Below are 72,089 nucleotides of genomic sequence, written 5' to 3'. Positions count from 1 at the left end.
TCCTTGGTCTTACTGATGTTCTTGGACAAACTGGTGTGTTCCCGATCCTCGGGTTTAAGTGGTGGGAGCTGTAGCCCACAGTTGGAATCCGGGTCCTACCACCTCCAAATGGAAGGAGATCCTAAGAAACTTATATCTGTCCATATGATTATCAATGGAATATGATGTATGTCATGATTGAAAGAGCAGTTATTGAATGATTCTAGGATAAAATTATAAACAATTATGTTAGAGGACACTGATCAATGTTAGTTATTACTTTATGAAGCATTTAAACAATCACATTCATGCCTAAGAATTACTATACTATTACATAATATAAAGGTGCCATTTTTCTGCCACGACTGGGATTGGAACCTATGGTCTTGGTAACTCTGTTGCACTCTGTGGGAAGGGGAAGCTGGCCTCCTTCAAGTCAAGAAATTCCAGTCTGTTCCTTAGGCCTGAAATAGATCCACACCACTAGAAAACAACCTATTCATGTACAATTTACATATATGATTTATATTTATATACATATATTGACTCCATATATTTTTTATTCATGTATTGACCATTTTTTGACTATTATGGCACATAAAACATTGATTACATTGATTACATAAGATATAGGTCTGCATATGTATTCCACTTCATACCTGACACCAGGACTTTCACAGAAAAGGAAAACATGTGTCACCATCAACTTCTTACTACACAATTCATTTTTACAGAGTGCTGGCATCTGAACTCATGGCCTACAAGGCCCAATTCATGAATGGGTGAGTGTCAACACGCCATCCTGGGGCAAATTGATCTGACAGGCTCTTCCCTGCACCTGAGATCAAGCCCCAGGTGTTAGCAAAATAAGAACAGGTTGGCATGCAGATGGCAGTACGCTAATAAGTATGTATTTTTATAGAGTGTTAGAGATGTCTATACATTATTCAATTATATAGACTACATTCCTACAAATTCCTGGGTATTAATCATGCGTCCATGTAATTAATGTTATTGTTTTATTCCTTATACTATTAATGAAATCAATCAGTGTCCTGAAATTATTGTATTCCTGTAAGTAATAATATTCTTTTTATGCTTCATAAATATTAAAGAAAATCAATTAGCCTCCTGAAATGATGTTGTCTAAAATTATAGGAGCATCATTCATGATCAATTCATTGAACCTTGACATTGATAACATTCCATTGTTCTTCCTATGGATAGGAACCACTTTCTTAGTATCTCTTGCCATTGGTTGGTGTTAGGAGGGGGATTCGAAATCAGGGCCTATATTGCCACGTGGGCCTATGGCTTCCCTTCAGCAATGCAAGGTGAAGTACACTTTGCAACAGTGACATTCAGACCCATGAGGGTCACCGTGCAAAGGAAGAAAACATAAAAAGGCCACATTTTTTCTGTGCATTGCTTTCCCTGCAAGACTTGGAGGTCTAGGATCCCAGAAGCAGCTGTAGGTTTAGTGGCTGCACCCCAGACTAGGGTGATCAAAGCTGAGGCAGTTGCCACAACCTGACTTCAAGTCCATACTGAGAAAAGTAAAATAAAAAATTTAGCTCCCTGGCTTGCAATTTGTGATGTTTATTCTAACAGGCTTTGTATTTGAACTCAGGATCTGGGTAAATCTGCAGAAATGTGGATGAAGGGGAAGATCACTGTACTTGAGGATAAGAAAGTCAGTCCTGTTCACTAGTCCTGAATTCAAGGCCCAGCCCTGGAAATCATATTATTTATATAGATTGTGAAAGTAGGATTTATACTTACCTATAGATGTTCAGTCCATACATGTTTGGTGTGGTTGTTCATTGAATTTTTTGTTTTATTCATTTATTTACCATTGATTGTACTATAATGATACCCATTCCATTTATTGCATTGATGACATCCTGTCACAGAGCATCTAGATTTGTGGAAATGTTCTCCATCATGCCAATATTCTCAGGATCACCCAGGATATTCAGAGAAACGGAAAACAAGTTTCATACTGGGCTTCTTACTCCACAACCCACTTGTTGGTAGTGCTGGGACCTGGACTCAGGGCCTAGTAGGACCAATTGGCCAATAAGTCAATTTGAACACACCAACCTGTGAGCAACTAAAGATCTAGGCCATTCCCAGGATCTGACATTGATCCCCAGGGTCGTCCACTATAGTCATAAATTAATAATTTTAAACATACAATCTATATTGTCATACATGTGTCAACAGAATCTTGGATTTAGAGAACTTCTCCTTATTTTGTCTCTATTTCATGGAGGTATTGTGTATTTTACTAAATAGGTAACAGGTATAACTTTGCTGACATTGATAGCAACCTGTTCCTATGCTTATTGTGTTGCCTATGAATTCCCCTTCTTGGTTGAGACTCAGGACTTTCACAGGAGAGGAAAACGTGTGCAACAACTGTCTTATGACATCAGGATGAAATTTTTGTCAGTGCTGGGATTTGAACTCAAGTCTGGGTAGTTCTGTTGCACTGTGGGTGAAGGGGAACCTCACCATCCTTGAAGAATAGAAGACCAGGCATGGTCTAGGGCCTGATTTGAAGCCCCAGCACTGGACAAAATAGCAAGCCCACCTTTTTTAAACATAGGATCTCTCTTTACCTACAGAAGTGGTATGCATCTTGCATTCAGTGTAGTTATTCTTTTTATTTTGTGTCTTATTCATGGATGTATTGTGCATTTTTTTGAATATGGTGACAGATATAACTGTGTTGACATGGATGACAACCAATTCCCATGGCTATGGATTTGCTTATATAGCATTCTCCATCCTCGATGAGACCCAGGACATTCACAGAACAGGAAAACATATGCAACCTTGGTTTTCTCACATCAGAATGAATCTTTTGGCAGTGCTGGAATTTGAACTCAAATCCTAGCAGGCCCAATTGGTGAATGGGTCATGGTAAGCACAGCAACCTGTGAGCCTCTAATGAGCTAGGCCATTCCCGGGACCTGAGATTGAGCCCTGGTGGGGGGCCTATATAGTCTTAAATTCATAATTAAACAATGGATCTATATTTCAAACATGGGTGGGCTGCATCTTGCGTTTGGTGTATTCGTTCTCTTTATTTTGTGTCTTATTCATTGATGTATTGTGTATTTTCTTGAGTATAGGTTGACATATAACTGTGGTGAACTGGAAGACAACCTATTCCCATGAGTATAGAGTTGTCTATATATTATCCATCCTGGCTGAGACCCAGAACTTGCACAGCATAGGAAAACAGGTGCAACGCCTGGCTTCTCACATCAGGGTGAATTTTTGGCAGTGCTGGGATTCGAACTCGAGGCCTAGGAGGCCCAACTGCCCAATTGTTCCATGTGATCACACCAGACTTTGAACCACTACGGAGATGGGCTCTTCCCAGGAACTTGAGGCCAAAATAGTGCTCAATGCATCATTGAAACATGGGATGTATAGTCACATCCGTGTGTGGACTGCATCGTGCATTGAGTGTACTTATTGTGTTTATTTTGTATGCTATTCATGGATGTATTGTGTATTTTCTTATGTATATGATGACAGGTATAACTGGGCTGATATGGATAACAACTTATTCCCATGACCACAGGGTGGCCCATGCATTCTCCATCCTTGCTGAGACCCAAGACTTGCACTGGAAAGGAAAACATATCAACAATTGGCTTCTGACATCAAGATGAATCTTTTGGCAGGGCTGGGATCTGAACTCGGGGCCTAGCAGGTCCAATTGGTGAATGGGTCCACATGAGCACACCAGCCTGTGAGCGACGAAGGAGCTAGGCTTTCCCAGTACTTGAGTTTGAGCCCCCCTGGGGGGAGAGTGTGGAGCACAATAGTCATCCATTAATAAGCTGAAGGTAGAATGCAAATAAGTACATATTTGTATAGAGTAGGATTGATGGTGACATGTGATGGAATCCAATCTGTGAGTACCTATATTTGGATCTTTTCTGATGCATCCATTTCATGTCTGTGATTATTATTGTCATTCTTCATTAACTCTTCTTTACAAATAATCTATACCCCATGAGTCTTGAGTATCATTTCCTACTCGCGCCATGCATGAACTACTCATTCAAGGAGGAAATCGATCGCTTGCCATGACTCTTCCTAGGTCCAGAAACGAGTATCTCAGGATCCCCCGCCATTCCCTCCTCCTAGGGGGACTGAATTCAAGCCTCAGTCCTGGAAAAGATACTCCTTATAGACATTTTAATGATAGAATTTATACTTCCGATCAGATGTTTAGTTCTTATTGGGTTTGGTGCATTTATTCATTTTATTTCTTGATTTATTCATTTATTTACCATTTATTTTATTGACTCTGATGACACCTATACCATTTATTACATTGTTTACATTCTATCAAATAGAATCTAGATTCTATATGTGTTCTCCATCTTGCCTGGCAATGTGAGGATCTGAACTCAGTTCCTAGCAGGCCCAATTCATGAATGGGTGAGTTTGAGCATGGGAGCCTCTAGCCAATGAAGCTGTAAAGTGGTTTCCAGGCGCTGAGATCGACCCTCAGGTTTGGCCAAAACAGCGATACATGGATAGGCAGACAGTGGTATACAAATAAATATATATTGTTAAAGAGTGCCAGAGCTGTCTATCTATGATTGAATGACACGAACTACGTTCCTACCAACTCTTAGGTATTTATTATCACACCATTGAAGGAGTATTATTCTTTTCATGCTTAATAAACTATACGTTAAGATCAATGAACATTCTAGGACTATTGCATCCAATTTTAGACTAGACGGATGCATGAACTACTCATTCAATCGGTATTCCCATGCATAGGAATGAGTCTCGTGTGATCTCCTGCCATTGGTGTCAGGACTGGGATTTGGACCCAGGGCTTATGTTGACAGGTTGGCCTATGGCTTCACTGATAGCCCACCAGCCATCAGCAATGGCAGGTCAGGTACACTTTGCAGCCATGTCATTCAGACCCAGGATGGTCACCATGCCAAAAAAAAAATCGCAAAATGCCAGCCCTCTGCAGCTCGCCAATTTTGTGCTTTCCAGCTTCTTTTTTCTTCTTGCAAGCCCTCTGGGCCAAGGATCTCAGGATCAGCTATGGGTCTGGAGACTGTCCCCCAGCCTTGGAAGATCCAAGCTGAGGATGTGTTTCCAGGACCTGAGTTCAAGCCTCATGGATGGTCAAAAAATAAATAAATAAATAAAATATTAGTTATTTAACTACATAAAAATAAAGCTCCATGGTTTGGAATTTCTGCCAGTTTTCCTTGCTAGCCTGGGATTTGAAATCAGGGTGTTGGTAAATTTGTAGCTATATGAGGGAAGAGTTGCCACTACTTGAGTTGGAACCCCGTGTCAACCAAAAATGAAAAACTAAGTCACTAACCTCGGCAAGGTGAGGTAGTTGTGGAGATGGGAGGGAAGGGATGGTAGGGGAAAAAAAAGGAGAAGTCAACAATTGTCAATAGGAAATGTACTCATTACTTTGCTCCTGTAACTGTAACCCCTCTGTAAAACACTTTTGCGATAAAAAAAAGTACAAAAAAAGAGAAGCACTTTAGAGGTAAGGAAAGGATGTCTGAATAGTTGTACAAATTCCAAATTGCTTTTTTTTAATGTTCAGTATGGAACTGAGTAAACATAACTGCTTCCATTAAAAAAAAGTCACTGTCTTGGAAATGGGGCCAGTATTTCTGCCATTGCTAGGATTTGAGATCACTGAGCAGGTAACTCAATTACACCATGGTTGAAGGCGAAGCTCACTGTCCTTGAGGAAAAGAAATTCAGGCTAGAGTTCCCAGGCCCTGAATGAAGGCTCTGCAATGCAAAAAATGTTTCTATACATGTTTAATATATGATATACACTTACATATGTATGTTAATTTCATATTATGGTTTTTATTATTGATTTTGTATTTTATTTTACTTTTATTCATTTATTGATTGATTATTGTATTTAGTATTATTATATACACAATATTACAATTTGCACATCTATAATAAAATTCTATACAATAATTTAGGATATTGACTCATTTTTATTAATATTTTATTAAGTGTTGAAACATAATACATAAGTAAATGGAAGCATTTGTCATAGTCTTCACATGTTTAGACTCTTCCCCAAGTATGAGCTTTGTACAATCTTTGGACATCTTCCTATTGGGATTTCTTTAAATGATTTATAGTCAGAAACCTTTTCCTGAGGATAGGCAAGTGAGGGATAAAATTGTAAGAGTGGGACTAGAAATGTGGCTTAGTGGGAAAGAGCTCGCTTAGCATGCATGAATGCCAGGGTTTAATCCTCAGTACTACATACTCAGAAAAATCCAGAAGCTGTGGAGTGGCCCAAGTGGCTATCTTCGAGGAAAAGGAGCTCAGAGACAGTACCCATGCCGTAAAATCAATCCTAAGGACTGCCAAAAAAAATAGATGAGATGTCAGTGGCTCACACATGGAACTCTAGCTTCTCAGGAGGCTGAGAGCTGAACATCACAGTTCAAAGACAGCCTAATCAAGGAAAGCCTGTTAGACGCTTATCTCCAGTGAACCACGAAAAGACCCCATGTGGCACTGCGGCTCAAGTGGTAGAGTGTTTGCCTTGACTTGAGGGGCTAAGGGACGGTGCCCAGGCTTGAGTTCAAAACACACAATTGGGAAAAAAATGAGGGTTAATCAAGGTACTTTTCCTATTTGCTAATTATCAGAACATTCTTTGGAAAATGAACACTGATGTATACTAGGATTGGAGTCAGAGCTTAAGGTTCAAGTGTAACACATCCATATGCCCAGCCTCTCAGACTCTAGCATTGTAATCTTGTGTCCTACATGGTTCTTAAAGGTCCAATGTTGAAAGGCTTAATATGCTCCCCAAGCCCTTTGTGATAAGCAGTTGACTTGTATTGTCAAAGTCATTACAATTCTGAAACTAGCAGAACACCAGTAGTTCAAGCCCGTTATCCTAGTTCAGGAGACTGAGGTCTGAGGATCACAGGGTGAAGCCAAGCAGGCAGAAAAGGCTATGACACTCTGACTTGCACTTCTGAAAGGTCAGATGTTCAAGAGCTTCCTGTGTTTCCTTTGGTGATGAGAAGTACTTTCACTCTAAATGTTCTTAGAGTTCTTGATCTATAGAAGCAAGAAAGAAACATTATTGACCCATCCTGGGTTCAGATGAAGTTCTCAGGATCCAAGCCCTAGCCCTGGTAGCAGGAAGAACTCCAGTGTATCATTGAAATTGAAGGACAGAAAACAGTTTCAAATGCCAGGCTAGGTGCAGAGACCAGGCCTACAAGATTGGGAGGCAGAATGTACACATTCAACAGGTAAATGAGCGGCAAAACCATTTCATTTATTCCAGGCACTGCCAGCAATGGGGAGAAACCTGAAACATTTGTTAGAGTTACACTAGGGTCAGGCTTTTCTCAGCCTCTTCAAAAAAAGACTAATTAACCTTTCTTCCACAGGTGAAGGGAGTATCAGGATATCTTTAGGTTAACAATAGAGAGCCAATTTAGTGGTGGAGAGGGGAGGAACAAAGTAGAAAAACCCTGCTCTCTGGTCTTAGGGAGTGGGTTTTTGACTCCCCATCTGTCAGATTTGAAGGCCTTTCTATCTCTGCCAGTCCTTTCTCCTTCCTTCATTCTCCACATAATTATTGCGAATCCCCAGGCCCACTAGAGTCAGGGTTGTTTCTCTTCTTTCTCCAAGCACTGGAGTTAGAACCTGGCTCTGCTCAATTGTCTCTGGGGCCCTTTGCTGCCTGAGAAGTGGGAAAGAGACAGTCTTCCTGCTCTGTGGTTGTGTGAAGGCGATGCTGGTGTCCTGGTACACTGCGTAAGACCTAATGATTGGGAAATGTTCCCTTCTTTCCTCCTGAAATCCAAGACCAGATTCATCTAACATCTTTCTATCTTTCATTCTTTCTTTCTTTCTTTCTTTCTTTCTTTCTTTCTTTCTTTCTTTCTTTCTTTCTTTCTTTCTTTCTTCCTTCCTTCCTTCCTTCCTTCCTTCCTTCCTTCCTTCCTTCCTTCCTTCCTTTCTTTCTTTCTTTCTTTCTTCCTTCCTTCCTTCCTTCCTTCCTTCCTTCCTTCCTTCCTTTCTTTCTTTCTTTCTTTCTTTCTTTCTTTCTTTCTTTCTTTCTTTCTTTCTTTCTTTCTTTCTTTCTTTCTTTCTCTCTTTCTCTCTTTCTTTCTTTGTCTGTCTGTCTACCTACCTACCTACCATTCTACCTAGGTGCAGGGCACATGGGCAGAAAAGATGGCTCTGAGAGATTAAAGTGGGCTGATCCCAATTTGCCTTACGTTCAGTGCAGAAACAGCCTGTGAAGTCTTTGGTGCATGATAGGGTGTAACCTTGACAGTGATTGGTTCCTCTTACTCCCCTGCCAGGGCACTCGCCTTTTTTTGGCTTTAAAAAGAGCTGCTCTATGTTATTAAACAAGTTTTTCTTCCTGCTTGATTTGGCTCCCTGCTGTGTTTGATTGTTCCCTGGGCTGACTAGACTAGGGAATGGTCGAGCACCGCACTGACCTTTCCTCGGACCCCATCTGTCTTTGGTAGGACAGACGAAGACCCAACATCTGGCGCCCAACGTGGGGCAAGAAAGGAAAAGATACAGGCCGAGGCTAAGCAGTCTCTTGAGGTAAGTGAAACTATAAGTATGGGTAATGCTGTATCAAAGAAGAAGGAGGAGGAGGCAACATTAGGCCTAGAAAGAGAACAGGAGGACTTGGGAAGTGAGAAGGAAAAGGAATGGGTCAAATTCGACCGAGAACACACTGAAACATGCACAGTGGAAGTCAAATGAGGGTGAAAGTTAACCCCTCTGACTCGGATGATCCTGACGGTCCTAGGCCCCCTCTCTATTCCCCCAATTGGAGGGGAGGTACGGCACCCTACGAGACCTGCGAGTGGGACTTGCAAGACCGAGACCCCTACCCCATGGAGGGGCCAAGGGCTGGGGAAGTAACCTACTGGAAGACCTACCCTGGACAGGAAGGGCCACCCGAGAGCCTGGACTCTAGGCCACAGGATTCCCTTCCCCAAGTGTATCTGTTCAATCTGTCACCAGGGTCTAACAGGACCTTGGAATAGTATCCATGGGAAGCTAAGGATTTTAAAGAGCTCCACAAGGCAGTGGGAGAGGATGGCTCAAACTCCCCTTGGGCCCAGACCCTATCACAGGACATTGCTTATAACCCATGTGTCCTTAAGGAATGGTTGGATGTGGCCAAAGCCGTCCTTACTAGTTCTCAGTTTATTAAATGGTGTGCTTTCTTTGAGGAGGTGTGCTTTCTTTGAGGAGGAATACAGAGTGTGGGTGGAGAATAACTGGCAGGCTCAACCCGCGATACCTATTACTTATGCCATGTTAGCAGGGATGGGGGAAGGGTACTCCACTGACGTCCAACAGGCCACAATACCTGGCCCGTACTGTGACCAGGTGAGGCAGGCAGGACTTGCCGCGTTGTACAAACTGGATGATGGGCCTACCGAGTCCCCCATAGCAGGAGTGGGACAAAAACCAGGTGAGCCTCTACCAGATTTCATATACCGAATCCAATCGAACATTCACCACAAGTTGCCAGCAGGGAACCTCCAGGATCAGTTTGTAAAGCTGCTGGTGTGGGAAGGGATGAATGCAGACCACCTCATGGCCTGCAAGGGATTGAGAGAGAGTTCCCTGGGTAGATGAGTGATGGCCTCCCAGGATGTGGGAATGCAACAACACCAGTTCCAATCATTAGCTTTAGCTTTACAGGCTCAGACATCTGCAATGACTGAGGCTATTACCCAGGCATTGGCAGCCCAGGGCAAAGCAACCCCAAGATCATCTGGGAGAGGGACTTGTTTTAAATGAAGGCAGGAGGAGCACTTTAAGAGGGACAACAATCCCCTGCTGACCGGCCTGGGGCAAACCTCTCCCTACACTGTGCCCCAGGGGCAGGCAGGGATACAAGTTTGATTTAGATAGGAAGCCTTTAAACTTGCAGAGGGGCATCCTCCAGCCCCACTAACTCAAGGAGGAACCCCCTCTGCTGTGAGGTCCAGGCAGCCTTGTGGCAGGACGACCCAGGCCCATTGGAACGTCCCCCTGGTGGAAGGACTCCATCCTAAAATGAATACTCTCTTAGGCGGAAATAGGTTTCACTGCTCAATTGACATTGGGGCAGATCAAACCATACTCAGGGAGAAGGAAGTGCCCTTGGACGGGAAGCTTGCATCTGGGCTCCTGATATTGGGTGTAGGGGGCAACTCCCAGTCCCTAGAGATGGTTGCCCTTATGACATGGACTAGCCCAGATGGAGAACAGGAAAAGATATGCCCTTTAGTGGCAAAAAAACCTCACTGCCAATTTACTAGGGCAAGACATGCTAAGACAAATGGATGCCGTGGACACACCAGACCATCAAGCATCCTATGATGATATAATGGATGAGGATGAAGCACAAAGGTTTAAATAGGATCTAGAGGGATTTAAGGAAAAGAATGTTTTTAACTTTAATAATTACATAGAAGAACATAGAGGACCCATTCAGGTGCACCCCAATCCTAAAAGACCACTGCCCCCAGATTACCTCCCATTAGGTGGAAGGCGGGAAGCCCAATCTGGGTGGAACAGTGGCCCTTGACCAAACCTAACACCGGTATTTGTTATTCAAAAAGCCTCCAGTGCTTGGCTTATGCTCCAAGATCTCCATAAGGTAAATGAAAGGAAGGAGCTAGTAGGAATGCCCCTAAGAGGCATGCCCTGGACTCCTGCTATACCTTCAGAATATACCTTGGTTGTGAAAGACTGTTTTTTTCTATCCCCCTGACACAACAATGGAGAAGACCTGACCCACTAGTACTATGGCAAGGGAATTTGCATGCGTTTTTCCCATAGGGGAGACAGCCCCCATTTGGATCCCTGCCAGGAACCTTAAGTTTTTACCCATCTCCTCTATACAGGAGGATGCCCAAGGATAAACTAACTAACAAGGAAAGAAAAACAGCCATGGCCGAGGCTTGTGTTTAAAAGAGAAATGCCAGAAAGATAACCACTAACCATCCCCAAGGGCAATCAGCCCTTGAGAAGTTCTTGTATTCTCTTACAATTACAGATGGTGATACTCCAGCTGCTGGCTGTCCTGACCCTCCCAGTCCTTGCAATGGCCCTATGGAATCTGCATCAATCTCTCAACAGGTGACCTGGACAGTGATCAGCACTGGTAATGCGGAAATCTTCAATAGCACCACAAGAGAAGCTGTCCCTTTGACTTGGTGGCCTGACCTTCATTTTGATCATCACCCTATGTCATTTTAATATCACCTGCTTTAATTGTTCTTTTACTAATTGCTTGTATAGTGGCATTGAATCCATACTTATTGGTAAACAACCACCTTTTGTTACAAGCCCCACCTCTGGACTCTGAAGTGGCAAAGACTGCTATCCTATCCTTCACTAATGTTAAAGGACTGGTAATGACATTTCCTGGCCTGGTAATGCTTTTGCTAATGGTTTTTCTATGCCTTCCTTGCATTATACATGCATTGCAAAACTCTTATGAGCTTAGCCAGCCTGTTACATAAGATCAAGCTCCAAGTGAATGAATTTTCCCCCGAGAGGAATCGCAGCCAGAGATGGGTAAGAGGGGTGTCACTCTAACGAACCTAAGACAGGGCCTTCAGCTTTGTTCTGAAGAAGTTCCCGATGACGAGTAAGGCAGACAAGTCGATCCACCCAACCTAAGACAGGTGGGTTCACTTCTTTAAACAAAGATGGGAGAGATGATGTTGGGAGCCAATGACAGTAAATCTCAGAGGTCATTTTGACCCCTGTGCTAGCTTAAAGGCATGTGTAAGGAACTGGCTTACTTAAAAGACACCAGGTACCCAGGACTGCTTTGCTATTTCTGCAGTTTCTTTTAAATTTTCCTTGTTTTTATGGACTATAGTAGAATGGCCTGAATGTGGGGGCCCATGAGGATGCACTTTGCCGCATGTGTGGAACTCCCAATACCAAGGCTGCTCCCATGTTCTAAAGAGGACGACCTTATGAGATACTGGTACTGACTTTTATATATGGCCAGGAATTAATTGAACTGCTTTGGACATTTCTAATTGTGGTGGGACTGATGTTTATTACTAGACTAGGTGGGGATGTGAGGTAACTGGGACAGGCTCTTGGATCCTGCACAAGGGCCCTCCCTATCCTTGTCTGGTGAATCTCAACCCCCAGACATGCCTCAAACCCCCTGCCTGGCAAATGCTATTCTTACCAATGTAATCCTGTTAAAACAAAAAATAAAATGTGTGTGTGGGGGAATCTGCAAGGCACATGGGCAGCAAAGATGGCTCTGAGAGAGTAGAGTGGGCTGAGCCCAATTTGCCTTAAGTTCAGTGTGTAACCAGCCCGTGGTGCATGATAAGGTGTGACCTTGACAGTGATTGGTGCCTTTTCCTCCCCTGTCATGCCACCCGACCTTTTTGGCTTTAAAAAGGGCTGATCTCTGTTAATAAATGAGTTTTTCTTCCTGCTTGATTTGGCTCCCCGCTGTTTCTGATGGTCTCCTAGGCTGAGGGGTTATAGGGAATGGGCCAGCACTGGACTGACCTTTCCTCAGACCCCATCCGTCTTTCGTGGGACAGATGAAAACCCAACAGCTAGGTATATCTTTGCCAGTTCTTGGGTTGAACTCAAGGCCTGAGCATTGTCTGTAGCACTCTTCTACTTGAGCCACTGTCCCAATTCTGGCTTATTCTGTGTATGTACTACTGAGAAATCATACCCAGGGCTTCTTGCATGCTAGACAAGCACTCTCTCATGAATCCACATTCCCAGTCCCTCATCTTTTCCTTAATGGTAGTTTTTTACCTAAGTATGCTGCCATTTTACATCCCCAAGTTTAATTTTCTGAATACTGGTTACTTCTACGAAACCTGATCTTCTCTTCCCCTGCCTGGTTTGTGACTGTTCCTGCATTGGACTCATAACAAAATGTAAATAAAGGCTGCTGAGAGCATCAGTGTATCATATAAGGACACAGGCCTGGAACCCTGGAGGAGAAAAGCCATGGGCCTGAAATGAAGAGAATAATGCAGTATGCACAAGGAGCATATCTGAAAAATAAATCAGTAAATTAAAGGAGAAGCATTGCATAAGGTCTGTTTGCATTCAGGGAGGTAGTATACAGACTAAGTAGGTAGCTCACTGAAAATTTTTTGTGGCCATACTTGGGCTTAAACTCAGGGCCTGATGCGTTCCTCAGCTGTTTTTCCCAAGGCTGAAGCTTTACCACTGCCACAGCTCCACTGGGAGCCATCTGGTCATTAATTGGACATAAGTACCAACCAGGCTTTCCTTCCAGGTGAGGCCTATGAATCCTGCTCCTCTTACTCTCTTAAAGCTGGAGCTCTAGAAGATGGTGGAGGAGAAGCTGGAGGCTAAACAAGCTCTCGCATAGAAAGCAGTTTTAGAGTTCCAGTAAACAGTCCTAAGACAGAGAATCACACCAAGTGTGCCATCACAGGACAGAGAGTTAGGCCAGAGAGGGAAAATCCAGACAAGGAGACAGATCTGAGCACTTGATAGCAGCTGCCGCTGCGGTGGAAGCAGTGGCAGATACGGCCATTCCCGCCATACTTACAAATCAGAGAATCCGGGACGAAGGAGCCAGACGTGGCAGGCGAGTTGATTCTACTCAAAACCAGCAAGAACCAACAAGGAGCAGACATATTCATCCTGCAGTTCACAGACCAGAGACGAACCAGGAACCAAGACTCGACATGAGTATAAGCCAGACATCCTCATTCCTTCTCAGGGAGCAGAGGAGGGAAGGGACCCCCCCCTCCGCTACCGGAGATCTCCATCTTGGATACTGACAAAGTTTGGTGGAGCTGCTAGATCCAACTCAGGCCTTGGAAGAAAGCTAGAGTGATTTAGCAGGTCACAAAAACCTAAACTGACCTGCCAGACTCACCTCCACCCAGGGAAAAGTCACTCAGCTTGGGCACAAACACTAGGAGTGGCTTTCTTTACTGAGTAATAAGAGCCAGAGGCTGCCCCTCCCTTTAGCAGCCTTGACAATCAATTGTAATTCAGTAAACAGAAACCCTAAGAGTCGCTCCAGTCTGGGCTCTGTGAATTTCTCACAAACTAGCACCCGGGAAAAGCTACTGTTTGCTGAAAGGCCTCAACTCTACCCAGAACCTAACCTCATCACAGCATCTCCAAACTTGAGAAAAAAGCTCTCTCCCTCTTTGTGATACTCAAAGCAGATCTCCCTTCCATTGAACTAAGCTGGGAGGAGGATCACAAAATCCTGGGTAAAGCAGAGCATTTTTCTGCTCAAACAAACTGACTTAAGAAACCAATAAAGCCACAGGAAAATCAAACACCACAAGCAGACCAGAGACTCCAACGAGAGGCTGGTTACAGACACAAGGGAGATACAGAATTTTTCCCACCCCTCCCCCAAAAAAATCAAATAACTTTTTTTACTTTTTTGTGTACCTTTTATAAAAAAAAATCTTTTTAACTTTTTTTTAAATTTTTACCTTTTTTGAAAAAAATTGTTTTCTAGTAACTTTTTTCCTCTTATAATTTTTATTTTAGGGGTATATGTGTGTGTGCTTTGTTCTTTTAAAAATTTTTTTATTCTGTTTAGGTCTACTGAACTTCTGAAGTTTTTTTCTTTCTTTCTTATCCTTTTCACCTTTTCTTCTCTTTTGTTCTTCTTTAGGTGACTTAATTGTTGTTCTGCACTTCCTCAGATAAACCCATAGTCGAATATTATACCATATCCCCCATTTTGTACACACTTAATCCACAAATTTATTACTCAATTCAAAAACTCTTAGACTTAAATTCCTCAATAGCAGTACTACCTCTTTATACCTATATAATATTTTAAGTATTTTTATTTTTAAGTTTGTCACATCTCCTTTATATCCCTCTCCTTCTGTCATTATATTCATGTTCTATTCTGAATATTTTGATTTTGTTCTGAATAATATTTTTAATTTTTACTTTTCTATTTTTTCTGGTCTCTCTTTTCCCCTTTCCCTTTCTTCTTTTTTTCCCTCTCTCTGCTTTCATCCTATTCAACCTATTTCCTGCTTTGAGATTAGGACTTAGTTGACTCTCCCTGTGCCTTCCCACATCACTCTATTCCTATTGTTTACCCACAAAAATAATTTCTGGTTTACCAAATTCTTCTTTGCAGTTTGTAGCCCATTAATATATAGTTGTTTGATGTTGAATAGAGGTATCTGTTGAACTAGATTGTATCTACAGATTATTGACTGTGAAAATACACACTTTGGTTGATACTTGCCTTAAGTTAGTGTTCTAGCACAAAAATGGTGTTATTTTCATCCCAAATGAGCAAAGTAAGCCAGATAAACACAAGAAAAATGGCAAGTCCGGTATCTCAACTCCCACTCATGATTATTAGGGGACAGAACAGATAATGAATAATCCAGAGGAGAGTTTCAAATAGCTCTACAAACACTGGTGGCAAACATGATAAATGAAAAGATTGAAAACATACAAAGGATTCTGTATGAGGGTGATAGGGAGCAAGAGGAGGAAAACAAAAGGTAAATGGAGGCAGACAAATGGGCATGCAGGAAAAGATTGAAAACCTAAAAAGGACACTGTATGAGCATGATAGGGAGAGAGAGGAGGCAAACCAAAGGTTTATACAGGAATATCATTAATGTGAGGAAGCTACTCAAAAACTGATACAGGATTTGTGTGAGCAGCTTGAGAATACTCAAAGAGAAAGGCAGGAATGGCAAGAGCAGGCTGAGAACACTCAAAGAGAACTACAGGAATGGTATTAACGTGAGGAAGCTAAGCAAAGAGTAATACAGGGATTGAGAGAGAAGGATGAGAATACACAAAGATCACTAAAGGCATTCATGGAATCTATTAACAAAGAGCTGAAGGAAGTCAGGGAGACCACAAATGGAATGCTGAATGGAACCCAACAGAAGGAATGGGAGTCCAAGGAAACCATAACCAATCAAGTAAGTGATTTGAGAAGAAACAGTGAACACCAAATTAAGGAAGTAAAGAAGCTCATAGAAGATCTAAATCAAAGCTTCAACAAAGAATTTGAAGTCATCAAAGCTGACCAATTAGAAGGAAAAGAGATAAAAAACAAAGTAGAAAGTGTTGACAGCAGGTTAGACCATGCAGAAGATCGAATCTCAGGGATCAAAGACAGACTAGATATTATAGAGAAAGAACATACAACAATCCAAGACAAGTCTGAGAAATATGATAGATTTATCCAACACTTGGAAGACACCATCAAAAGGCCTAATCTAAGGAAAATGGGTGTAGAGGACCACCTAGAAACAGTAGTTAATGGTCTAGGAAATTTGTTTAACAGGATCCTAGCAGAGAACTTCCCAAACATGCAAAAGGAGAGGCTTATTCAGATACAAGAAGATTTCAGAACTCCAAATAGACCAGACCAGAATAGGACATCCCACTGTCATATTATAATCCACACAGGATGAATTCAGACTAAGGAAAAGATCCTTAAAGCTGTCAAGGAGAAATGATTAATTACCTATAAAGGGAAGCCAATTATATTCACCTCAGATTTCTCAGCAGAGACAATCAAAGCAAGAAGAGTCTGGAATGATGTATGTCAAGCCCTAAAAACAAACAACTATCAACCAAGAATACTGTAGCCAGCTAAAATCTTCATAACTGAAGGCCAAATGAAAAACTTCCATAGCAAAGAAAAATTGAAGCAATACATCTCCACAAAACCAGCCCTACAAAAGATTCTTAAAGATGTCCTACACATAGAAAACCAACAAGACCACAATAAAGCCAAGAAACTGCACCCAAACTGAGAATCCAAGGACCATAGGAAGAATCCAGTTTTCGCAGCCCCCAAGAAGGTGGATAACATACAGGAACTCCCAAATGCCTCTCAGTCCAATGTATCAATGTTAACGGCCTTAACTCTGCAATTAAGCGACAGACTGTCTAGTTGGATTAAAAAACAAGATCCTTCTATCTGCTGCCTTCAGTAGTCTCATCTTGCCCGTAAAAACAAACACATTTTCAATGTTAAAGGCTGGAACAAAATCTACTAAGCAAACGGCCCCCACAAACAGGCAGGAGTTGCAATCCTAATATCAGATAAAATAGACTTCAAATTAAAATTCGTGAAAAGAGAGAAAGAAGATTGCTACACACTAATTAAGGGATGTCTCCTTCAGGAGGATATTACAATTCTAAATATCTATTCGCCAAAAAACGGAGGATCCAAATTTATCCAAGAAACAATGCTTTCCCTCAAATCCCACATAGTTCCAAAGACTCTAATTGTTGGGGATTTTAACACTCCACTCTCCCCACTAGGTAGATCAACTCGGCAAAAACTCAACAGAGAAACCACAGATCTCAACAGCTGCATAGATCAACTAGATTGCATAGACATCTACAGAATACTTCACACAGCAGTATCAGAATATACCTTTTTTCTCAGCAGCACATGGAATAATTTCTAAAATAGACCACATTTTGGGCCACAAAGGAAGCTTGTCCAAATTCAGCAACATTGAATCTATACCTTGCATTCTTTCTGACCACAAGGGAAGAAAATTAGAACTCAATACCAAAAGTCACCAAAGAATGTCCAGTAACACATGGAGGATGAAGAACACTCTGATGAATCATGAGTGGGTCATGGAAGAGATTAGAAAGGAAATTCAAATGTTTATGCTATTCAAAAAAATGAGCACACAAATTACCAGTTCCTCTGGGACACGGCAATGGCAGTAATCAGAGGCAAGTTTATAGCTCTGAGCTCCTACATCAACTAATTGGAGAAATCTGAAACCAACAATTTAATGAGACATCTGAACCTCCTTGAAAAAGAGCAGCAAGATAAACCCCAATCCACTAGACAGAAAGAAATAATTAAAATTAAATCAGAATTAATTGAATTAGAATCCAAAAAAACTATAGAAAAAATCAACAAAACAAAAAGTTGGTTCTTCGAAAAAATTAACAAAATTGACAGACCCTTAGCAAATCTTATCAGAGAAAGAAGCGAACACACCCAAATAAATAAACTCAGACATGAGAATGGAAACATCACCACAGAAACAACCAAGATTCAGAACATTATAAGGGAATACTTCTCAACACTTCATGCTAATAAGTTTGAGAACTTGGCAGAAATTGACCTTTTCCTAGCAAATATTGACATGCCAAAACTAAACCAACATGAGTTAAACCATCTTATAGAGACAGAATAATCATTCGACAAGATCCAACACCCCTTTATGATGAAAGTTTTGGAAAAATTTAGAATCCATGGAATATTCCTCAACACAATAAAGGCTGTATATGACAAACCTATAGCCAGCATTATACTTAATGGTGAAAAACAAAAGCCATTTCCTCTTAACTCAGGAACAAGACAAGGATGTCTACTCTCTTCACTTCTCTTCAATCTAGTATTAGAATGCCTAGCTACAGCAATAAGACAAGATGCAAACATAAAGGGGATCCAAATAGGGAAAGAAAAAATAAAACTCTCCTTCTTTGCAGATGACATGATCTTGTATTTAAAGAATCGCATAGACTCCACTCCCAAATTACTCAAGCTGATTCAAAACTTTGGCAAAGTAGCAGGGTATCAAATTAACCCCCAAATATCAATGGCTTTTCTGTATGCCAACAATGAGAAAAGTGTGGCTGAAATTAGGAAAGCAACTCCATTTGTAATAGCCCCACAAAAAATAAAACACCTAGGAATTAACTTAACCAAACAAGTGAAGGAACTCTATGATGAAATTTTAAAAACTTGAAAAAGGAAATCAAACAGAACTTCGAAAATGGCAAAACCTCCCATGCTCCTGGATTGGAAAGACTAACATCATGAAAATGGCAATACTTCTCTAGGCTATCTACAAATTCAATGCGATACTTATTCTTCAAGGAAATAGAAGAGGCAATCCAAAAATTCATATGGAACAACGAAAAACCTCGAATAGCAAAAATGCTCCTCAACATAAAGAACACTGCTGGAGGAATATCAATACCAAATTTCAAACTCTAGTAATCAAAACAGCTTGGTATTGGCACAAGAACATACCTCAGGACCAATGGAATAGAATTGAAAACCCAGAAATGAACCTACAGCCCAATAGCCATCTAATATTCGATAAGGGAGCTAACAAAATAGAATGGAAGAAAGACAACCGCTTCAGTTAATGGTGCTGGCAAAATTGGTTATCTACTTGTAGAAAACTAAAGCTACATCCTTATCCATCACCCTGCACCAGAATCAACTCCAAATGGATCAAAGACCTCGGGGTCAAAGCAGACACTCTGAAAACCTTACAGGATGGAATAGGAGAAACCCTAGGTCTCCTTGGCACAGGCTGAAATTTTCTGAATAGGGACCCAGAATCACAACAAATCAAAGAAAGGTTGGACAAATGGGATTGCATGAAGTTGCAGAGCTTCTGGATGGCAAAGGACATAGCTAGCATGATCAATAAATAGCATATGGAACGGGAGAAGATCTTCACTAGCCATACAACGGACAAGGGTCTCATATCTAAAATACATTTGGAACTCAAAAAATTAAATGCCCCAACAACAAATCCTCAAAAAACAACTGTCCAATAAATAAGTGGGCTAAAGACTTAAAGAGAAACTTCTCTTAAGAAGAAAGAAGGATCGACAATAGATATATGAAGAAATGCTCAACCTCCCTATACATAAAACAAATGCAAATCAAAACAACGTAAAGATTCCACCTCACCCCAGTTTGAATGGCTATAATCAAGAACTCTAGTAACAACAGATGCTGTAGGGGATGTGGACAGAAGGGAACCTTACTTCATTGTTGGTGGGAGTGTAAACTTGTACAACCACTTTGGAAAATAGTATGGGGGTTCCTCAAAAGACTTCACATAGAGCTCCCCTATGATCTAGCAATCCCACTTTTGGGCATTTACCCAAATGATTTCAAACAAGACCAGACTAAAGCTACCAGCACAACTATGTTTATTGCAGCATTATTTACTATAGCTAAGATGTGGAATCAACCCAGATGCCCCTCAGTAGATGAATGGATCAAGGAAATGTGGTATATATACACAATGGAATTCTATGCCTCCATAAGACAGAATGACATTGCCCCATTTGTTAGGAAATGGAAAGACTTGGAAAAAATTATATTAAGTGAAGTGAGCCAAGCCCAAAGAAGCATAGGTCCCATGGGTTCCCTTATTTGTATGAGTATATGTATGAGTCAAGCAGAAAAGTTGAGATAAGGTCAGATAAGGTGATGTTAGGAAAAAGAAGCCTAAGATATGTATTTATATCTTTTTTTCTTTCCTGCATTTGTTTTTAACGCTTTTATAAGATTATTTATTTGGTGCTTTGTATGTCCCTCCCCCACAGTATAACTCCTGCTTTCAGTGTATTTGATGTCGGTATAATTTGTGGAGGGGAAAGGGAAAAACAAGTCGTTCAAATAAGGATACAGGTGGACCCGTTGCAAAGATGAGAAGTCCAAGTTTTATTGTCAAAAACGAACTTTACAATTTAGTGAGGAGGGGAGGTTTGGAGGGGAAGGGGTGCCTGGGAAGGGGAAAGAAAGGAGGAGGCTACAATGCTTGATATGAAATGTACTCATTATCTTGCCCATATAATTATAACCCCTCTGTACAGTATTTTCACAATAAAAAATAAATAAAAATTAACCCAAAAAAGCTGGAGCTCTACTCTCTGGACAACTGTTCCACTTCTGGTTTTCTGGTGGTTTATTGGAGATAAGATTCTCACAGAATTCCTGCTCAGGCTCAATTTGAACGGCAATCTCGTGAACAGGATTCAAGCGGCTTTCCTCAGGAATACAACAAAGAGCCCCTCCACACAAACCCTTAGTCTAAATCTCGAGATGCACTAGAGAAAAAGAGATACATGAAGACGTGTCTAGTGTCTTCTAGATATTAAGGTTGGAGACACACAACACTCATAATTATTAGATCATTTTACAGACAAAAGGAGCAATGAAGACAGTATGAGGATCGCTCCAGCTTTTGGTCCTCTCATCTTGAGACAGCAAATTCAGTGCAGTTCAATGCTAAGTGACAGAACTGACGTGTCCTATGGACATTTGCTCCCAAATCCTGTGACACTCGTTTCTCACTTTTGGCTTCAAATCTGTGACTGAGAGGAGAAGATGAGGAGAAAAAAATCCTTCTTAGGGCAAACAGCTTTAAAGAACATTGGGTAGTTAATTTATAAATTCAAACATTTGGAATGACCTTGTTAAGATGTCAGATTGTCCAGATTAAAAAATGAAGAAGAAAAGAAAGAAGGTGCCAATGGCTTCTCACTGTAATCCCAGCTCCTCAGGAGGCTGAGGGGTAGCGTATCTGAGTTGGAATCCAGCCAGTATAGCAAAATCCATGACACTGTTATTTCTAAGAGATCACAGAAAAACCCAGAAGTGGGGCTGTGATGCAAAGGTAACGCAATACCCTTGAGCAAAAGGAGCTCAGCGACAATGTCTAGACTCATAGTTCAACCCCAAGACCTACCCCCTCAAAAAGAGCCTGTACCCCCATGTCTTTGGGTATGTATGTATGTAATCCTATAGGTGAAGCTCCAGAGTAGTTATGATGAATGGCACAAAGCTAGGAAATTTGTATCCAATAAAATGATTTCGTAACAGAGACTGCTTTCATGACAGTGCATAATCCAGGGCCCCCCTCACTGTTTCCAGTGTAGCCTGAGGGTTTCTCTGCATCCCAGGCCTGCTGGAAGAAGTCTCTCTCATTGTCTGGACAGGCAGACAAAAGCACTCACCCTTGTACAGCTGTGTAACGAACAACTCCATCTGGGTCAGATAGTGAGGATGATTTTGGGCAGGCTCTGAAGGTCAGGAGAAAAAGGTCTGTTTATACACCAAACTATCTCTCTCACCAGTGCTCTGGTTTGACAGGAAGCCTTCATTTGTGCCACCTCCCATGGCAGGGCAAGTCCTGTGCACTTATCCTGCCTTTGTGAGACTATATTCCGGTGTTCAGATACAGTGCTGAATATAATTCAAGCGTCCTCCTGGCAGACAACTAGGTCACTGAATTTAATTACATGTTTCATTGCCTGTGATGATGGGCCTATGATGCCTCTCCTAGGTTTCTGGAAGATTGGGAAATCCAAGCACATAACTTATATTACAAAGCTTCCTGTCATCTGGGGCTGGTGAATCTCATCAGGTTTTGAAACATTTGACCTCTCCTAGTTGGGACCTGGGTGGCTAGGTTTTGGGGTTGAACACAGGGCCAGGGTGCTGACCATGAGCTCAGTGCCGAAGCCCAGTGATTTATCATTTTGGGTAACAGCATCACTTCTAGTCTGTGTGTGTGTGTGTGTGTGTGTGTGTGTGTGTGTGTGTGTGTGTGTGTGTGTGTGTGTGTGTATGAGAGAGAGAGAGAGAGAGTGTATGCACACGGGTGCACAGGGGCATGGGCACATAAACCATTCTTGGAGGTTGAACTCAGGACCTGAGCACTGTACCTAGTTTCTCTTGTACAATCTTAGCTTTCTCCCACTTGAACCACAGAGCTACTTCAGGCTTTTTTTTACTGTTGTGGTCCAGAGAAATCAAACCCAGTGTTTCATATTTGCAAAGCAGTGTACCCCTAAGGCACAATCGCAGCCCTCTACTTTAGGTTTGTTAGTTTCTCTTTGTTTATTATTGTAGGAGTTGATGTCTGGGCCTGGGTGCTGTCCTTCAGCTCAAGTCTTGTGCTCTACCAATTGAGCCAAACACCATTTCAGCTTTTCTGGTGGCCCATTGGAGGTAAGTGTCTGAAGGACTTTCTTTCCCAGGCTGGCTTTGAAGTATGATCCTCAGATCTCATCCTCCTGAGTAACTAGAATGACAGGCATGAGTGACAAGCACCTAGCTTCCACTTCAGGTTTATTAGTGGTGAATTGGAGATAATAGGCTCATGGGACCTTTTGTGTCTGGGATAATCTGGAACCCAGATCCTCAGATCTCAGCTTCCTGAGAAGGCAGGATGAGAGACCTCAGCTATAGACCCCTAGACTGTGACCTTTGCTGAAGGGGGTCCATGGCTCCACATGGCTGAGTGCTAGCCATGAGCCTAAGACATATGGGTCAGAGCTTAGGCCCCTATTTCAAGGTTCATGACTGAGAAAAAACAAAACAAAACAATTGCCTGCAGTAGACAACTCAGTAGTTTTCAGTAATACATAATTTGTCCCTGCCATGGAGACATATCTGAGCCTCAATATTCTTGTCTGCATCATCATCTCAGTGGGGAGACCCAATGAAAGGACCCAATGAAAGAATGCACCTGGTGAAGGACAGCACATGGCACTCTTTGCATGACTCAGCACACAGCATCCTGTGAAAGACTCAGAACCCAGCACCCAATGCAGGACTCAGCACAGAGTACCCTATGGAGGACTCAGCACATAGCTCTGTTCCACAAGCTGTCATTAGACTGAGGGCGCTCTAATCAATATCACCATTCTTTGACAAACACTTCACAATCTCACAAGTTCACACCTAACAGTTTAGTGGGATTTTTTTTTTGGGGGGGGGGAGGTTAGGCATGGAGCTTGAGCTTAAAGCTTGGGGATATTATTGTTCTAATAACATTTGCACAAGGCTAGATCTCTACACTTTGAGCCATATTTCAAAGAGTCTAGCAGACTTCCTGCTAGGTTATAAAGCCCCAGAGAGGTCAGGATATTGGGGAAAGCCAGGGTAAGCCAGGATGATGGGGGTAACCCATGTAGCTGGGTTGCAGCAGTTTATATCAGGCTAAGTCAGGTTAGGTGGAAGCTGTCAGTACCAGACTCCTAGCTTGCTCTGTCATGTGGTATTTGGAGTCCTGTCCTTCTATAGTTGCAGTAAGAACATTGTACCTCTTTTTGGCGGCAGTCCTGGGGCTTGAGTAAGGGTTTTGACATTGTCCCTAAGCATTTGTGCTCAAGGGTAGAAGTCAATTGATTGAAAGACAGCAGAACTTCCGGGTTTTCTATTTATCTGGCACTGAGGAATCGAATCCAGGGCTTCATGCTCACTAGGTAAGCACTTAACCACCGAGCTCCAGGAGTGAACGAGGCATAAATAGGTAGAGATTGATGTATATAAGCATATACACAGAAAGATGTCTGTATATTATTAATTTATAGATAGTACTACCAATTATTACTTATCAAATTATGTCTCCATTTAATGATGTGCTCCAGTTAACAATTAAGAAAGCATTAACTAAATTACTCGATATCCTGTTATTTTTTATCATATATGTACATACATCCATACACATAATTTTATATTTTATAAGATGAGACAGATATCTATATATTATTAAATTATGCATCATGTGTTACTACCAATTATTAGGTATTTATGTTTCCATACAATTTTTATTCTAGTAATACTTAATAAAATATTAAACTTAATCCAAATCCTATAGTTTTTGTATCTAATTTTATCCTAGAATGATTCACTACTAATTCAATCTGTTTTTCATTTATTGTAGTGACAATTCATCCACCTATGACATTTTTTACATTTATGACATCCTATTACATATAGATTTGCATATATTACATATAGATTTGCATCTGAATTATACGTGCTACCTGTCACCGAGCACTTTCAAAGAAAAAGAAAACACGTGTCACGCTCAGCTTTTCACTCCAAGATTACATTTTTTGGCAGTGGTGGGATCTAACTCAGGGTCTAGCAGGCTCAATTCATGAATGGCTGACTGTCAGCACAGCAGCCTCTAGCCAATTCAGCTGCCTAGCACTTCCCAGGCCCTGAAATCGAACCCCGTATGTTGACCCCATATTGTGCTTAGTGTATTTATTCATTTTATTTTTTGTTTTATTCATTTACTTACCATTTATTTTATTGACTGTTATTACACATGAAATATTTGTTGCATTTATTACATAGGATATAGATTTGTCTAGTATGAAACTTCAAACTTGATACACAGGACTTTCACAGAAAAGGTAAACATGTTTCGCCATGGGCTTCGTACTCCACAATTCAATTTTTGTGTGTGCTGGCATCTAAAGTCACAGCCTACAAGGACCAATTCATGAATGGATGAGTGTCAGTATGCCAGCCTGAGGCATATTGAGCTGACAAGCATTTCCAGAACTTGAGATCCAGCTCCAGGAGTTGACAAAATTAGAACAGATAGACAAGTAGATGGTAGTACACAAATAAATATTGATTTTTATAGAGTGCCAGAGATATCTATACATTATTCGGTTACATAGGCTACATTCCTATCAATTCTTGAGTATTTAGTATACCTCCATGTAATAATATTATTGCTTTCATCCTTAATTATTAATTAAATCAACCACTGTCCTGAAACTATTGTGTCCATGTGATTAATAGTATTCTTTGAATGTGTCAAAAATATCCATTAAAATCCATTGGCCTCCTAAAATCACTCTATTTATATAGTAGTATTCAGAAACAACTAATTCAACCTTGCCATTCCTAATCATCAGTCGGTATTCCTATGAATAGGAAGGAGACTCTTAGGATCTCCCTCCATTGGTAGAGGTCAGGACCTGGCTTCAAACACAGGGCCTGTATTGCCATGTTGGCCTATGGCTTCCCTGGTAGCCTGGTAGCCTGCCAGCCTTAAGCAATGCCAAGTTACCAACATTCTTCAACCGTGTCATTCAGATGCAGGATGGTCACCTTGCAAAGAAGACAAATGTAAAACCTGTAGCCATCTTCAAGTTGCCAGTTTTTTTTGTGTGTGTCACATTAATTATTTTTTTTCTTGTCAGCCTTTGGGTCCCAGGAACCCAGGTTCGGCTGTGGGTCCAGTGGCTGCACCCCAGCCTAGATTGATCAAAGCTGAGGCAGAATTTCCATGACCTGAGTTCAAGCCCTGTGCTTGACAAAAGAAAAATACATACATACATACATACATACATACATATATACATACGTACATACATTAAAAATATTTTAAAAAATTATGAGGCTCCTTGGCTTGGAATTCATGCCATTTTTTTCTGCCAGGCCTGGGATTTGAATTCAGGGTCTGGGTAAATCTGCAGCACTGTGGGGGATGGGGAAGATCACCATTCTGAAAGACAAGAAAGTCAGGCCTGGTTCTAGGGCCTGAATTCAAGTCTTAGCACTCAAAAAAATAATATTCGTATATATTTTAAGTACATGATTTTTATTGACCTACACATTTTTACTGCATATTGCAATTAATGTATTTATTTTATTTTGTGTTTTATTTGTTTCTTATATATTTTAGTGAATATGATTACACATATAATATTTTTTGCATCCTATTACATAAGACATAGATTTGTCTATGTATTCTACATCATTCCTGAGTCCCAGGAATTTCACCAATAAAGAAACCAAGTGGGACAATTGGCTTTCCACCAGGATTAAGTTTTTGGCAGTTCTGTGACTTGAACTCAGGGCCTAGCAGGCCCACTTCGTGAGTGGGTAAACATTAGCACACCAGTCAGATGCAAGAAAAGTTGGCGGGCAAATTTGAGGACCTTAAATCAACCCCTAGGAATGGCCAATATATAAACAGATAGATAATTAGACTGCAGTGTGTGTGTGTGTGGGGGGGGGGGGCGTTGTGAGCTGCTTTGGATCAGGCTAGCCCTTTACCACTGGAGCTACACGGCTCTACTTCTGACTTTGTTGGCACTGAAATACGACAGGGATCTCAAGGACTTTCCTGCCTAGTGTGAATTTGACCATGATCCTCCTATCATAGCCTTGTAAACATCCATGAGGACTGCTGAGAGCCAGTGGTGCCTGCTTAATCATTGGTCTCGCTGTTCTTGGACAGACCGGTGAGTTCCCTATCCTCCAGTTAAAATGGTGGGAGCTGGAGCCCACAGTTGGAATCCTGGTCCTGCCAACTCCAAATGGAAGGAGATCCTTAGAAACTCATTCCTATCTATATGAATAACAATGGAACGTGATATATGTTATGATTGAATGAGCAGCTCTTAAATAATTCTAGGATAAAATTATACAGAATTATATTATAGGACACTGATGGATTTTAATCAATATTTCATGAAGCATTTAAACAATCAAGTTCATTAAATGGAGGCATAATAAAATACCTAAGAATTGGGCATCACATAGTATAAAGGTGCCATTTTTTTCTGCTAGGACTGGGATAGGAACTCATGGTCTGGGTAACTCTGTTGCACTGTGTGGAAAGAGGAAGCTAGCCTTCTTGAAGTCAAGAAATTCATGTCTTTTCCTTAGGTTGGAAATCAATCCCCAGCACTAGATTACAACCTATTTGTGTACATTTTAAGTATATGATTTATATTTACATACATAGGTTGAATCCATATTGCATTCAGTGTAGTTATTCATTTTATTTTTTGTTTTATTCATGTGTTTGTGGGGTACATGGGCAGCAAAGATGGTGCTGAGAGGAAGTTGAGTGGGCACAGCCCAATTGTTTACCTTAAAATCTGATAGTGTATGACCTTTACAGTGATTGTTTGGTTTATTTTCCTCCCCTTCCATGTCTCCCAGTTTTTCCCTTTAAAACGTGCTTGCTGTGTGGTAATAAACGAGTTCTTGCTTGACATGACTCCCCACTGTGTCTGAATTTCTCCCAGGCTAAGGGAGGCTGGGGAATGGACGAGTGGCGCACTTACCATTCCCGGGCACCATCCATCTTTCAGGGACAAACAAAGACCCAACATGTATTGACTGTTTATTTTATTGACTAATATGGCACATAGAACACTGGTTACATTGATTAATTAGTATATAGATCTGCTTATGAATTCCACTTATTCTTGACACCCAGGACTTTCCCAGAAAAGGAAAACATGTGTCACCATCAGTTTCTTACTCCATGATTCATTGTTTGGGCGTAATGGCATCTGAACTCAAGGCCTAGAGGGCCAAATTAATGAATGGGGGTGTGTCAGCATGCCATCCTGGAACAAATTGAGCTGATAGGCAGTTCCCAGAATCTGAAATCGAGCACCAGGGGTTGACAAAATAAGAACAGATTGACACGCAGATCGTAGTACCCTAATATATGTGTATATATATATACATATATATCTTTACAGAGTGCCAGAGATGTCTATTCATTGTTCAGTTATATAGCCTACATTCCTACCAATTCCTGGATATTTATTATGCCTCCATGTAATTAATGTTATTATTTTTATCTTTAATAAACTATTAAGTAAATCAGCGTCCTGAAATTATTGTGTCCCTGTGAGAAATAGTATTCTTTAATGTTTCATAAGATATTAAATAAAATCAATCAGCCGACTGAAATCATGAAATCTAATTGTGTACAAGTATCATTCATAAACATGTCATTCAACTGTGATATTGATAACATTCCATCATTATTCCTGTGGATGGGAACAAATTTCTTAGGATCTCCCACCATCTGGAAGTGGTATGACTGTATTCGAACTGTAGGCCTATGTTGCTGTGCAGGACTATGGCTTCTCCAATATCCTTCAATTAAAAAAAAATACTTAGCTCCCTGGTTTGCAATTCATGACATTTTTTCTGCCAGGCCTGGGATTTGAACTCAAGGTCTGGGTATATATACAGCACCGTGACAGAAGGGAATCTGAACATGCTTGAAGACAAGAAAGTCAGGCCTGTTCCCTAGGCCTGAATTCAAGCCTCAGGGATGGAAAACATACTCCTTATATCCATTTTAAAGATAGGATTTATACTTCCATACACATAGTCAGTCCATATTTTGTTGGGTGTGGTTATTCATTTTATTTCTTGTTTTATTCACTTATTTACCATTTATTTCATTGACTCTGATGACCCCTCTACCATTTATTACATTGTTTACATCCTATCACAGCATCCCGATTTGTAAATATGTTCTCAATCATGCCTGACACCCATGACTCTCACAGAAAAGGAAAACATGTGTCACACTTGGCTTCTTACTCCAAGGTTGAAATTTTGGCAGTGCTGGGATGTGAACTCAGGGTTTAGCAAGCCCAATTCACGAATGGATGAGTGTAAGCATGGCAGCCTTTAGCAAATGAAGCTGTGAGGTGGTTCTCAGGTACTGAGATCCAGCCCCAGGTTTGGCCAAAACAGTGATATATGTATAGACAGAGGGTGGTATACAAATAAATATATTTTAATAAGGAGTGCCAGAGCCGTCTATCTATGATTGAATGTCACCTACTACATTCCTACCAACTCTTAGGCATTTATTATACTGCCATTGAAGGAATATTTTTCTTTTCAGGCATAATAACCTATTAATTAAGATCAATCAGCATCCTAGGATTATTGTATACAATTTTAGACTAGACCGAAGCATGAACTACTCTTTTAATTGGTATTCCTATGCATAAGAACGAGTCTTTTGTGATCTCCTGCCATTGGTAGGTGTCAGTACTGGGATTTACACCCGGTGCCGATGTTCACAGTTTGGCCTATGGATTCCCTGATAGCAAGCCAGCCTTCAGGTAGGGCAGGTCAGGTCCACTTTACAGCCAGTGACCAGGATGGTCACTGTGCAAAGAAAAAAATGTAAAACCCTCAGCCCTCTGCAGCTTGCCACTTTTTGTGCTATGCTACTGCTTTTTCCTTCCTGAAAGCCCTCTGGGCCTACGATCCCTGGATTGGCTATGGGTCCGAGGGTGCCCCACCCTAGGGCAATTTAAGCTGAAGCAGAGTTGCCATGACCTGAGTTCAAGCCCCGTGTTGGCAAAATAAAGAATAAATAAAAACATTAATTAATTATTTAACTAAATCAAAAAAGAAATAAAGCTCCCTGGTTTTGAATTTCTACCAGTTTTCTTTCCTAGCCTGGGATTTGAACTCAGGGTCTTGGTAAATATGTAGCACTGTGAGGGAAGGTGCAGATTTGCCACTACTTGAGTTCAAACCCCATGCAAATCCAAAAATAAAAATTAAGTCATTGAGCTCAGCAGGGAGAGTAGTTGTGGAGATGGGAGGGAAGGAATGGTAGGGGGAAAACAAAGCAGGAGGCAACAACGCTCAATAGAAAATGTACTCATTACCATGCCCATTTAACTGTAACCCCTCTGTACAACATTTTTACAATAAAAAAAGGAAAAAAAGTAGTGCTCAGACAAGCATTTTGGAGGTAAAAGAAAGGTGTCTGAATAGATGTACAAAATTCTACACTGCGTTGTTTTTAATGTTGATTATGTAAATGAATAAACATAACTGCTTCCATTTAAAAAAAAATTAAGTCACTGTCTTGGAACTGGGGCCAGTTTTTCCATCATTGCTGGGATTTGATCTGACCATCCAGGTAACTCTTTTGCACCATGGGTGAAGGCAAAACTCACTGTCCTTGAGGAAAAGAAATTCAGTCTAGAGTTCCCAGCATCTGAAGGAAGGCCCTGCAATGGAAAAAGATATTTCTATCTATGTGTAATATATGATATATTTACATATGTATGTTTATTACATATTATAATTTTTATTATTGATTTTGTATTTATTTTATTTTTTACTTTTCATTTACTCATTGTTTATTGCATTTAGTACTATTAAACACATAATATTTAGTACATGCTGTACCTCTATTATAAATTTATACAGAATAATATAGGACATTGACTGTCTTTTCATTAATATTTTATTAAGTGTTGAAACATGATACATAATTAAATGGAAGCATTTGTCACAGTCTTCACATGTTTAGAGTCTCTCCAAGTATGAACTTTGTCTTCTTTATCTTTAGAACCTTCCTATAGGAATTTCTTTAGACGATTTATACGCAGAATCCTTTTCTTGGGGATAGTCAAGTTGAGGGATAAAATTGTAAGGTTGGGGCTAGAAATGTGGCTTAGTGGTAGAGAGCTGGCTCAGCATGCATGAATGGTAAGGTTTGAATCCTCAGTGCCACATACTCAGAAAAAGCCAGAAGCTGTGGAGTGGCTCAAGTGGTACAGCGCTAAGCTTGAGAAAAAGGAGGTCAAAGATAGTACCCAGGCCATTAGTTCAAGCCCCAGGTCTGGCAAAAACAACAGGCCAGATGCCTGTGGCTCTCAACAGGAACCTTAGCTTCTCAGGAGGCTGAGATCTGAAGACCACAGTTCAAACACAGCCTAGGCAAGGAAAATCTGTTAGACCCTTATCTCCAATGAACCACAAAAAGACCACATGTGGTGCTGTGGGTCAAGTGGAAGAGTGTTCGTGTTGAGCTGAAGGGCTCAGGGACAGTGCCCAGGCTTGAGTTTGAGACACAAAACTGGAAAAAAAAAACGTGAGGGTTAAGCAAAGTACTTTTCCTTTTTGCTAATTAGCACAATCTCTGGAAAAATGAATGTTTATGTACACCAGAATTGGAGTTAGAGCTCAAGGTTAAAGTGCAGCCCATCCATATGAAAAGCCTCTCAGAGTCTAGCATTATAACCTTGTGTCTAACAGGGTTCTGAAAGGTCCAATGTTGAAAGGCCTAATATGTTGCACAAGCCCTTTGTGATAAGCAGTTGACTTGTAATGCCACATTATTACAGTTCTGAACCTAGAAGAGCACCAGTAGCGCATGCCCATCACCCTAGCTCAGGAGGCTGAAGTCTGAGGATCACAGGATGAAGCCAGCCAGGGCTGAAAAGTCTATGACACTCTGACTTCTACTGCTGAAATATCAGATGTTCAAGAGCTTCCTGTGTTTCACTTGGTAATGAGAAGTTGCTTGCACTCTAAATGTTTTTAGAGTTCTTGAGTTATAAAAGCAGGAAATAAATATCATTGAACAATCATGGGTTCAAATGAAGTTCTCAGCTTCCAAGCCCTAGTCCTGTTAGCAGGAAGAACTCCAGTGTAACAATATTTGAAGGCAGAAAACAGTTTCAAAAGCCAGAGTAGGCGAAGAGACCTAGACCTACAGGATTAGAAGGCCGAATGTACACACTCAACAGGGAAGTGAGCTGCAAAACAACTTCATTCATTCCAGACACGGCCAGCAATGAGGGGAAACCTGAAACATTTGTCAGAGTTACACAAGGATCAGGCTTTTCTCAGCCTCTTCAAACAATGACTAAACTTCCTCCCTCAGGTGAAGGGAACCTTGGGCTATCTTTAGGTTAACAATAGAGAGCCTTGCTTTTTGGTCTTAGGGAGTGGGTTTTTGACTCTCCATCTGTCAGATTTGAAGGCCCTTCTTCTACCTCTGCCAGTCCATTCTCCTTCCTTCATTCTCCACATCAACAATGCAAATCCCCAGTCCAAGGAGAGGCAGGGACCTTTCTCTTCTGGCTCCAAGCACCTGAGTTAGAACCTGGCTTTGCCCTCTTGACTCTGGGGCCCTCGAATGTCTGAGAAGTGGGAGACAGTCTTCCTGCTCTGTGGTTGTGTGAAGACCATGTTGGTGTCCTGGCACACAGCAGAAGGCCTCATGACTGGGGAGTGTTCCCTTCTTTCCTCCTGAAATCCAAGACCAAGTCTGGCTTTTTCTTGAATGTACTACTGAGGAATCAAACCCAGGGCTTCTTGCATGCTAGACAAGCACTCTCTGACTAATCCACATTCCCAGCCCCCTCATCTTTTTCTTAATGGTAGTTTTTACATAAGTATGCTACCATTATATATCCCCAATTTTAATTTTCTGAATACTGTTTACTTCCAAGAAACCTGATTTTATCTTCCCCTGCCTGGTTTGTGACTGTTCCTGCATTGGCCTCATAATAAAATGTAAATAAAGGCTGCTGAGGGTGACCTGCTTTAGGCAGATGGCTGCACAGATTGTTGTGTATGTCTGTTTGTTGACACTCCTGGACCTTGAACTCAGGATCTGGGTGCAGTCCGTGAGCTGCTTTACTTAAGGCTAGCCCTCTAACACTGGAGTCATAAGGCTATACTTCTGGCTTTTTTGGCCCTGAAGTTGGACAGGGCTCTCAAGGACTTTACTGCCTAGGGTGACTTTGACCATGATCCTGCTATCACAGCCTTGTAAGTATCAAGGAGGACTTCTGAGAGCCACTGGTGCCTTCCTAATCATTGGTCTTGCTGATGTTCTTGAACAGACCAGTGAGTCCCTATCCTCGGGTTGAAGTGGTGGGAGCTGGAGCCCACAGTTCGAATCCTGGTCCTGCCACCTCCAAATGGCACGAGATCCTAAGAAACTCATTCCTATCCATATGAATACCAATAGAATGTGATGTATGTCATGATTGAATGGAAAGTTCTTAAATGATTCTAGGATAAAATTGTAAACAATTAGATTATAATACACTGATCAATTTTAATTAGTATTTTATGAAACACTTAAACAATCACATTCATTAAATGGAGGCATAATGAAATACCTCAGAATTGGGTGTCACATAGTATAGAGTGTCATTTTTTCTGCCAGGACATTCTTTAGTTAATAGTTATATCCCATTTTCTGAATGTAATTTGGTATATGAAAGTAAGATATATTATAAATCAATTATTCAAACAGTTTTATCAGAAATGTTTATAGCAAAATATAGAAATAAATCCAAATTATATATATTTGAAGACGGTGCTTAGTTTGTCCTCTTCTCATATTCCCCATGCCCTTCATGGGAATAATACACATTGTAAGGTAATGCTTACAATGTTTTGGTGAAATAGGTTGACTTTAAACCAGTGAGTTACTCTATGCTTCATTTTGTTTACTTTGTATCCAGAAAATCTAAGTTCTTACTTTATCGTTTTCCTTAGGCTTTATACTCAGATTAATCTCTGATGGGTGACAAATCAAGATATAAACATTTTTTAAAACTGGCTAAATTTAGGCTGAGGAATCTAGGTACAATGCAACTCATGCAGATAGGCCTCATAAGTCATGAGACCCTGGTATCAAAATGTTAACCAATGCTTACTGGTGTCATGCTTATGAGATTCTGTGTATTATATACAGTGGTTATTAGAATGGTTTTGGAATCAACATCATTTCATGAGTTAAGAACTGAAGAGAGACATTATACTCAGAACAAAATTTAAGGAGGCATCCAAAATTAGTTACCAAGATATACAACATGTCTCACAATGTTTTAAAAATGCCAACTAAAGGAAATAATTTACGAAAAACCATCAACATTTACAATAAATGCAGAATCACTACGACTGATTTTTCTTTTACCCCAGTTGCAATACGGCTTACATAATACTTTTCTGGTGGTATGTTTAATTAAGCCTTGATATTTAGTTGGAGAAGTTAGGTTCTTTCATATATTCATTTGTCAGATCAAAGAGGAAATGAATTCCATTCCAGAGTCAACATCCATAATAATGTTACAGATGCATCCTGCTACTTTGGCAAATTTTTAAATCAGCTTGAGTAACTGGGGTCTTTTTTTGGATCTAAATAAATAGGTATGCAATTTTGTCAGTACTAGAAAGATTTTGACCACCATTTGTTAAGCTATTATTTTCCAGAAAATACTTCTCTCTTTTCACGAGATTTTTTTTAATTTAATTTTATTTTGGGGGGGAAACATACTGTACACAGGGGTTACAATTACATGGGCAGGATAATGCGTACATTTCTTATGAAGCATTGCACCCTCCTCCTTTGTTTACGCTTCACATCCCTTCCCAGCCTCCACCCCCACCCAATCCTCTCCTCCACCCCCCCTCTCGCACCAACGTTGTAAAGCTCGTTTTCGACATGACAACTTGTACTTCTCATTGTTGCAACAGGTCCACCTGTATCCTTAAACGACTTGTTTTTCCCCATCTCCAACACGAGTTATACTGATATAGTGAAAGCAGGGGTTATACTGTGGGGGAGGGACATACAGAGCAACAAAGAGATAATCTTATAAATGCGTTAGAAACAAATGCATGAAAGAAAAACACATTAAAATACATATCTAAGGGTTCATTTTCCTAACATCACATTATCTGACCTTTTCTGCTTGACTCATACATATACTAGATATTACAAATAAGGGAAACCATGGGACCTATGCTTCTTTGGGCCTGGTTTACTTCACTTAATATAATTTTTCCAAGTTTTTCCATTTCCTAACAAATGGGGCAATGTCATTCTTTCTGATGGAGGCATAGAATTCCATTGTGTATATACACCACATTTTCTTGATCAATTCATCTACTGAGGGGCATCTGGGTTGGTTCCATATCTTAGCTATGGTAAATAATGCTGCAATAAACATAGTTGTGCTGGTACCTTTAGTGTGGTCTTGTTTGTAAGCATTTGGGTAAATGCCAAAAAGTGGGATTGCTGGGTCATAGGGGAGCTCTATGTGTAGTCTTTTGAGGAAACTCCATACTGCTTTCCAAAGTGGTTGAACAAGTTTACACTCCAAACAACAATGAAGTAAGGTTCCCTTCTGTCCACATCCCCTACAGCATCTGTTGTTATTACAGTTCTTCATTATAGCCATACTAACTGGGGTAAGGTGGTATCTCAGCGTAGTGTAGATTTGCATTTCTTTTATGGCTAGGGAGGATGAGCATTTCTTCATGTATCTATTGGCTATCCTTCTTTCCTCTTCAGAGAAGTTTCTCTTTAGTCTTTAACCCACTTATTTATTGGGCAGTTGTTTCTTTGAGGGTTTGTTGTTGGGGGATTTAATTTTTTGAGCTCCAAGTATATTTAAGATGAGACCCTTGTCTGTTGTATGGCTAGTGAAGATTTTCTCCCAATCCATGGGCTTTCTATTGATCTTGCTAGCTATGTGCTTTGCCATGCAGAAGCTCTGCAACTTCATGCAATCTCATTTGTCCAAACTTTCTTTGATGTGTTGTGTTTCCGGGTCTCTATTCAGAAAATTTCAGCCTGAGCCAAGGAGACCTAGGGTTTCTCCTATTCCATCCTGTAATGTTTTCAGAGTATCTGTTTGACTTCGAGATCTTTGATCCATTTGGAGTTGATTCTGGTGCAGGGTGATATATAGGGATCTAGCTTTAGTTAACCAATTTTTCCAGCACCATGTACTGAAGAGGTTGTCTTTCTTCCATTCTATTGTTTTAGCTCCCTTATCGAAGATTAGATGGCTATAGGTCTGTAGGTTCATTTCTGGGTTTTCAATTCTATTCCATTGGTCCTGATGTCTGTTCCTATTCCAATACGAAGCTGTTTTGATTACTATGGCTTTATAGTAGTTTGAAATTTGGTATTGATATTCCTCCAGGAGTGTTCTTTCCGTTGAGGAGCGTTTTGCTATTCAGGGTCTTTTATTGTTCCATATGAATTTTTGGATTGCCTCTTCTATTTCCTTGAGGAATGAGGTTGGAATTTTGATTAGTATCTCATTGAATTTGGAGATAGCCTTGGGAAGTATTGCCATTTTCACGATGTTAATCTTTCCAATCCAGGAGGATGGGACCTTTTGTCATTTTGTAAGTTCTGTTTGATTTCCTTTTTCAAGATTTTAAAGTTTTCATCATAGAAGTCCTTCACTTCTTTGGTTCAGTTAATTCCTAGGTATTTTATTTTTTGTGGGGCTATTACAAATGGAGTTGCTTTCTTAATTTCAGCCACACTTTTCTCATTGTTGGCATACAGAAAAGCTATTGGTTTTGGAGGGTTAATTTGATACCTTGCTACTTTGCCAAAGTTTTGAATCAGCTTGAGTAATTTGGGAGTGGAGTCTATGGGATTCTTTAAATACAAGGTCATGTGGTCTGCAAAGAGGGAGAGTTTTATTTCTTCTTTCTCTATTTAGATCCCCTTTATGTCTACATCTTGTCTTATTGCTGTAGCTAGGCATTCTAATACTAGATTGAAGAGAAGTGGAGAGAATGGACATCCTTGTCTTGTTCCTGATTTAAGAGGAAATGGCTTTATATTTCACCATTAAGTATAATGCTGGCTTTAGGTTTGTCATATAGAGCCTTTATTTTATTGAGGAATGTTCCATGGATTCCTAATTTTTCCACAACCTTCATTATAAAGGGGTGTTGGATCTTTTCGAATCCTTTTTCTGCATCTACTGAGATAACCATGTAGTTCTTATTCTTGCTCCTGTTGATGGGATGAATAATATTTATTGATTTGCGTATATTGAACCAGCTTCACATCCCTGACTTGAATCCTGTTGGATCGTGGTTTATGATTTTTTTGGATGGATTGTTGAAGTCGATTGGCCAAAATTTTTTGAGAAGTTTTGCATCAATGTTCATCAAAGTAATGGGTCTATAGTTCTCTTTCTCTGATGAGTCCCTGACTGGTTTTGGGATGAGGGTTTTGATGGCTTAATAGAATGAGTTCGGTAGTGAACTTTCTCTTTCAATTTCATTGAAGAGTTGGAGGAGTATGGGTGTGAGCTCGGCTTTGAAGGCCTTGTAGAATTCCGCTGTAAAACCATCTGGTCCTGGACTTTTCTTAGGTGGGAGGTCTCTTATTGCTGTTGCTATTTCAATGCTTGATATGGGCCTGTTAAGATGGTTTAATTCATCTTGGCTTAGTTTTGGCATTTCAATATTTGCTAGGAAATGGTCCATTTCTGTCAAGTTCTCAAACTTATTAGCATAAGGTTTTGAGAAGTATTCCCTTAAAATGTTCTGAATCTTGGTTGTTTCCGTGGTGATGTTTCCATTCTCATCTCTTAGTTTATTTATTTGGGTGTATTCTATTCTTTTTCTGATAAGATTTGCTAAGGGTCTGTCAATTTTGTTAATTTTTTCGAAGAACCATCTTTTTGTTTTGTTGATTCTTTCTATAGTTTTTTGGATTCTAATTCATTTAATTCTGATTTAATTTTAATTATTTCTTTCCGTCTACTGGATTGGGGTTTATCTTGCTGCTCTTTTTCAAGGAGGTTTGGATGTGTCATTAAATTGTTGGTTTCCGATCTCTCCAATTTGTTTATGTAGGAGATCAGAGCTACAAACTTGCCTCTGAGTACTGCCTTTGGTGTGTCCCAGAGGAGCTGGTAATTCCTGTCTTCATTTTTGTTGAATATCATGAACATTTGAATTTCCTTTCTAATCTCTTCCATGACCCACTCGTGATTCAGCAGTGTGTTGTTCAGCCTCCTTGTGATACCGGACTTTCTTTGGTGATTTTTGGTGTTGAGATCTAATTTTATTCCCTTGAGGTCAGAGAGAATGCAAGGTATAACTTCAATGTTTCTGAATTTTCCAAGTTTGCTTTGTGGCCCAAAATGTGGTCTGTTTTAGAAAATGTTCCCTGTGCTGCTGAGAATTGTAATATCCTCCTGAAAGAGAGATCCCTTAATTTTTATGTAGCGACCTTCTTTATCTATTCCCACAAATTTTAATTTGAAGTTTATTTTATCTGATATTTGGATGGCAACTCCCGCCTGTTTATGGGGGCCGTTTGCTAGGTAGATTTTGTTCCATCCTTTAACATTGAAAATGTGTTTGTTTTTATGGGCAAGATGTGACTCCTGAAGGTAGCAGATAGAAGAGTCTAGTTTTTTAATCCAACGAGACAGTCTATGTCGCCTAATTTTAGAGTTTGACCGTTATCGTTAAGAGATAGGACTGAGAGGTATTTGGGGGTTCCTGCCATGTTCTCCACCTTCTTGGGGGCTGCGAACACTGGGTTCTTCCTATGGTTCTTGTATTCTCAGTTTGGGTGCAGTTTCTTGGCCTTTATTGTGGTCTTGTTGGTTTTCTATGTGTAGGACATGTTTAAGAATCCTTTATAGGGGTGGTTTGGTGGAGATGTATTGTTTCAATTTTTTTTTTTGCTATGGAAGGTTTTTATTTGGCCTTCAGTTATGAAGGAGAATTTAGCTGGGTACAGTATTCTTGGTTGATAGTTGTTTGTTTTGAGGGCATGGCATACATCATTCCAGGCTCTTGTTGCTTTGATTGTCTCTGTTGAGAAATCTGAGGTGATTCTAATTGGTTTCCCTTTATAGGTGATTAGTCTTTTCTCCTTGACTGCTTTAAGGATCTTTTCCTTGTTCTGAGTTGATCCTGTGTGGATTATAGTGAGACAGTGGGATGTCCTATTCTGGTCTGGTCTATTTGGGGTTCTAAAAGCTTCTTGTATCTGAATAGGCCCATCTTTTTTATGTTTGGGAAGTTCTCTGCTAGGATCCTGTTAAACAAATTTCCTAGACCATTGACTTCTGATTCTAGGTGCCCCTCTACAACCATTATCCTTAGATTAGGCCTTCTGATGGTGTCTTCCCTGTGTTGGATAGATCTATCATATTTCTTGGAATTTCTTGGACTTGTCTTGGATGGTTGTATGTTCTTTCTCTATAATATCTAGGCTGTCTTCAATCCCTGAGATTCGATCTTCTGCATGGTCTACCCTGCTTTCAAGACTTTCTCTTGCGTTTTATATCTCTTTTCCTTCTAATTGATTAGCTTTGATGGCTTCAAATTCTTTGTTGAAGCTTTGTTTTACATCTTGTATGAACTTCTTTACTTCCTAAATTTGGTGTTCAATGTTTATTCTCAAATCACTTAGTTGATTGGTTATGGTTTCCTTGGACTCCCATTCCTTCTGTTGGGTTCCATTCAGCATTCCCTTTATGGTCTCCCTGACTTCCTTCAGCTCTTTGTTAATGGATTCCATGAATGCCTTTAGTGATCTTTGTGTATTCTCTTCCTGGGCTCTCAATTCCTGTATTAGTCTTTGATTAGGTTCTTCCCGTTCGAGGGATTCCTGTAATTCTCTTTGAGCGTTCTCAGCCTGCTCTTGCCATTCCTGCCTTTCTCTGTGAGTATTCTCAAGCTGCTCACACAAATCCTGTATCAGTTTTTGAGTAGCTTCCTCATGCTTATGATATTCCTGTATAAACTTTATGATTGCCTACTCTCTCTCCCTATTACCCACATACAGAGTCCTTTGTATGCTCACAATATTTTCATTTATCATGTTTGCCAGCAGTGTTTGTAGAGCTATTTGGGAACTCTCCTCTGGAATTCATTATCTGTTCTGTCCACTGATTATCAAGATTATGAATTGAGATACCCGGATTTGCCATTGTTCCTGTGTTTTTCCGACTTACTCTGCCCATTTGAGATGAAAATAGCCCAATTTTGTGCTAGAACACTATCTTAAGGCAAGCATCAACCAAAGTCTGAATTTGCACAGTCAATAGTCTACAGATACAATCAAGTTCAATAGATACATCTATTCAACATCAAACAACTATATGTTAATGGGCTACGAACCGCAATGAAGAATTTGGAAGACCAAAAATAATTAGGGTTAGGGAGAGATGTGGGTAAAAAATAGGAATAGATTGATGTGGGGAGGCGCAGGGAGAGTTAAATAAGTCCTAATCTCAATGCAGGAAATAGTTTGGGTAGGATGAAAGTAGTGAGAAAGAAAGAAAGAAGAAAAGGAAGGGAAAAGAAAAGAGAACAGAAAAAATAGAAAAGTAAAAATTAATAATATTATGCAGAAGAAAAACAATCTATTTAGAGAAGAACGTGAATATATTGACAGAAGGGGAGGGATATAAAGGAGATGTGAAAAAGTTAAAAATAAAAATACATAAAATATTATATAGGTATAAAGAGGTAATACTGCTATTAAGGAATTTAAATCTCAGAGGTTTTCAATTGAGTAATAAATTTTTGGATTCAGTGTGTACACAATTGGGGATAGGGTCTAATAATCAACTAAAGGTTTATCTGAAGATGTGCAAGACAAGATTTAAGTCACATAAAGAAGAACGAAAGAGAGGAAAAGGTGAAAAGGATAAGAAAGGAAGAAAAAAGCTCAGAAGTTCAGTAGATTCAAACAAAAAACAAATAGATAATTAAAAAAGAAAAAAAAGAGAAAGAAAACAAAAAAAGAAAGAAAAACGCACACTCACATATCCCTAAAATAAAAATTATAAGAGGAAAATAAAGTTACTGGAAAACAATTTTTTTTAAAAGGCAAAAATTAAAGATTAAAAAAAGTTTTAGAAAAGAAAAAAATTTTTTTATATAAGGTAGAAGAAGAAGAAGAAGAAGAAAGAAGAAGAAGAAGAAGAAGAAGAAGAAGAAGAAGAAGAAGAAGAAGAAGAAGAAGAAGAAGAAGAAGAAGAAGAAGAAGAAGAAGAAGAAGAAAGAAGAAGAAGAAGAAGAAGAAGAAGAAGAAGAAGAAGAAGAAGAAGAAGAAGAAGAAGAAGAAGAAGAAGAAGAAGAAGAAGAAGAAGAAGAAGAAGAAGAAGAAGAAGAAGAAAGAAGAAGAAGAAGAAGAAAGTTCTTTGATTTTTTGGGGGAGGGGTGGGAAAAATCCTGTATCTCCCTTGGGTCTCTAACAGGCCTCTTGTTGGACTCTCTGGTGTGTTTGTGATCTTGTGGCTTGGTTGGTTTCTTAAGTCAGTTTGTTCGAACAGGCAGAATGCTCGACTTTACCCAGGATTTTGTGATCCTCCTCCCAGACTAGTTCAATGGGAGGCAGATCTGCTTTGAGAATCACAAAAGAGGGGGATGCAGTGAGGAGGCTAGGTTCTGGGTAGAGTTGAGGCCTTTCAACAAACAGTAGCTTTTACCGGGGGTTAGTTTGTGAAAAATTCACAGAGCCCAGCCTGGAGCCATTTTCAGGATTTCTGTTTACTGAATTTCAATTGATTGTGGAGGCTGCTAGTGGGAGGGACAGCCTCTGGCTCTGATTACCCAGCGAAGAAAGCCACTCCTAGGGCTGGCGCCCGAGCTGAGTGACTTTTCCCTGTGTGTAACTGAGTCTGGCAGGTCACGCTGCCGTTAAGTTCTTGTGACCTGCTATATAACTCATTTTATTCCAAGGCTTGAGTTGGAGCTAGCAGCTCCGCCGAGTTTTGTCGGTATCCAAGATGGAGATCTCTGGTACTGGGGGGGAGGGGTGGCCTTCCCTCCTCTGCTCCCTGAGAAGGAGTGAGTACATCGGGCTTCTACTCATGCCGAGTCTTGCTACTCACGCGGAGACCTGTTACTCAAATTTCCTACACCATTAACTTCTGTGTCTAGGTGATCCTCTACTTCCATTATCCTTAGATTAGGCCTTCTGATGATGTCTTCCAAATGTTGAATAGATTTATCATATTGGATTATCATTTTGGATTTGTCTTGCATAGTTGTATGGTTTTTCTATATAATATCTACACTGTCTTCAATCCCCGAGATTCGATCCCCTGCATGGTCTAACCTACTGTCAAGAGTTTCTACTTTGTTTTTTATTTCTTTAACTTCTAATTGGTCGGCTTTGATGTCTTCAAAATCTTTGTTGGAGCTTTGTTTTAGATCTTGTATGAACTTCTTTACTTCCTTACTTTGGTGTTCAGTTTCTCAAATCACTTAGTTGATTGGTTATGGTTTCACTGGACACTCATTCTTTCTGTTGGGCTCCATTCAGCATTCCATTGGTGATCTCCCTGACTTCTTTCAGCTGTCTGTTTATGGATTCCATGAATGCCTCTTTGATCTTTGTCTATTCTCATCCTACTCTCGTAATTCCTGTATTACTCTTTGATTAGTTTAGTCAAGTTCACACAATTCTAGTAATTCTCTATGGCTGTGCTCAGTCCGCTAATGCATTTCCTGTATTTCTCTTTGACTCTTGTCAACCTGCTTATGCAATTCCTGCATTAATCTTTAAGTAGCTTCCTAGTGCTTACAAGATTCCTGTATTAATTTTCATTTGCCCCCTCTTGCTCCCTATCACGCTCACACTGAGTCCTTTGCAAGTTTTCAAACATTTCATTCACCATGTTTACCAGTAGCATTTGTACAGGTTTTTATGAAACTCCTCTGGATTATTCATTAACAATTCTGTCACCTGATTAACATGAGTGGGAGTTGAGATACCTGTGCTTGCCATTTTTGTTGTGCTTTACGGCTTGTTTTGCCCATTTGGTATGAAAGTAATACCAATTTTGTGCTAGAACACTATTTTAAGGCAAGCATCAACCAGAGTCCTGTAGTTGCACAATCAAAATGGCTGCAGATACAATCTAATTCAACAGATACAATCTATTCAACATCAAACAACTATGTATTAATGTGTTACAAATAGCAAAAAAGGATTTGGCAAAACAATTTATTAGCTTTAAGGAGATATGTGGGGACAAAAAGGACTAGAGGGATGTGGATTGGTAAAAGGAGAGTAAATTTATCCAATTCCTAATCTCAGAGAGGGAAATGGATTGGACAGAATGACAGGAGAGAAATAAAAAAAGAAAATTGGAAAAATAAAAATTAAATTTAAGAAGTGAAACACTTAAAAATTATGTACGTTTAAAGAAATGATATTGAGAGAAGAAAAGGATAGGATGAGAGGAGGGGAGGGATAGAAAGGAAACATGAAATAAAAAAAAAAATAAAAAAAATTAAAATTAGTTACTTGATAATTATGTTGGTATAAAGAGATGATAATGCTTTTAAAGAAGTTAAGCCTAAGAGTTTGTGAATTGAATAATAAATTTCTGGATTAACTATGTACACAATGGGGGATAAGGTCTAATAATTGACGACAGGTATGTATCTATGGATGAGCAGAACAGCAATTAAGTCACACAAAAAAAAAAGAGAGAAAAAAATGACAACAATAAAAAAGGACCAAAAGGTCAAAAGAATTTAAACACACACACACACACACACACACACACACACACACACACACACACACACACACACCAAAGATAAAAATTATGAGAAACAGATCAACAGAAAACACTTTGAAAAAATAAAAATTGAAGAAAAGTTTCAAAAAAGAGTTTCTTAGTTTTTTGGTGGGGGTGGTGGTGAATGGGAAAACCCTATATCTCCCCTGTGTACATAACAAGTCTCTAGGTGGAGTCTCGGTTCTGCTTGTGGTGTTTGGTTTTCCTATGGCTTGATTGGTTTCTTAAGTTTGTTTGGGCCAGCAGAATCTGCTCTGTGTTAGGCATGTTTTTCGATCTTCCTCCTAGGCTAGCTCAGTGGGAGGGAGATCTGCTTGGAGTATCACAAAAGAGGGAGATGGCTGTTTCCTCTAGTTTGGAGATGCTGTGATGAGCCTAGGTTCTGTGTAGGGTTGAGGTCTTTCAGCAAACAGTAGCTTTTACCTAGGGGCTAACTCCTGAGACACTCACAGAGCCCAGCTTGGAGCTTTTCTCGGGGTTTATGTTTACTGACATTCAATTGTTTGTCTAGACTGTTGTAGGGAGGGGCAGTCTCTTTCTGTGTTTACCTGGTGAAAAAAGTCACTTCTCTGTGGGCAGATTTTTTCTGCCTGGGCAGGATGAGTTTCTCCTGGGTGAACAGACATCATAATTGACATCATAAACATATTATGTTATTGTGGTATTTCCCCTGCCAAGTAAGTATGGGAAGGGATAGCAAGGGGAAACAAAGGAAGAGGCTATAATGCTTGATAACAAATGTACACATTATCTTGCCCATGTAATTGTAACCCCTCTGAACAGTATTTTCACAATAAAATAAAACCTATTGTGACTTATTGTAACATCATAAACCCATTATGACCTCATCACCATTATGGCATCATCAACTAACTATAACATCAAAATATTATTATCACTCAATATTGTGACATCATATTGCCATTGTGTTATCATTGTTCCATTGGGTTTTTCAAACCTATTTTGACCTCATAACATTTTACAAAAATCGTGGCCTTTGAGACTATTAACTTGTGAACTTGTACACTTATGATGCATAAAACACAAAGTAATCCAATGAGGCATATTGAAGATAATTTTATTTACACTAGAAATGGGCCTGTATTTACCTTGTCCTGGGCTGTACACTCAGTAACAGCCCAGGCCCAACCACTAAAATTCAGACGTCCAATAGGCATAGTTAATTGGTTTGCAAAACACCAACTCCCCAAATTACCATCTCCACGCTCCAAACTTCAATAAGTAAGGCTTTTTCCTTTTCCTTTATTCCTTCCTTCTTTATAGACCTTTCCTTCATTTCCCTTTTTCCCTTACATCACTTCTCTTTAGGGCTCTCCACTACACTTCTCTGGCCTGGCGGCCAATTGGCTTCCTTCCCCTCCTGCTCTCCCTCAAATTCCTCTTCTCCCAGGTCTTTCCCCTCCTGCTGTCTCACCACTTCCTTCCTTGCAGGTCTTCCCTTGATTTTCTCCAATTCCATTGCTCTGATCATGCAGCCTATATATAGTTTGAACCCCTCCATCACTCCAGTGGTTCTCCTACCTAACAGTTTTCAACCATCACTTCACAAACTGTCTGTTCCCTAATCAATTCTTCACAGCTCATCGTGTGAGGATGATATTCTGCCCCCTCCAGCAGCATTCCCTGCTCACTTGGGTGCCATGCCCCATGCACTCCAGTGGGCCAGGTCATGGGACAGCATTGATTAGTGGGCCCTGCTCATTATTAGGACCATGCTGCTTCATATATCCCCCAATGTTTTTCATGTCCAATCAAATCCTTGATGCCTTCTAGCCAAATCCTAAAAATTCCCTTCTCTCCACCCAATGAACAGGCTTAAAAGGTAAATTTAATAGAAAACAAGTAAATTATAGAAACACACTAGTTAGCACTGATTAACACTTAGTAAGTCTTATCCTTAACAGTCCATCTTGCAGCATTCTCTGTAATTGGTCCACTACCTATTCCACTTGAGACTGATGGATCCAATGCTGTTTTTGTGCTAATTTAATAGGCGACAGTGAAGTTAGCACCACCAAGTAAAGTCCTTGCCACTTCGGTTCCAGTTCAGGAGCATGATGCATTTTTACCCACACCAGCTGTCCAGGAAAGAAAGAGTGGGTGGAGTTTCTTATTTTCTTTTTTCAACTCCATTTCTTAGTTTATTTCACTTACCTGGGGTCTAGTTTTTGAATTTATTTCTGAAGTGAGACTTGCTATAGAATAAACTAAAATACTCTCTCCAAAGAAATTTTCCTTCCAACTAGATTTAATTTCTTATTTTATATTTGAAATTTTTATTTTCATCCTTATGTTTATTTTTAAACAGTTTTTATTATTATTATCTTTAAATAGTTGTACAAAGAAGTTCCCATTCTACAAAACAGTACACAAATACAAGGTATCTGACAACATTGCCACCCATCCCTCCTAACCCTTCCATTCTCATACTTTTTGTAAAAATTGAGATAGGTTATTACATATATTTCAAAGTATTGTGGAATTGTGATACTTAGTTAAAGTCATTTTAACCTTGACAAGGCAAATTATTGTTATCAAGGTCCAAAGTTTGTTAATTCTATGAGCTTTTACAATCCAAATTATTTTTCCCACCTCAGGTGATATTTACATTTTTTTCCTTTTGCTTAATGTAGGCTATTCCCTTTTGCCCTCTTGCCCTCTCATTCATCTCTTTCCATCACTGTGTTTGGGTTGCTTAGTTATTTTTCTTCTATATCCAGTGCAGCTGATGGGCCCCTTTGCTCTATGTTGTTCCATTTCCCACTTATTGTGTTCCTCCTCCTGGCTTCCCTCCATTGCGTGCATATTTCTACTGTCTACATAGTCGAGAACACGGAGTCATTAATGGTGATACAACAAAATGATTGGCTGTCCTTTGTTTCTCGAGTCCTGTTTATTTTGTCGTACCTTCTTGCATTTTGGCTTTAGCATCCACGAATCAGCTAGACTCTATGCCATTTGTCTCATTGTTTTGGCTTACCTCACTCAAATTTGGTCTAGCTCCATTCATTTCCCTGCAAATACCATCATTTTGTCCTTTCTAATGGCTACATGTATTCCATTGTATATAGGTTCCACATTTTTTGGATCCACTTATCAGTTGTGGCTTATCTGGATTGTTTCCAAATCTTGGCTATTGTGAACAGTGCTGCAATAATCATAGAGGTGTGTATGTCTATGTATACTGGTTCCTGTTGTTCAGAGTAGATGCCTAGGCGTGGTATGGCCAGTTCATATGACAGGTGGATATTTAGCTTTCGAATGTAGCCCCAGACTGCTTTCCAAAGTGGTTGTATTAGTATACATTCCCACTAGCAATGCACTAATGTTTCTTTCTTTGTATCCCTTCCAGTATTTGTCACTGGCTGAATTTAGGATGTGGGCCATTCTGACTGGGGTGAAATGGTATCTCAGAGTTGTTTTTATTTGCATTTCCCTTACAGTCAGGGATGATGAACATTTCCTCATGTGTTTCTTTGCCGTTTTTATCTCTTCTTCTGAGAAGTCTCTTTTTAGCTTTCCTGACCATTTCAAGATTGGTTTGTTAGTATTGTGAAGGGTTAGTTTCTTGACTTCACCATAAATATTATAATGGATATTATAATATAATGGATAATAGACACTTGTCTGTTATATTGCTGGTAAATATTTTTTTCCCATTTCTTCCCATTTCCTGGTAATCACTATGATTCCTTTTTTTAGCCTTTTATAATTTTCATGAAACAGACCATGTATATCTTTGGTTAGGTTAATTCCTAGATACGTTTTTTTTTTTTTTTTGAGGTTATTGTGAATGGGGTTGTTTTCTTGATTTCCCTTTCTATTTGTACATTGTTACTATACAGAAAGGCGACTGATTTTTGTGAGTTAATTTTGTATCCTGCTACTTTGCCAAATTGGTTTATAAGCTCTAAGAGTTTGGGGATGGAGTTTTAAGGATTGGTAATTTATAAAATAATGCCTTCTGCAAAGGGATCCTATGTGGATCCCTTTACTGTCTTTCCCTTGCATTATTGCTCTGGCTAAGAATTCCAGAACTAAATTGAAGAAGCGTGGATAGAGTGGGCATCCTTGCCTTGTTCCTTGTTTTAGGAGAATTGATTGTAGTTTTTCCCCGTTAAGTATAATATTGGCCTTTGATGTGCCATGTAAGACTTTTATTATCTTATGTAATGTTCCTTCTATTCTTATTTTTCCATAGCTTTTAACATAAATGGGTGCTGAATTTTATCAAAAGCCTTTTCTGCCTCAATGGAGATAATCATATGGTTCTTGACCTTGGATTTGTTGATGTGATGGATTAGATTTATTGACTTACATATGTTAAACCATCCCTGCTTCTCTGGGATGAAGCCCACTTGGTCATAATGTATGATGTTTTTTATATGTTCCTGGATTCTTTTGGCTGCAATTTTATTCAGGAGCTTTGTATGTGTCTTAATAAAACAGATTGGTGTGTAGTTCTTTTTTTGTTGGGTCTTTGCCTGGTTTGGGGATAAATGTGATATTGGCTTCATAGAATGAGTTTGAGATTACTCTCTCTGTTTTTATTTCTCTGAAGAGCTTGAGGAGTTTGGGTATTAGTTCCTCATTAAAGGCCTTATAGAATTCTGTAGTGAATCCATCAGGTCCTGGGCTTTTCTTATTGGAAGATTTCTGATTACTACTATTATCTCATTGTAGGTAATTGACATGTTTAATTGATTTCTTTCTTCTTGGTTCTGTTTGGGCAATTTGTATTTCTTTTTGTTCAGGCAGAAAAAAAGTTTATTTACTTAACTGCTGCCCACACTATGCATGGTGGAGAAGCATGTCTTAAAAGGAAGGGGTGAGACAAACCTCTGGGCCAGGTCTTATCTAGGCTAGGGAAAGGAAGAAGTGTGACCCGGTGGAGGAAAGGTGTGGCCACACTGGATCTCGTAGTGACTTCAGGGTTTGCGAACCTCCTAAGATCAGATGGGAGGCTTGTGACCAGAGGTGGCTCAGGATGTGACCTAGCAGGAGGGGAAACTGACTGCTTCCAGGTCTGCTAGTTACCTATGTAACAGATATTGGGCGGCAACTTAGCCAAGAAGGAGGGAGGTGTTCATGTTCAGACCTTACATTCCAGCCTTTTGATAATATGAAAAAGGGTGAAGATTCTCTCTGGCTAATTCCTGTTTGCAAGGGGTATCAACAGTAGGGGTAAAAGGCTGAAATGAGATCCCATCTGAGAGAAGGCAGCAGGCAACAGCTGTCACTTGGGCAATGAGTCCTTAGATGAAGTCTGGAGGAGGCAAGTCTCTTGGACGAAGTATGGAGAAGTCTCATGAGGCATTGAGGGACTAAAAAAATATTCGAGAGCAAATAAATGGCAAGAGGTAGGACTTGGGGCTGAAAATCTTGGTAGAAATATCACTATCTACTTCTGACATCTGTAGACTGGGTAGAAAGGAAGTCAAGTGACAAAGGCAAGAATATAAATTCCTGTCCAGTTGAAAGGTCGACTGGTATGGACATTAGATGGGCAGTCTTCTTACTTCTATTGAACTACCGGCTCTGGTTAATTTTGAAAGGGCAGGCACATAGTGGCTGATGTGTATCATCTCCTCTTGTTCCTTTCCATGTTCCTTTGTTCTGCAGACTGGCTGAGTCTAAGTGTCGTTGCTGGCATGGTTTGTCCCAGTTGGTATTCAAAGAGGTTTGAACTCAAGGCCTGGGCACTCTCTCTGAGCACTTCTGCTCAACGCTAGCACTCTACCACTTGAGTTATAGTACCACTTGCAGTGTTTGCTGATTAGAGTTAAGAGGATCCAGCCAGGCTTCCAGCCTGGCTCTTTGCAGATTAGTTGGGTGATGGAGTCTTAGGGATTTTTCAGCCCAGGCTGGATTTGAATTGCAACTTTTGTCATGAAAACACTTTGCTATTTCCAATTAAAGCAACAAGGAGATCAAATAGAATAAGAAGAGCTTACCTGGTCCTTATCAAGAATTGACCAAATATTCTGCAATGACAAAACCTGTTAGATGGGAGAATCTTAGCAAAGATATGCCCAATATTTTAGACTCACAAGTCAGTACTAAACTAAACAACACAAAACAAAAAAGGCAAAACTCAAATCCTAAAATTTTAGAGAATAATATTTAGACATCTTTGCTAACAAAACACATCAGATGGTTGGGCCTCACTTACCAGAGTCTCTGAAAAGAGCAACTTTTTAGCGAGGCACATTTGAATAGATGGATAGAGGAGAAGTAAGCTAGGTGGAAGTGTAAGTATTGGAGGGGGCCAAATCCTTAACCCACCATTTGGCCAAGATGGCGAACTCAAGATTGCAAATTTCTAAAAAAAATGGGAAGAAAGCCTGAACAAAAAAATCAAGCCTAGTTTGTCTAGCCTTTTAGAGGGAACCTAGAATGGGTCCCCTGGACCCAGTCCATATCTCATGCTTCATGGCACAATACAAATAGTTGTAGAAAAGAAAGGGAGAGATATAGAAAGTTGGACATGATTAACAGAGAGCAAAGAGATCCTGCAAGTGAACAGACTTCTTACCATTTACAATTGCAGAGGCAAAAATTGTCTAAATCTGAGAAAAGCATAAAAAATTAGGTGTTCTGGCTATCCAGGGAGCACAGGAGGCATTTCAGAGGGGCTTCATGGCTTGGGCATGACTCGTAGCACCCCGTTAAATGTGTAGGAGAGTCAGACTGGTCAGTGAAGGACAGCTGACCAGACAGAAGCGATGACCCTACTTCCCCTAGAGCACTGTAGAGAGAAATGGCCAAGACCCCATAACCGAGCATCCTCGGGTTCAGAGGTGACCAGCCTTTCCGCTAAAGGACATAGGAGCTCTCTGACATGGTGCCACATCAGAACAGAGATTGAGCAACAGAGAGCCATAGAGAGTAGTTTCACTCACCAGAGAAGAGAAGTGGTGTGGACGTGGATGTCAAGGCCAGCAATGGTATTGGTGAAAAGTCTTGCGTTGTGTCTCATTGCAGTTTAGTTCACAGAAAACAGGTGGTTAGGAAATTCTACCATTTCCAACTCAAAAACCCCATCTGAGTCACAGCATCATATGTAAAGAATATTAAATAGGTAGGTTTCATTCAGTAGCCTATGAAAAGTATACCACACACTATTAAGGCAGGAAAAGAAGTTTATTTACCGAACTGCTGCCCCCACCGTACATGGTGGAGAAGCAGGGCCAAAAAGGAAAGGAGGGATAGCAACTTGTATTTCTGTAGAAATTCATCCATCTCTGTTAGGTTTGCCTTCCTTTGTGAGTAGAGTCTGGAATTATTTCTTTATGATTGTTTGGATGTCTTGGATGTTTGTTGTAATTTTTCCTGTGGTAACTCTGATAATATTGATTTAGGTCTCCTCTCTTATTTTGTTAGTTACTCTTGCTATTGGTGCCTCAGTTTTATTGATTTTTTCTTAAAAACAGTTTTATGTTTTGTCAATTTTATTTATAATTTTCTCAGTCTCTATCTCATTAATTTCAGCTCTTATTTCGGTTATCTCTTTCTGTCTAGCAACTTTAGGTTTAATTGTTTTCTTGTTTCTGTAGCAGTTTTAGTTGTATCATAAGATTGTTTACTTGGTCTCTGTTTCTTGATATGTGCACTGAGAGCAATACATTTGCCCCTCAGGACTGCTTTCGCTGAGTCCCATAGGTTTCTTTGTGATGTTTCTTCATTTTCACTGAATTGTGGGAACTTTTTAATTTCTTCATTAACTTCTTCTGTGAACCATGTATTTTTCAACTTAGTGCAGTTTAATTTCCACGTGTTTAAGTTTTTTCTACTTTATGTCTTGTTATTGAGAACTAGTTTGATTCCACTATGGTCAGATAGAATACAGGGTATTATGTCAATCCTCTTGTATTTGCTTAAATTCCTTGTATGAACTAAGAAATTATCTATTGTAGAAAAAGTGAAGGGGCTGGCAAGAGTTAGACCCTGCTGGTGTGAATGCCTGTAATTGTAGCTACTCAGGAGGCTCAGATCTCTGTATTCAGGTTCAAAGCCAGACCAGGCAGGAGGGTTCATGACGCTTTTCTGGGGGTTTTCAGGACCACACCCTGCGTCATATCTGGGGTTGTTCACCATGGGCTGGGCTGGGATGCTTATGCAAGCCGGTATGGAGAGATGCTCCACCCCAACACGAGTCAGGTGTTAACCAGTGCTGCTGCCTCAGGCTGGGCTAGGCTGCTTATGTGGGCCAGTATGGAGAGGCACAAACCGCCATGGGTCTGGAGTTGTTCACTGTAGCTGTCCCTGCAACTGCCGCCCTGGGCTGGTCTGGGCTGATCCTGTGGGCTAGTGCCAAGAGGCATTGTGCCCAGAGTCTAGGTGGTTTGCCACTCCTGCCAGCTGCTGCTGCTGATCCAGGTTAGGCTATGCTATTTACACCAGCAGGACAGAGGTGCTACACTGCCAGTCTAGTGTTGTTTGCCACTGCTGACAGCTGCTGCTGCTCTTGACTGTGTTGGGCTGCTTGAACCAGCCAGGCATAGGTGCCATGCCAGGAGGGTGAGGGGAATCTTCATGCTGGCTCTGTCTTCTGAGATTTTGGTTTGTATTCTCTGGGCTGGCACTGGACTTTGGGAGTCTTCTGTGAGCCTTGGAATGCTTGTGGGTGTGTGGTCCTCAGAGGGTCCAGAGCCAGGCCACTTAAGCAACCTGGCACAAAGCTCCACCACTTAAATTGCTTAGCGGGGAGCCCCATCACCAACAAGGGGTGGTGCAAGGGTCTTCCCACTTTACTGTCTGTGCAGGTTTTTTCCCTTTCTTTTCTCACTTTCTGTATCTCTCTGAGTAATCGCCTTTTTTTTTTTTTTTTTGTGGGTCACTTGCAGAAATGGAGCATTGAAATCCAAATTTTATTTCGTTGGGGAGAGCTGTGGTATATTTCTGCTGTTCCATCGCCATCTTGGCCCCTCCCCTTCAGGTGGAGTTTTTCTTAGATGGCTGGTGGGCCTTGGTTACCAAAGGATAGTTCCATAAAAGAATATGTTGTAAAGCCTGCAGATTGTAGTTAGACATTTCTGTTAATATAGCCTTCCCAAATTTAGGAACCAAAGGGGGTGGTCTACCCTAAATTATTTCAAAGGGATTAAATCCTTTAACATAAGGGCTACATCTTGCTCGAAAGAAAGCAAAGTGGAGGAGGCTCACCTAGCGATGGACAGTCTCTGTATTTAATTTAGTTAGTTTCCTTTGAGGGCATATTCATTCTTTCTAATGCCTTGAACTCTGAGATCTATAAATGGATTGTAACTTCCAATTTATTCCTACAATGTTAGTTAATAATTGAAAACTTGGGCCGTGAATGCATGGCCATCTTTGGACCCCACAGCTAAGGGTAAGCCAAATCAAGGAATTATTACATGCCTCAGCTCAGCCTGAAAAAGTGTTCAGTATTACGAATAGATACCAATACCCATACTTTCCAGGCTTTACCTCTGTGAAGTCCACTTTTCCAAATTCACCATCTGAGGTTCCTCACATATGAATTCTTTCCATAGGTTCCAGCTTTTCAGCATTTACCTGTTGGAAATTGCCTACACACCTTACAAAGTATTGTCATGCTAAGGCCCCACTGGTTTTCAGAACAGTTTTAGGTAATGGCTTGGGAAATTTACCAGGGTGCAAATATCTACACGTAAACTGACAGAAACCTTGAGCCTGTATGGTTTTTTCACAAGTTCAGTGTTAACATTTCACTTATTACAACTGTTTTTGCTTCTTCCTTTAATTTTAACAACCAGTAGCTCTAGAAACCCCACTGGTTTTAGAGTGATCTCCCAAGCTACCTGATCAGCTAAGATGTTTCCCTGTATCTTAGGGTCTCTAGTTTCTTTAACTCCTGTACAGTACTCTGAACCTTGGACACTTCTTCCATTTTATTCTCCTCCTTTTCTCTCAAACTTGCTTTCAAAATCTCTCTCTCCTTCTCAATGTGCTCCTTAAACTGTAACTGTTTTGACAGGGTCACAGGAGAGTTCCTTTGACTGGACAACTGCTGCTCCTTCTCACAACACGTTTGCTTGCTCTTCAACTGCTCCCTTAAGTTCACAAAGGTGCTATTGGGAGGTATTTTTCCCCACCTCCACCTATTCCATAGGGACACGATGCTTCTGCATTACATTTATGGTGAAGATCTCAGCAGTCTTTTGGGGCTTTTACTCTAGCAGTTTCTCTTTCTAGTTTTCCACTTCAGTGTATTTTTGTGACAGATGTTTCAACTGTTTGTTTAGCCCTTCTGTTTTTCTTCCTAATGCTCTTTCCCTTTCCCCAGCATTCTCTATCAGAGCATATGGCCCTTTAACTTTTTCTGAAGAGTAACAATCTCTTTCTTGAGCTTGATATTTTTCTGTACACTTTTCTTGGCCTCATCTTCTATGACACAGCACTTACCCGTCTTCTCTACTAACTACTCTTTCCTTCTCTCTCTGTTGCTTTGAATTTCTGGTGACAACTTTCAAAGCTTATAATCGACATATACTTCAGCCTAATACATTCTTAAATCGGGTCCAGCTCATTTTTCATGTCCACGATTTCTTAATGCAGCATGAGGATCTCTTCCTGGCCTCACATGAGGTTTGCAAGGATGACAGCATTGCTGTCTTGTGCTTCTGTCGGCCTGTGTTCCCCTAATTTGCTTCATATTCATCCAGGCTAATGTATTTGAATTTCATTTGATTCTGAGTGTTTTCTAGGTTCCTTTTGAGGATTTTCTTCTCATTTTTCACTCTCACAAGTTTATATCTTCAAATCTTTTCTTCATGTCAAATAATTCTCTCTGTTTTCTCCAATGTGCTCTTCTATGTGCTTTTAACCTCTTGGTTGGTTTTGACTGGCACATAATGGAGATTCAGTCTGTTATAAGCCTGTGTTTTGAGATAGAAGTATATGAATTTTTCTTTTCCACATTTCTTCTTAAGTTCAGAGGGCTGCTTTTTAAATTGAACACAGTTAGAATTCAGAGCCCCAAGCTCCTTTGCATATCACTCCAGAGATATGCACACATTTTCCAGGTGTTTAATGTGATTACATAACCTGTCATTTTCTATCTTTCTCCTCCTTGGACATTCCTTTTCCCACTCATCTGGTCCTAGAGGTTCTCTACTGCCATTTGCAAATGAATTGTACTGTCTTTGCCAAGGGTTTCTTAATCCCTATTCTGGTGCTCCTATCAAAACTCAACCCCCTTTTTTATAGTCTTTTTTATGCAGGGTATCTCTGTTATCAAAAACCTACTGGGCAACCACTTCCAACTTAGAATACACCTTTTCCTAAAAAGCTAACTTTTGAAGCTTTTTTTTCTAATATCTAGGGCTGACTGGGTAACAAAGGCCATATTTAGGGTTCTTTGATTCTCCAGGGCTTCAAGATCTATAGGCCTATATGTAATATAGTCTTCTGGGGAAGTTCCAGAAAAGCATTAGGATACTCACTGAGGAACTGTACCATCTCACTCACCTTAGATTGATGACTTGGCTTTCTAGCAACTGAAGCATCCCTGCTAATCAAACTTAGCAATAATAGGAAGCACTTCCATACCTCGATCACTGTTAGTCTCAGCTTGGGTAAGTCTGTGGAAAGACTTTCTCCAAATGGTCTGGTTAATAGTGGGGCTACTGTGTGGTCCAAGGACTCTTTTCAAGTCACCGAGCAGGATTCACTCCCTTTTCTACCAGGTGAAAAGCACCTTTAAAATTTGCTGACACTCATTCCGGATGTGCTTGTGTGTGAAAATTACTGTCTCTAATGAAATAATGAGCCCCTGTTTTTTTTTCTTCTGTAAAGTATGGAGTTTGCTGTTTCCAGTTATACAGGTCACTACTTGTAAAGGGAACATATATTAAAAAGGGGGCCTGCCCCCCATCTCTTTCATGTTCCTGTCTCAAGGGTAATAATATTAATATACCACATTGTACCACCTCAGGCTGGTAAAAGTAACCCCTTTTGGTATGGGAACACTTAACATTACAGGTGTTGATAGCAAAGAATAGGAGAGAGAGTACATCAATGCATCTTCTTCTGAGGGACTCTATAAACCTGCGGGAGAATATTTTTTGGATATAGGAACTTTAGGCCTTGTTCTCCCATCCTGAGAAAAGGAGTAAACAGAGGTACATACAGGACACAGATAGAAGTATCAGCCTACACAAACAGACCAATAGCCACAGACACTTAACTTACATGTCCCATATCTCTCAATGTTGACCTCTACAGGAGGTCCCAGATGACAGAGAGAATGTCCCAGATTGCCTCTTGAGGAGGCTGCAGATGACCCCTGGAACATGTCACATATGTCCTCCCTATGAGGCCCTAGATAATCTCTCATGGAGGTTCCAAATTGATCCCCAAGGAAGTGTCAGATGACCTCCAAAGGAGGTCCCAGATATCCTCTCAATGAGGCTGAGATTAACTCACGAATAGCTACCAGATGGCCACTCAGAGAGTCCATATATGAACCCCAGAGGAGGTTCCAGATAACTCTCTTGAGAAAGTCACAGATGATCTCCAGAGAAGGTCCTATATGGCTTCTCAATGAAGTCCCAGATTATGTCTGAAGACGGTCATACATTTCTCATCAAGGTAACCCAAGCTGACCTCCCAAAGAAGTTCCAGATGACCTCAGGAGGTGGTCCTAGATTGCTTCTAAAGGAAGCCCAAAGATTCAGGTCTCAGGTTGCTTCCTGAGGAAGCCCCAGATGACCTCTGGAGAAAGTCCAAGATGGCACCTGGAGAAGGCCCCAGATGACCTCCAAGGTAGGTTTCAGATGGCTGCTCAAGGAAGTCGCAGATGTACTCTTGATGAGGTTCCAGATGGATTCTCAAGGAAGCCCTACATGACGTTTCAAGGAGTTCCCAGAAGCTACAAATGACCTCCAGAGGGGGTCCCCAAAACAGGCTGGCAAGCTTTCCCAGATGCACCCTTAGAGGAACCTAAATGACTTGTCAATGTTGGTCCTCTGGAGGCAAACACTTGAGGTAGACTCTTAACCCTGAGGGTTGACACTTTCACCTATGGGGATTTTTCCCTGGGGCCAAGGCCTGATGCTATCCAAATTGATTATCTTGATGGGGTTTCTGAAAATTAGGAACTCTGTAGTTCAAGAGAATCCATCGAGACACATTTAATATAATAAATGTTCTCCAAACCACCAAACCCCAAAATTATGATATCCAAGGCTCCAAACATCAAAAGGCAAGCCTTTTTCTCCCTTCCCTTTGTCTCTCCTTGGATACAGAACTAAACATCCTTCGATGTCTTTCCATTGTTCCCTTCTACCAGTTCCTTCTTCTCTTCAGGTCTCTCCACTTTCCACAGGTCTGAACTGCTTTGCCTGGGTCGTCAGTTGCATCCTTCACCTCCTGCCCCCCTCAACTTCCTCTCCTCCAAGGTCTTTCCCCTTCTGCTATCACACCACTTCCTTCCTTCCCGGATTTTTCCCTTTTTCTCTTTCCTTTTATTGCTCTGAACAAGTACCCTATATAAAGTCTGTACCCCTTCTCTACACCAACTGCCTAACAATTTTCAACTGTCACATCCCAAGCTGCCCGCAGCCCAATCACTTCTTAACAGCTCAACATGTGGTGGTTAATGCACCAGCCCCTCCCACAGAATGCCCCACCTTCTTTGGTGGCATACTTTGTCCTCTCCAGCTAGCCAGGAGATGGTGCTTGGCTGATTATCGGACCCTATAGATTATTGGGGACCTGCTGATTATTACAGTATCCTCCTTGTGAACTAGTAACAATTGAAATTGGAAATTTGATTGTAATATTACAAACTTGTTGTGACATCACAAACACATTTTGTCATCATTATCAGCACGACATCACAAACCCATTGTGATAATATTGCCATTGTGACATTCCATTGTGACATCTCCAATCTATTATGACCTCTTAGCTCCTTTGAAAAATCCATGCCCTTTTCAACAACACAGTCCCTTTGTGTACCCATATCCTTGTTGTTAACTGACAATTGAGATCAGACCTGCCATTATAACATCAAAAAGTGTTTGTGGCATCCTCAGTGTGACATCACATTTTCATTATGAGAGCATGAGCTCATTGTGATATCACCAAACTCAATGACATAATCGCATTATGACAACAATTCTCATTGTGACATCATAGACACATTGTGAATGCCTATTCTGTGATTTCATTGTATTTCAAGTGTGGCATGAGAGTTGATATCAGAAACACATTTTTGTGCCTATATAACCATTTTGACATCATAATCACTTTGTGATATCACAGTGCCATTGTGATATCACTAACACAATTTAATATCACAAACATCTCCTGTCTTCATAAATTTGTGACATGCTAATATTGTGATATCTTAGACCTTTTTGCCCTCATAATTTTTCAACATATTTCATGTATGACATGAGATACCAGAAATCCACTGACATCATGACCATTCTGACATCACACTGACAGATGTCATGATCATCATGTCACATTGTGACATCACAAAAATTTTGATGTCACAATTAGTTGGTGATGCCATACAGGTAAGGGGTCATAGTAGGTCTATGATGTCACAATTGGTTGGTGATTTCCAAATGGCATAAAGGTTCTCATTGTTCATGAAATCAGAATATATGGGTTCATGAATGGACTGTGGTATCTACAAAGGCATGTGTTGTTGCAAATATGTTGAAGTCGTAGGAGGATTATGATGCCACAGTGTGATGTTGTCTGTCAGTATGATGTCACAATGGTCATGATGTCACAGTGGATTTCTGATATCACAAATCAGAACTGAAAAATTATAAAGTTGAAAAAGTTTATGAGCTCATAAGGGGCCTAAAACATCACAATTGGAGCACGTCACAAGATTTATGAGGACAGTGTGGGTACACAGGCATCAAAAATGGCCCTGAGAGGAAGTTGAGTGGTCAGAGCCTGATTTGTTTAAGTTCAGTGTGTAAACAGCTTGTGGAATCTTAGGTGCATGATAAGGTGTGACCTTTGCGCAGTCTTTTGCTTTAAAAATGGCTTGCTCTGTGTTAATAAATGAGTCCCTACTTGACTTGAATCCTCACTGTGTCTGATTGTCTCTTAGGCTAAGGGAGGCTGGGGAACGGGCAAGTGGCCGCACTTACCTTTCCTTGGTCCCTGTCCGTCTTTTGTGGGACAAACGAAGACCTGACATCTGGCTCCGCACATGGGGCTTGAAAGGAAAAGATACCGGCTGAGGCTATGCGCTCTCTCAGAGTAAGTGAAACCTTAAGTATGGGTAATGCTATTTCACAGAAGAAGGAGGAGGAGGCAACATTAGGCTAAGAGGGAGTAAAGGAGGACTTGGGAAGTGAGTAGGAAATGGAATGAGTCAAATTTCACCAATAATGCACCGAAAAATGCTCAGTGGAAGTCAAAACGAGGGTGAAAGTTACCCTCTATGACTCAGGTGCCCTTGATGGTCCTAGGTCCCCACACTATTCCTCTGATTGGGGGGGAAGGTAAGGCGCCCTATGGGACCTGCAAGAGGGACCTGCAAGACCCGGACCACTACCAACCTTCCATAGAGGGGCCGACGGCTGGGGAAGTAACCTACTTGGAGTCCTGACATTTAAGGGAAGTGCCACACAGGAGTCTGGACCTTAGGCCACAAGATTCACTTCCCCAAGCTTATCCGGTCAATCTGGCACCAGGAGGTAATATGCCCTTGGAATGGTATCCATGGGAAGCTAAAGATCTGAAAGAGATCCACAAAGCAATGGTGGAAGATGGCCTGAACTCTCCTTGGGCCCAGACCCTATTACATGACATCGTTTATCACCTGTGTGTCTGGGGGGATATGGCCAAAGCCCTCCTCACCAGTTCTCAGTTTATTAAATGATGTGCCTTCTTTAATGAAGAATCCAGAGTGCGGGCGGAGAATAACTGGCAGGCTCAACCCGCAATACCTATTACTTATGCCATGTTAACAGGGACAGGGGAAAGGTACTCCACTGGCTTCCAACAGGCCACAATACCTGGCCCCTACCATGACCAGGTGAGACAGGCAGAACACTGAATCCCCTATAGCAGGAGTGAGACAAAAATATGGTGAGCCTCTAGCTGAGTTTGTAGACTGAGCCCAACAGAGTATTAACCACAAGCTGCTGGCAGGGAACCTCCAAGATCAGTTTGTAAAGTTGCTGGTTTGGGAAGGGGTGAATGCAGACCACTGCATAGCCTGTGCAGGGTTTAGAGAGAGTTTCATGAGCAGATGGGTGGTGGCCTCGCAGGATGTGGGAATGCAACAACACCAGTCCCAATCATAGTCCCAATCATAACCTGGCCGGCTTGGGGCCCTGACCTGGTCCCAGCCCCCGGTCCTCTGTTCTGGGCCCGAGTGTCCACCACTCCACTGCCATCACTGCCTGGTGCACCTGGAACCACAGCCTACAGCTTCTCCCCAAAGCACACATGAGTGCTGCCCCATGGGCCAACACCTCACGAACTCCCTCTATGCACCCCTTTCTCCCCCCCTCCCCCCCCCACAGACCCAAACCAGCGACTATCACCTCTCCTCTCGTGTCCTAACCACAACTCCCCAGCACCAAGCAGGCCAGCCCTGAGTCTGAGACAAATGCAACCCAGGACTGGGGGTGGGGGAGTAGATGTCGACTTGAGGAACCCACCCCCATCCCTAGTGGCCAGCGTCCCAGGAAACAGGGAGATGCAGGAATGGGTGAGAATGGGGCGCCTGGAGCAATAGGAGTCACAGAGCTGCACGTCTGCACCCTTCCTCTCCCTGGTGGAAACCTGGTGGCTTTAGTCAGAGGTGAGGAGCAGCACCTCTACACCTGCCTTATTGGGTCTTTTCCTTTTTTCTGGGGGTGGGGGATGTTGGATGCAGAAGATAGCCCCCCACCTTGCTGTGTGAGCACTTGTCCTCTGTGCTCAGTTACCCTTTCACCACAGGAGGGTCCCAGAAAAACCCACTAGGGAGGTGATGGCACTGGGGGTCAGATAGAAGGTGAATATCTGGGAGGAACACACCCCTCCGACACATGTACACCCGGCCTGTCCTCCCCACCTTAGCTGTCAACACTACTCATAGGGTGATCACATTTCCCAGCTCTGCCAGCATCTGCTGGTGCTCCCAGTCCATCTGGTCTCCTTGGCCTTCCCACGAATCCATCCAGTCACCCAGAAGCATCTAGGCTGGAAGTAGGGAGTCTGTCCATATATGTAGCTTTCAGGACCCAATCAATTTCCCCAACACTGCCCCCACCCAGGATCAGACACTCCCTTGGGAACCCCATGACCCCCTGCTTGTTTTCAGTCTTGCCTCTGAGTAGTCACATGTCTGGGGATTCCTTCACCCTATGTCCTGGCCTAAGGTTCTGGTGAATGAGTAGTTGTTTCCAAGGGGAAGGGTCTGGCCCTGGAGAAGGGGAGAGGTGGGTCATGATATGTCATTAGAGTAGTGCACCCCATGGGTGGGAGCCCTTGGTTTTTACAAAGGAACAGTGTATGGGAACCTTTGTCCTTCAGCTTGTACATTGTCCCACATGAGGAACCAACAAACTTAGGAGTGCCACTACTCTGAGTCTGTGTGTGTGTGTGTGTGTGTGTGTGTATGTGTGTGTGTGTGTGTGTGTGAGAGAGAGAGAGAGAGAGAGAGAGAGAGAGACAGAAAAACTTTTGTACAGCCTGCTGTGCTTAGGTGAGTGATCAGTTAGAAAATTGCAGGTGCTGCATGGAAGAGTCTTCTGTCACTGTTCTGGATGTGTGTGTGTGTGTGTGTGTGTGTGTGTGTGTGTGTGTGTGTGTGTGTGTGTGTTGGGAGAGCAGGGAGATGAGAGCAATGAAAATATATTTAAGTCACCATGTCTAAAAACAGCAAAAGCATTTTATTTCTCTGTGTGTGTATGTGTTGTTGTTCTTTTTTCATGAATACCAAGTACAAGCCCAGCCACAATATTTGTTTTCTCCTTCACAGTTTCATGGCTCCTTTATGGAAGATTTCAGTAGACATTCCTTTCCTCCCCTTTCCACCTCTCTCTTCCCCCTTTTCTGTAGCCCTACAGTAGCTGCTGGCCCTCGTGGTCCTCCGCTAGGAGACCTGTGTGAACCCTGGACTAGAGTGGACACCTGTCCTTCTGTCACCAGCCAGAAGTTTGGTGAGGTGTGTGTGACCACAGCCACATTCTTCCAGCCAGACACTCTGCTCTCATGTGTATAGTTGGAGGTAATTCATGGGTTAGGAATGTGTCTGCCAAACATAATTAGGGAATGAGATGGGGGAGAGGGCAGGGCAGGGGCTGTGAAGCTATGAGGTTTGGGGGGCTGACATATGTTTTGTGACATGGAAGATGGTTCACCATGACCAAGGATGAGGGGAGAACCTTATCTAGGGTCCTGTTATTTTATTATGTGATGAATTCTAACATTTTTACTGTGATTTTTATATTTTGTCTATTTTGAATATGCAATGTGATGTATTGATATACATCACATTGCTCAGTTTTCTGAAATTATGAGGAAAATACCTGCAAAGAAAATTTCTGGAGAGGAAACTGTTATATTGACTCATGGTTTAAGAGAATGCAGTTTAAGATCAGATGTCTCCATTGTTTTTAATTATATTTTTATTAAATAGTTGTTCAAAAGAATTTCCATTCCACAAATCAGTTTATAAGTACAATGGATCTTCACATAACTTTCCCACACCCTTCCAAACCTTACCCCATTCTCATTTTTTCTAGTTTCATACTATTTGCATTGAATATTATGCCTTCACTCTCTTCCATCATTACTCTCTTTATTCCTTCCCTTTGACTTCCGCTCACATCTTCCAAGTGATAGATTCCTGGTATTCATTTTCTTGGATTAAAAGTTCAATTTTATAGCCAATTACACGTTTTAAATACTCCTCTGCAAATAGCATGCTTTGGTTAATACTGTTGTGTAAATGTAACCCCTCTGTACAGTATTTTCACAATAAAAAATTCTCAGTTTTATGGTCAATAGATTTTGAAAAGGATGGCATGAATTTATGAAATAAAAATATAATCTTAAATGGGTTTATTGGCACTATTGCCACCCTAGATTAAAAAAAAAAGATCTTAGCCTACTACCTTAATCCTTATATAAAAATTTAAAATAAAAAATTATTATTAAAATGTGAGATCTAAAATCTGATAAAACATAAACGTAAAAATTAATGATATTGGATCAGTAAAGGTTTCTAAAAAAATGACATGGAAAGCATTCGTGGGTAAAGAAAAGCAAGAATAAACTGGATAATATCAACTGATAACCTTTCATATTTCAAAGGACAACATAACAAAAGTGAAAACATATCTAACAGATAGAGGACACATATTTGTTAATGCTACAATCCTAATGCTACAATAATTCTGAGTCAAGTATTTTTATATCTTCTAATTCTATATAACTTTTTTCCCGAATAGGATATTTCTTTAAAGAACAGATGTAAATAGTAGGAGCATAGGAAATAAGCTCCTCTTTATGATCCAAGTATAAATAAAAAGAAAACTCACTAGTAGGACCATAATATAAAAATATGACACAAAATATAGTCATGCAGTTGTGGAGAAATTGATATACTCCACATAGCAAATCAATTTGTATAATACTGCAATCATTAAAGCAAGCAAGTTTTCAAAGGGTCAAAGAGAATTGTATAGTTTCTATCCATTACACTCCTATGCATGGATTAAAGATAATTAAAGAAAAACTTGTTTGGACATGGAATTTAGTTCATTGACAGTGCACTTGAATACTATGTGTGAGACCCTGGAAATAATGCCTAAAAACAAATTTTGAAAAGGCACAATATAGAGGATATATGCTGGGCAAATTCCTGTAACTGAATTTTATATCTATTTTAATGTCTGTTCTAAAATTTACAACATTTCTATTTGAAGAAATGCAAGTTTGTGAAAATTAAGACTGGAAAACTTATGATTATACGATTCACTTCCAAAGCACTAAAATGTATACAATTAAAGGAGATAATATATTGCAAGTGAATTACTGTCAGCAAAAAACTATTGTTAAAAATACTTCACACAAAATGCAGAATACCTAAAAATATGTTGGTGGTGGTGGCTTAAAAACTTCGTAAACTGTAACTTTTAAAACAAAGATATGATTTCTGTTCATTTTGAGGGTTTTATTGTCTGTTTATTTTGAGTTTGTTCAGAGATAACTCAATCAAAAAGTGTATGTGATAACTGGAATACCTAGGAATTATGCATCACTTATAAATAATTGATAACCTTTTCTGGAAGAAACTTTTAGCAAATTACAGAAGACACAAATCTATGCATTTGCATTTTATGAAAACCATATGTTATTTGGTCAATCCAATTGTTTTTCTCTACTTTGCTAGTGAAAAAAAGTATTCTGAAGATAGGAGCCAATAGCAGTGAAAATAAACAAAATACACAATAGTCTTGAATTATTTGTGAAAATAACAATTGAAATAAAACAATTCCACTTTAGGGACTCCAATATTAGTATCTATGAAGATGTTCCTGAATGCCAACATCCAATGAATTTTTGGAATTTTAATTTTTTTGAACATATGAAAACTAGAACAAGAAAAGAAATATATTCTTAGAGCAAACCAGCTTGGAATATTTTTCTCAATTTTTTGAGATTACATAAGAATTGTTACTCCTTTCCTTTGGAAACATTAAAAAATGTTTATCATTTATTATAATTCAAATACGAAGCAAGAGTAATTTTATATAATCATTACAAATATCATTCTATTACTACTGGAAAACAGAATAAGAAACCAGTCCCGATATATTACCTACCTATAATTATTCTTAATTCCTAATCATTACCTAAATGTCTTTAGCAATCTACATAGTCATGTCTTTAACACAGAGGTAAATTTCTATAATTTTTACTTAACATTTTCTAGGGGGATGTATTCATGTGTCTAAGAAATGTTCTCAGCAGTTAAAAGATGCTTTTGTGAAATTAATGTGATACATTTTGTTGTTGTTGTTGATGATGTTGTTGTTTGCAAGGACTTGGCATTGTCCCTAAGCTTTTTTATGCTCAAGGTTATCAATCTACAACTTGAGGCACAGAGTTGATTCCTTTTTTCAGTGGTTAATTGGAGATAAGAATCTAGCAAGTACTTTTCTGTCTGGGCTATTTTCAATCACAATTCTAAGATCTTATTACCCAGAATAGCTCGAATTATAAGAGTGAGTCACTGGCACTTCGTTTGATGTATTTTTTAATTTTAATTTTGTTTTAAGATCTTTGTTTCACTATAGTGTACATCATTCTATACATCAATGTAGATAAGTGTATGTATTTCTGATGACAAATAATCTCTAAAAATGTATGTAATTCTACACATAACACATATATATATATATATATATATATATATATATATATATATATATTTCTGAGAACAGTCTCCCTCTAAAATACTTTGCTACTATATTGACCTTTTACGTTTCAAAGATATACAATCTATTTTTCTAAAAGTTTCCTAGAATAAAATAACTAATATTTCAATAGAAAGTCGAGCTGATTACTTTCAAGGGAATTTTAGATATAGATATGATATTGTAGTAACATTTACATTATATTACTTGAAAAAGTTCTGTCCAAACTCTTAAATATTTGTGTGTAGTGAGGGGAGAGAGGAAGTTAATTCATAATGGTAAGGAATTGGCAATGCTTCACAAATCTATTCCATAATTTGTTATAAGCACATAGTCAAGCTACCTGATATGGTTTAGTTTTTTTGTGTTTCTTTATTTGTTCAAAATTTTAATATGGATGTGTACACAGTGGTAACATTAAAATTATTAATCAAAAGAAAAATAATAGCATATCTGACTTTCAATACTTAGCAATTATGATGCTAATAATAATTTTGATGAAGATGTTGATCATGACCACAGTGTAGCCTGATAATTATAATGTTGTGATTGAAACGGAAAAAAACTTTAGACATCTTTGAAGCTAGACTTCCCACATTGAATACATAGTTATAAACAGTGTTGCATTACATACAATAAGAAAAACAAGAGGAGAGTTTCAATACCAAGACATAAAATTACATAAACAGGTAGAGACAGTAAAAACCCTAATGTTATTTCTGCAGTCTCTTAATGTATACTCACTTTTCTTGATGGTATTGTTTTCTTATAAATAAAATTGTTTATTTCCAAATTTTGATGGACTAAGATATAGTTTTCAACCAAGTGTGATTAGTTCAAATAACACTCTCTTACAGGTAGTATATAATAACCAATGTTTCCAATAATTTGTTAAGAGTCTGTTCTTCAGTACAGCTGTAAAGATATGATACAATTTACATAGCACCACTTACATATCTGTAGTTACCATAAAAGGACATAATCTGTAGAGCCAGGGATTAAAATTTATTTTTATTTCTGCGTGAAAAAATTTGTGACTTTATACCAACAAACTGAATTTGACTCTTTCCTTATTTGTAAGCTAAGGTGGAAAATGTAAGGACTCTTCACTTTTCTTTTTTCTTGCTCCAGAAGTCAACAAATATTCTTCAATATTTCTGGTAGATTACATGCATTTACAGCTGAGAAATATAAGGCCAACACTCACTGTAGTGAACAAATAATGATACTAGAATTCGTATCTGAGCTCTTCACTCTGTGTACTTAAAAGGAGAATAATTGGGTGATGGAGAGGAGCAATATGAAAAGACTATGGAGAAAAAAGCATACTTTGTAAATGGTTGTTTTAGGACTAGGTGACCAGTGATGAGTACTTGAAACAGGCTGGTGTCAGGTGCATAAAAAGGAGTACATAGAAATTGTATTAGTGGCAGAAACTGCGAAAATCTTGATCATTCATCTTATCTAATGGGAGGGAGTAGAAAGGTAAGAAGAAATCTGAAGTGCAAACACATCTCTGGCTGGCAACTGTGTTAGTTATATTCTTGGTGATAAGGACTACAGGTGGAAATGATGGATTTAGAGGGAAAAGCTCTCAGATAGTTCTAAAGTTTATGTTAAAAAGATGCAACGATAGGTCTATTTAGACATCACCAAAAATCCACGACCATTAATATGAAAAAGTATAATATTATCGGAGTCATTATTAAAGGGAGTAGAAAAAGGAAAGTTCTGACACAAGTGTGAGCAATGTGAGCAGCAGTGTGGACAAGATAGGAAGAAAGAGATAAATAAGGAAACAAAAAAGTAATACACAAAGATTTACAGAAGTAAAGGAAGGAGAGAATTTGCAGGAAAATATTGAAAGAAATAGGCTATTTGGATTTGAAAAATAAAAGGACATAGACAAGTTCAATAAGGACAGTGTTTTGGTGAGTCATATTGATAAAATTTTGAGATATGAATGCGAAGCCATAAAATTCTGGATCCATGAATTCAACAGATCCTGTTGATCTTAAATGCTGAGAACAAATGCTTTTATCCTGACCTTAGAGGAATTATACAGATATAACTCTCATGAACTTTCCTTAGAGGTATCCTGTGAATATTTTTGAAGACTTTGTTTAGCCAGGAGATTAGAGATTGAACTACAGCACAGACAAGCCTAATTTGTCCTACAGTTCCAATGAGTGACTCATGTATCCACATCAGTATGGGATTTTATTGAAATGAATTTAGATGTGTTTGGATATATTATCAGCCTAAGCATTACAGTGCAGGACAAGTAACAAGTATTAGGTTGAACATACAGCATTACTGATGTGAGTGAAGACTCCTTGAATTGATTCTTCTTGAGAACAGAAAATGCCTCAATAGCCATTGACAAATCATAACTGCCATATACTCTATTGAAATCTAATTACTGTTAGGTATATCTCCATGCTAAAAATAACCCTGTCAATCAATCTACCACAAATTCATATATGTAGGAAGTGCTCTTATAAACTTCAAGTTTTTATTCAATGGAAGAGTTCAGACATTACCCTCACCACTAGGATTAAATGCCTAAAATCATAAGACATTTTGTGTTAATGCCTTTCTTTCATTGTCTCATACACTTTGGCAAGTAGGGAAGGATTCTGATGTAACAATAATACAATGGTGACTTGAATTAACACAACATCTAGGATCTAGTGTTAATTTGGTTACTTACTAATTAGCTCCAAATTTTGTGGATATTTATATTTCTCCTGGGAAAACTAATGAGCTCCAAGCAAATGTCCCTAGGAAGCCTTTCAATTCTAATATCACTGTTTGCCTCAAAATGCTTGAAATTCTTCACCCTGTAGTGTGGGCATAGGGTTATACTGTGGAATGTTTGTCCTCTGAGAGTGAGTACTACCCTATTGCTTAACATAAACAAAGTACCTTCATACATAGACTGGGTGTGTGCAAACAAGAAGTGATAGTTGAACAATGTTCTTAGTAGTTTATAAAGATGAAATGGAAATATAGCAACTATGAACTAAGGAATGTGCAAAAAAGACAAAGGCACAAAGTAGAAGGTGCCAAGGAAATTATGTACTCAGGTATGAGGGTGTGTTCAAAGTATAGTTTCAGACAATGTAGTTGGATATCTTGGGGGGAAAACTGCTGTAAAATATTCTGGGATAATTGTGCAAGTAGAAGCCCCTAAATCTGACTCTAATCAGTCACAACATCATCAATTTAGGGATTATTTTCCAAGTGCGAAATGAGAAAAAGAGGGTTCATCACAGTTAGTGTTCTGGTTGAAATAATGGCAATCACATAATATTTCTTATAACTCTTCATTTATTTTGGAGCATTAAAGTAGGAAACAGCCAAGTAAATATTTTGCATGTACTTAAATGAAGTGAGATGTATTTTATTGGTCTCTGTTTACCTGGGAAATTATAGATTGTGTCTTTATATACTCTAACTTGGAACAATGATATGTTTTCAGTTATTTCTTCTCTTCCCCTTCTTTTGCCCTTCCACTTACATAATTTTTATTTAAAAAGACATACTTGAGCTTGCATTTCTAAATTCTTTAAAATTATCTGTATTTCTTCATACGTCTGGCAGCCTCCTAAATCTTTCTCAAGGGAATATTTTGTCACTCATATTTTTATCCTATATGATATCTTCCTGCCTAACTCATTTCAAGAAATACATTAGGCTTATCCAGATATGTCAACACTTGTACCAACATACAATCTTACTTAGAAAACTGTCATTTTTAATGACCCTAATGATACTTACATGCAATCATGTTTTAAACTAATATGCTACTCAAAAGATGAACGAATCAATTAAACAAACAAATGGTGGAATTCTATGCTTCTAATTCATAAGGAAATGGAAAGACTTGGGAAAATGCTACTCAGAAAACAAGCAAGACACAAAGAAACAGATTCCATAGTTTCCCTCATGTGTAATAAGTAAGTAATGTCTAGGTTAGTCCTATCAGATGAGCAGAATTGCTCAATAGCTATGTATAGATGACCATATAAGAGGATGCTGAGCAAAATGAACTCCTAGATATGGAAACAGAGGTTTTCTTTGTGGTTGTTGTTCTTAAAGTACTATGTGATTTCTTTTTTTATTTTGTGTTTTCCCCTATGGTTTATCCTCTGCTGTATTTGATTTCAGTATCCTGTGTATTATATACACATTTATCTTAATTTGGCAATGGAAGAGGAAGAACAAAATGGTGAGACAAAGGACAAAGGGCAAACCAATGCAATAGCAATACTCACAAGACAACATGTAGGAAATTTACAACTTGTGAGGGGTATTAGGGTAAAGGAAAAGTGTGAGAAATATGAGGGAGGGCATAAGAAGTTTGACTTGTTTGATATTCACTACCTTACATTTACTGCAACCCCTTCTATATATTAAATTGAGAATAAAATTAAATATAAAAATAAGCTACGGAGTTCCACGAAGATGATGGAGGAGAAGCTGGAGTGTAAACAAGGTCTCACATAATAAAACGAGTCATTTAGCAGGTCACAAGAACTTAACGGCTGCCTGACCTGCCAGACTCAGCTCCACCCAGGGAAAAGTCACCCAGCTCCGGTGCCAGCCCTAGGAGTGGCTTTCCTAATTGGGTAATCAGAGCCACAGGCAGCCTCTAGCAGCCTCGACAATCAATTGAAAATCAGTAAACAGAAACCCTGCGAATGGCTCCAGGCTGGGCTCTGTGAGTTTCTCACAAACTAGCCTCCAGGAAAAGCTACTGTTTGTTGAAAGGCCTCAACTCTACCCAGAAACTTGCCTCATCCCTCCCTCAACCTCTTTTGTGATTCTCAAAGCAGATCTGCCTCCCATTGAACTAGCCTGGGAAGAGGGTCACAAAATCCTGGGTAAAGCAGAGCATTTTTCTGCCTGTTTGAACAAACTGACTTAAGAACCAACCAAGCCACAGGACCACAAACAGACCAGAGACTCCAACCAGAGGCTGGTTACAAAACAAGGGAGATACAGGGTTTTACCCACCCCTCCTAAAAAAATCGAAGAACTTTTTTCTTCTTCTTCTTCTTCTTCTTCTTTTTTTTTTTGTATCTTATATATAAAGAAAAATTTTCTTTTCTAAAACATTTTTTTTAATTTTTGCCTTTTTTGAAAAAAAATTGTATTCCAGTAACTTTTTTTTCCTCTTATAATTTTTATTTTAGGGATACGTGAGTGTGTGTTTTTCTTTCTTTTTTTGTTTTCTTTCTCTTTTTTTCTTTTTTAATTATATTTTGTTTTCTGTTTAGCTTTACTGAACTTCTGATCTTTTTTTCTTCCTTTCTCATCCTTTTCCCCTTTTCCTCTCTTTCATTCTTCTTTATGTGACTTAACTCTTGTCCTGCACATCCTCAGATAAACCCATAATTGACTATTAGACCCTATCCCTCATTGTGTACACACTTAATCCTCAAATTTATTATTCAATTCAAAACCTCTGAGACTTAAATTCCTTAATAGCAGTACTACATCTTTATAGCTATATAATATTTTAAGCATTATTATTTTTAAGTTTTTCACATCTCCTTTATATCCATCCCCTTCTCTCAATATATTCACGTTCTTCTCTAAATAGATTTGAGAATAAGTGATTTGAGAATAAGTCATTTGAGAATAATCAATGAACACCAAATTAAGGAAGTAAAGAAATTCATACACGATCTAAAACAAAGCTTCAACAAAGATTTTGAAGCCATCAAAGCTGACCAATTAGAAGGAAAAGAGATTAAAAAAAAAAACAAAGTAGAAAGTCTTGACAGCAGGTTAGACCATGCAGAAGATCGAATCTGAGGGATTGAAGATAGCCTAGATATTATAAAGAAAGAACATACAATCATGCAAGACAAGTCCAAGAAATATGATAGATCTATCAAACACTTGGAAGACACAATCAGAAGGCCTAATCTAAGGGTAATGGGTGTAGAGGAGCACCTAGAAACAAAGTTCATGGTCTAGGAAATTTGTTTAACAGGATCCTAGCAGAGAACTTCCCAAACATACAAAAAGATAGGCCTATTCAGATACAAGAAGCTTTTAGAACCCCAAATAGACCAGACCAGAATAGGACATCCCACAGTCACATTATAATCCACACAGGATCAACTCAGACCAAGGAAAAGATCCTTAAAGCTGTCAAGGAAAAAAGATTAATCACCTATAAAGGGAAACCAATTAGAATCACCTCAGATTTCTCAGCAGAAACAATCAAAGCAAGAAGAGCCTGGAATGATGTATGCCATGACCTAAAAACAAACAACTATCAACCAAGAATACTGCACCCAGCTAAACTCTCCTTCATAACTGAAGGCCAAATAAAAACCTTCCATAACAAAGAAAAAATAAAACAATACATCTCCACCAAACCAGCCCTACAAAAGATTCTTAAAGATGTCTTACACATAGGAAACCAACAAGACCACAATAAGGCCAAGAAACTGCACCCGAACTGAGAATCCAAGAACCATAGGAAGAACCCAGTTTTCGCAGCCCCCAAGAAGGTGGATAATATGGCAGGAACTCCCAAATACCTCTCAGTCCTATCTCTTAACATTAATGGACTTAACGCTCCAATTAAACAACATAGACTGTATAGACTCTCTCCCTAGACCCTTCTATCTGCTGTGTTCAGGAGTCACATCTTGCTTGTAAAAACAAACACATTTTCAATGTTAAAGGCTGGAACAATATCTACCAAGCAAATGGTCCCCATAAAGAGGCGGGAGTTGCAATCCTAATATAAGATAAAATAGACTTCAAATTAAAATTCGTGAGAAGAGATAAAGAAGGTCACTATATACTAATTAAGGGATCTCTCCTTGGGGAGGATATTCCAATTCTAAATATCTATTCGCCAAAAAACGGAGGACCCAAATTTATCCAAGAAACACTACTTTCCCTCAAATCCCATATAGATCCAAAGACATTAATTGTTGGGGATTTTAACACACCACTCTCCCCACTAGATAAATCAACTCGGCAAAAACTCAACAGAGAAACCACAGATCTAAACAGCTGCACAGAACAACTAGATTTAACAGATATCTACCGAACATTTCACCCAGCAGCATCAGAATACAC

The sequence above is a fragment of the Dipodomys spectabilis genome, unplaced genomic scaffold (genome assembly GCF_019054845.1).
Source record: "Dipodomys spectabilis isolate Male_0828 unplaced genomic scaffold, ASM1905484v1 ptg000327l, whole genome shotgun sequence".
In the NCBI taxonomy this organism is placed as follows: Eukaryota; Metazoa; Chordata; class Mammalia; order Rodentia; family Heteromyidae; genus Dipodomys; species Dipodomys spectabilis.
This window is presented reverse-complemented; position numbering follows the sequence as displayed.